Genomic DNA, 71748 nt, shown 5'->3' with positions numbered 1-71748 from the left:
GATGTCCTCAAGGTTCATCAGTGTTGTAGTATGTCAGAATTTCTTTGCTTTTTAAGACAGAATAATATTTCATTTTATGTATATGCCACATTTCTTTATCCATTCATCCATCAGTGGACACCTGGGTTGCTTACAGCACTTTAGTTTTTGTAAATAATGATGCTATGAACGTAAGCATACAAATAATCTCTTAGAGACCTTGCTTTCAATTCTTTTGAGTGTATATACATGAAAAGTGGGAAAAGGACTTGAATAGGCAGTTCTCCAAAGAAGATATACAAATGACCAACGAGCACATGGAAAGATGATCAGCATCACTAATTATTAGGGAAAGGCAAATCAAATCTACAGTGAGATATCACATCATACCCATTACAATGGCCACTAAAAACACACACACACACAACAGAAAACAACAAGTGTTAGTATGTGGGGAACTTGGAACCCTTGTATACTGTTGGTGGGAATGCTGGTGGGTATAGCTGATACACACACACACACACACACACACACACACACACACCCCTGGATGTGGAATTACTGGATTATATGGTAATTCTTTGTAAATTAAAGGGTACATTTTTAATTTTTTGAGGATCTGGCGTACTGTTTTCCTTAGAAACTCTACCATTTTCCATTCCCACCAACAGTATACAAGGGTTCCAAGTTCCTCATATACTCACTAACACTTGTTGTTTTCTGTTTTTCTTTTTGTTTTTTTAGTGGCCATTGTAATGGGTATGATGATGTAGACTTGATTTCCCTTGCGCTAATAATTAGTAATGTTGAGCATCTTTTTATGTGCTTGTTGGTCATTTGTATATCTTCTTTGGAGAAATGCCTATTTAAATCCTTTGCTCACTTTTGAGTCTGGTTGGTTGTTTTGTTGCCATTGTTGAGTTTTAGGAGTTCTCTATATATCTTGATGTTAATCCCCTATCAGATATATTATTTGCAAATATTTTTCCTAATTCTGTGTCTTGCCTTTTTACTCTGTTGATAATATGTTTTGATGTACAAAATTTTAAAATTTTAATGAAGTCCAAATTGTCTATTTTTTATTCTATTGCCTGTGCCTTTGGTGTCATTGCCAAATCAAATGTTGTGAAAATTTTTCCCTGTGTTTTCTATTGAGTTTTATAGTTTTAGCTCTCATACTTAGGTCTTGGATACATTTTGAGTTGATGTGAGTTTATTTTTGTATATGGTGTTAAGTAAGGGTCCAGCTTCATTCTTTGGCATGTGGCCATCCAATTTTCTCAACACTGTTTGTTGAAAAGACTGTCTGTTCCCCCATTAATTGGTCTTGTTATCCTTGTCAATAATCATTTGACTACATATGTGAGGGTTTATTTCTGGAATCTTTGTTCTATTCCATTGGTCTGTATGTCTGTCTTTATGACAGTACTATACTCTTGATTACTATAGCTTTGTAGTCAATTTTGAAATCTAGAAGTATAAGTCCTTGGCTTTATTCTTCATTTTCAAGATTGTTTTGGCTATGCAGGGTCCCTTGATATTCTATATGAATTTTGCGATGGGTTTTTCTATTTCTGCAAAAAAAAAAAAAAAGTATTAAGATTTTGATATGGATTGCGTTAAATCTGTAGATCATTTTAGTATTGACAGCTTAATAAAATTGTCTTCCAATTTATGTACATCTTTTTGTTTATGTCTTTAATTTTCAGAAATGTTTTGTAGCCTTTGTTGTGCGGGTCTTTTACCTCAATGGTTAAGTTAATTTCCAAGTAATTTATTCTGTTCTTTTTGTTTTTGTTTTTGTTTTGAGACGGAGTCTCACTCTGTTGCCCAGGCTGGAGTGCAGTGGCGTGATCTTGGCTCACTGCAACCTTCACCTCCCAGGTTCAAGAGATTCTCCTGCCTCAGCCTCCCGAGTAACTAGGATTACAGGCATGCACCACCATGCCCAGCTAATTTTTAGTAGAGATGGGGTTTCACCATGTTGGCCAGGCTGATTTTGAACTCCTGACCTGAAGTGATCCACCCACCTTAGCTTCCCCAAGTGCTGGGTTTACAGGCATGAGCAACCGCACTCAGCCAAGTAATTTATTCTTTTTGCTGGCTGTTGCAAATGGAATTGTTTTCTTAATTTGCTGTTTGGATTGTTCATTGTTAGTATGTAGAAATGCAACAGATTTTTTGTGTTGACTTTGTATCCTGATACTTTGCTGGATTCATTTATTAGTTCTAGTGGTGGTTTTGTGGAATCTTTAGGGTTTTCTACACATAAGATCATATCGTCTGCAGAGATAATCTTACTTCTTTCTACTCAGTTTGGATGCCTTGCATTTTTTTTTCTGCCTAATTGCTCTAGCTAGACTTCCAGTGCTATGTTTCATAGAAGTGGCAAAAGTGAGGATCCTTGCCTTGTTCCTGATTATAGAAGAAAAACTTTCAGTCTTTCAACACAGCTTATGATATTTGGTGTGTGTTTTTTATGTATGGATTGTATGTATTGTTATATATATGGATTGGATGTTGTAGTTTTTGTCTACTTTTCTAAGGGTTTTTATCATGAAAGAGTATCAAATGTTTTTCTGCATGAATTGAGATAATCACATGGTTTTTTTTCATTCTGTTAATGTTATGTATTGCATTGATCATTCCAGGAATAAACCCCATTTGGTCATAGTGTATAATCTTTTTAATATGCTGCTGAATTCAGCTTGCTACTATTTTGTTGAGAAGTGTATGTGTGTGTGTGTGTGTGTGTGTGTGTGTCTTTGCATGCGTGTGTGCACGTGTGCACATGTGGTTACTCTAATAAAAGTAAATGTTTTGGAGCATAGGCATAGTGTGTTTTCTGATTCAGAGATTCTGTTTTGTTCTAGTAGGACCTGTAATTTATAGCAATTTCTTCATTCTTACCTTCATCACAAGTTTCCAGAGGATGCTACCTTGGTCCAGATCTCACTTCTTTCCCCAGCAATCTGCCTTTCCCAACATTGGCAGCTTTGATCCTCTGTACTGTGAAGTCCCTTCTTTTCAACTCCCCAGAAGTCAGTATTATTAATTAACCAGGTCTCAGACGTGTTGAGTTTATCTACACTTGCTCTCTGTGGATGGTGAGTATTTTTACACGTTCATGAGAGATACTGGCTTGTAGTTTTGTTCATAAGAGATATTGGTCTGTAGTTTTGTTTTCTTGTAATTTATTTGTCTGGCTTTAGTATCATGGTAATTCTGGCCTCTTCGAATTAGTTAGGGAGTGTTCTCTCCTCTTCAAGTTTTTGAAAACGTTTGAGAAGGATTGGTGTTAGTTCTTTAAATGTTTGTAAAACTCACCAATGAAACCCTCCAGTCCATAGCTTTTCTATGTTGAGTGGTTTTTTATTTCTGTAGAATCAGTAATAATGGTCCCACTTTCATTTGTATATTTTAGTAATCGGAGGCTTCTCTCTTTTTTTCTTAGTCCATCTACCTAAAGGTTTGTCAATTTTGTTGATCTTTTCAAAGAAACAACTTTTGTTGTTTTTCTGGATTATTTTCATATGTTCTATTTCATTCATCTCTGCTCAACTCCTTTCTTCTGCTAGTATTGGGTGATTTTGTTCTTTTTCTAATTCCTTAAGTTGTAAAGTTAGATTGTTCATTTCAAATCTTGTTTTTTTTGTTTTTTAATGTTTCTGTAGCTATAAATATTCTCCTTAGCACTCCTTGTATTGTATCTCATAAGTTTGGTATGTATTTCCATTATCATTCATTTCTAAATATTTTTAAATTCCTTTGTAATTTCTTCTTTGCTCCATTGGTTATTTAAGAGTGTTGTCTAATTTCCTCAAATTTGTGAATTTTTCAGTTTTCCTTCTGTTACTGATTTATAACATTATTTTGTTATGGTCAAAGAAGATACTTTGTATGACATCTGTCTTTTAAAATCTATTGAGACATAATTTGTGACCTATGTATGTTCTATCCTGGAAAATGCCCCATGTGCACTTCTAAAGAATTTGTATTCTGTTGTTGATATATAGCGTGTTCTGTACACGTCTGTTAGATCTAGGTAATTTATTGTGTTGTTCAAGCCCTCTATTTCCTTACTTACCTTCTGTCTAGTTATTCTATCCATTATTGAGAGTGGGATATTGAATTCTGCAAATATTGTTGTAGATATTTCTATTTCTCCTTTCAATTCTGTCCATTTTTGCTGTATATTCTTTGATGATCTGTTATTAGATATGTAAATGTTTATAGTTATATATTCTTGCTATATTGAACCATTTATTAATATATAATGTCCTTCTTTGTTTCTCATAATCATTTTTGATTTAAACTTTATGTCATCTGACATTAATATAGCCACCACTGCTCTCTTTTGGTTATTATTTGCGTAGAATACTCTTTTTCATTCTTTCACTTTTAACCTATTTGTGCCTTTAGAACTAAAGTAAATCTCTTGAAGAAAGCAGATAGTTGGATTGTGGTTTTTTTAAAAATCCGTTCTGCCTATGTATGTCTTTTGCCTGTGTCTCTCCAGTTTAACCTATTACATTTAAAGTAATTGCTGATAAAGAGGGACTTACTTTTATCATTTTGCTATTTGTTTTATGTATGTCTTAAAGCTGTTTTCCTCTCATTTTTTGCATTAATGTTTCTTTTGTGTTTAATTTTATTGTAGTGAGCATTTAAATTTCTCATTTCCTCTTGTCTACTGTCCTTCCTTTTCAACTTATAGAACTTCCTTTAGCACTTCTTACAGGGCAGATCTAGTGGCAACAAACACCCTCAGCTTTTGTTCATCTGGGAATGCCTGTTTCTCCCCCACTTTTGAAGGACAGTTTTGCCAGATGGAGAATTCTTGGTTGGCAGGTTTTTTTTTTTTTTCTTTTTCTTTTCCCCTATAGCACTTTAAATATATTAGGCCACTGTCTTCTAGTCTCCAAAGTTTCTGATGACAAATCTGCTAATAATCTTATTGGGAATCCCTGTTTATAATGAGTTGCTTTTTTCTTGCTGTTCTCCAAATTCTCTCTTTGTCTTTGTCTTTCAACAGTTTAGATATAATGTATCTTGGTATGGGGTCTCTTTGAGTTCTTGATACTTGGATGAGTTTCTTGGATGTTTATACTCATGGCTTTTATCAGATTTGAAAAGTTTTCAGTCATTATTTTTTCAAATATTCTACGTGCCCCTTTCTCTTTTCCTTTTGAACTCTTATAATGGGTTTGTCTGCTTGAAGATGTTCCATGGGTCCCTTGATCTCTGTTCAATTTTCTTTAGTCTTTCTGTTCTCAGACTCAGTTATTTTCATTGTTGTGTGTTCCTGATTCTTTATTCCACCTGGTCCAATCTGTCTCTGAGTTCCTCTAGTGAATTTTTCGTTTCAGTTTTTGTGCCTTTCAGCTCCAGAAAGTTTCCCAAAAGGGAGGAAAGAGAAAAATTGAAGTGGATGGGGAAAAGGAAAAGGGCCCCAGTCTTTTAAATACCCTAGAAGCCACTTCAATCCAACAAAAAGTGGCTTAGAACAATGAGGGGAAGTGTAACACCATTAGCTGCCACCATTTTGTCTGCTTTTGTGTGATCAGAAGCAGCAATCAGTGATCAGTGCACAGATATCCAATGTTTGGATGACAGAGCTTCTTGCTCTGCCATCTTCCTAGAATCCTCTCTTTAATTAATTCTTGCTTTATTAAAGTTTATCTTCTTTTTTCCTAGGGTTTATGGTCTAATATCTTTTGTGTGTAGTTGAAAGACATTTTTTTCTTATTAGTTAATATATTTATAACTAGTAGAATCATTGCTTGAAGTATATATACTTTAGGCCAATCTTCAGAGACTTTGAAATATAGTAGTATCATTATCATTATTTTCCAACTATTCTGTTTTGAGTCAAGGGTAGTGTGTTTGAAGCTTTTATACACAATAACCTCAATTTTTGTTAATGATTAATTTCTTGTTTTTATGTCTTTGGTTAGGGGTTGATATCTATAGTCTACCTTTTATAGAATTATGACTGTTTCCTTTATGACAAATTTTGTGAATGTTTCATGAGCATTTAAACAGAATATATGCTGTTTCTTAGTACAAAATTTATTACAAGGTTATTGTCATTTTCCCCTAGTATTTTGTTTCTGACTATTTTTATTTTGTGTCATTCACCATTGTGGTTTTTTTGGTGCAAAAAGCTTCATGCCAGTTATATCTTAACTGATTTATATATGTCCTTAATAATTAAAAGTTACCACTTTTTCCCATCTAATGCTATTTAATATTAAATTTTATTGGTCAATATTATTATGGATAGTATTGTTTGCATTTTTTAATAATGTAAATATATGCAATTAATATTGCTAATGTTAATATATTGATACTAATGTTAATATTGGTATTATTAATGTTCTATTAATTGTTATTTGCATATTTTAATTGAATTATTAGGTGTAGTTTGGCCTATCTTTGGTACTCAATAATTTTTTTGAGAAAGTTAGTATTGGTTTGCTATTTTGAACTGATCTGAAAGTTTTTTATAATATTTGAAATTTATTATACCTATACTCCTAGCCTGTTTTGTTACTAGTGTTTACCTTTACACTTTTAAAAGCAACTTAGAACTTTATGATGTTATCAACTTCAAAAAATAAAATTATTAATTTACTGTCTTCACTGAAAGATGAGGAACTTAGGATATGTTTCCTCCCAACTCCCAGTTTGTTTTAATAAGCTCTGCGTATTTTGTCCAGGTCTACTATCCTCTATGGCGTCGATTCTAAGACTCATGTTTTAACATATTACTATCTCTGAAATTGGAATGTTTTAAACAATAGCATGTTAAAATAGCTGCTGCCTTGTGATGGTAGTGATGAAGCTGCCTTTGCCTGTGCATGCAGGTATTTGGCATGACTGAATAAGTACAACTTCTTGACATTTCAGTCGACACACCACTGAAGGACCATTTGAGGAGAGAATAACTGTGTTACTTGTCTGAAAATCTTCCTTTGATGCCTCCTGTTAGGAACAAGAACATGACAGCCTCAAATTATACAGAATGGATGTTAATAGCTTAGAAAAAAATCCTGGAGACAGCAGAGAAATTCCCTTAAGAAATTAGGCACATCCTCAGTTCTCTCAATGGTGCAGAGAATTATTCTGTGTGGAAAACTTCAGACATCTACAGCAATGAATCAAATAGTGATTCAAAAGATTCTGGCTTGAAATGGGAAAATGTTTTAGGAATAGCTTTATTTATTTAGCTTATTGTTTCCCTTTTATGTTATTAGAGAGTGATACATGATAAATCAGTCTTTAGGCAGTCTTTAAACAAATATAAAATACAAATTCTAAGTAATAAAAAGGCATTGTTTTTAGTTAGCAGCATACTTTCTTAGTGGGATGTAAAATTGTGGTGCCACTTGGAATTTATGCTGTCATAATTTGTTAATTTGTAAGTTCCTTTTAAAAAATGTTTTACTATATATAGTTTTTTTCAACAATGAATAGTTTGCCTTTTAGTTTATTAATCCCAGTTATCTCAAGTAATTAAACTTAATTTGTTCATGACATAACTTCCTCATTCATAACTTTTTAATGCTAATTCATCTATCAGCTGGAAGCAGTCTTAAAATAGATTTTTCTTTTCTGAAAGAGTTTTGACTGATAAATTTCCTGAAGTTTGGTATATATATCTTCAGCATCTAATAATTATTTACTAACTCCAGACTTTTTCTATTCGTCTTATTATTCAAAGAGGTTTTGCATTTTTTATTACTTTCTGTAGCCATTTAATACAAAGGACAACTTGTCTGGAAAATAATTTGAGTCACCCTTTTTTTCCATCAGAAATTAATCTTTTTTGTTTCATGTAGAATTACCAAGAAGTTAAAGGTTTCCCTGCTCTATTTTAAGTGACTGTGTATTTTCTTTGTAGGTAAGCAGTTTTTGAGTGTTTGTATGCCTTTTACATAGGCCCTTTCTTTAAGGTTCCTGTGTACTCATCTTTAAAGAGTTTAACATTCCAGTTGGGCCTAGTATTTGCCAAAAAAAAATAGCATAGATAGAATCTTCCTTACCTAATCCCTCTTTTCCTGGACAATGTTTGAATGCTATCTTTAACTTATTCTAAGGGGCTGGAAGCTACTTTAAGGATGTAGAAGGAAGGCGGGGCCATAGAAAATTGCAGTGAGGGAATTTTGTGGGTGTGTGCTTTTCCTCTACATTGCTTGAAACTCCTGCTTTGAGAGCCAGTTCCACACAGACACAATCACTACTGTCTGCTGTTTGTGAGGAGGAAATATCAGTTGAATTTTAGTTTCTTCCCTTGTTTTAGATTAAGCCCCCTAATTTGTTGAGAAATCTGGTTAAGTGAAGTTCCTTGAAAGCAGCACACAACTTTTCTCTAAAGTTGTGAAATTGGTAATTAGAATTTTTTATATTTTATACTTATAAATACTATATAATATTTTATATGTTTTATATTTATGTCTTATACACTTAACATACAATATAAAATATTTTAACATTTTAGATTTAATATTTTGTATATATGTTAATATACATATGCCACCCTGCAAAACCAGACTCCACACAGCATAATCAAATAAACCTTTTATTTACAGGCAAAGGATATAGTACATGAAGAAAAAGAGAATACAGATGACATCAGGGGTCCAAGAGACATTCCATACTTAAGCTTCACAATGTCCTTATTTGCACACATATACCACACTGCCTTCATTTTCTCCAGCTGATAGATTCGTGTAAGAAATCTTGACTTTGAGAGCTCAAAGTCATTCCCAACAGGGTCTTTATGTCTCTCTGGTCATGTTACCAGCCAGGCTTACTTAATGTGTTAGGCTAGTTGGAAACCATCTTTAAAGAAACTGACCCTGGTGATCACCAGAGTAGTTTTGGACTGTAAACAACACATCATAAATCCCACTGCCCTTATCTTGGCCAAGAGACAAACCTGGACATTCTGATGACCCCAGAGATTATGACAGTGTTTTCTGGTCTAATTAAACCATAGTCTTCATATAGCTTTACCACACCTCCTTCCTCCAATTAGGAAGCTAAGTGGGTCAGAAGGAAAAAATAAAGGCAGAGCATAACGATGTCACCCATCTTTGGCCTCCCAGCCAGAGCTGATCCTTGCATGGGCAGTAGACTATAAGTGTGTTAATTATTTTTTCCTACTGCAGAGTTTCTTCATGTTGGAATGGTGAATAGACACACATTTCTCAAAGCTCAAAGTGCAAGTCTAAGGATATTCTCTAGTTTCAATCTTGGTGAAATTTTCTTCTATGAATTCATTACTTTTTATGTAGTTTATTTTGGGAAGGTGTGGTGTTTTTTTAATGAATTAATACAAATATCAGCATCTTTCATGGACATCCAGACAACTTCTTAAAGATGGGAGAAGTAAAAAATCTTCAGGAGAAACTGTGCCTGAACTGTGAGTATCCAGAAGCCATTGACCATGTTAATGGTGGAGCCAATATGAAGTACTTGCTAAATCATGTGGTGCTTGAAAGGAAGAGCAATGTTATAATTCCATCCTCCGAAAGACTACATAACCATCATCACTCATCATCTCTCCCTGGTCCCTTCCACCTGCCATAGCCCCATAAAAACCCATAATTGATGATACATATTAGCTTATAATTAACAGTGTACCTAACTGTTCTCTACTAGTCTGAGCCTCTGTACAGAGAAATATCAGTTTTGTATTCCTGGTTCCTGGAAAGGTCCATATAAAATAGTATAAATACAATAAATGTTTGAATTATCATATAACTTGAGTCTAAACTTTAAGTTAGTATCCTGTATTAAGAACTGGGTTGATCAAATGGTTCTTTGCACCATTTGATCTTTGCATATCTTTGCATATCAAGGCTTTCAACTATTCCCAACCAGTTCTTCCCAAATTTGGGCATATTCCTGCCTCTGCCTACCCTGTTCTAATTTGGCAGTCTAAAGATAGTTCATGATAAGAAGCAAGCCAAAGATAGAAAAGAGAGCTAAGGCTACAGGAGGAATTTACTCTTTAACATTTGGGGGAAGGAAAATGAGGCTTGTCTACAGCAGGGACTGGCTGTCTTCCAGAAATGATTTCCCAAGGTGTTCCCTACCTCTTTTTCTTGGATATCCTTTTGCATTATAGATAGCCTTGGGAAGGGTGTCACCTTTACCCTATCAGTTACACCTAATCAGTTGTAGTCATCTAAGAGCCAGAATTATTATTGATAGAGGGGCCTGGGAAAGGAGAAAAGGACCAGGAGAGAGGAAGGCATGCTTATTGCAGAGGAGAAAAGCCAAAGAACGTTTGCCCATGGGCAGTCTTAGCTATTTAAAATCACCCACTTCTTCACCAGGCTCCCTTGGCACATGTATCAACCCATGGATTGGGAGGTGTAGGATCATTCTTTTGCTTTCTGGAAGGAAAGCACTGACATTTAAGCTCTGTGCGGTCTGCTCAGGGGCTGCCCAGTTTGTCCAAGCTTTAGGATATTAGAGAGATTACGCATTTGTGGTCTCAAGTTAGGAAACTGTGTTGAAGAACAAATATGTGCCTTATTAGAGGGACTCTTTAGATATTTAGGATGCTCAGAATCCTTGCCAACCTGGTGTCCTTGGAAGTTCCAGTCTGGCTGTAAGGAGATGATGAGGAGTTCTGTGTGTTGGAGGTGATGACCTTATTGAGTCTCAACCACAGCAATGCATTATGCAGGAAAGAATTCAATGGAGTTATTTAATACCTTTCCCCATTCCCACAAAAATCTGGAACTGGGTTCTGAACTGGGAAGTCTGGGTTCCCTGAGAATTGGACATCAATTCAACCACAGGAAGCCTCTAAATTTAGCACTCTTCTCACAAGGGCAAAGAAAAATTCACAAATGTCACAAACTTAGAACTTAGGTATCTAGTCCTCTCTGTCATTTTGTAATGAGAAACTGAGGCCCATAGGTAAAACATCTCACCTCCAGTCACACAGGTAAGTACATGGCAGGGCAAGGACAGGCACCCAGTTTTCCCAAGTCCAGTGGCCTTTTCATGATACCCATTGATTTCTGTTACAGCTGGCGCTTTGCCCCTCATCACCAAATCTTAACTCTGGACTTTAATAATGTGCAAATTTAAGAGGAAGTCTGGCATCAGGAGCTTTGCACAACTGGGAAAGAACTGAGGAAAAGTAGTTAGCGTGTTAACTGTGCCTCACCTTGACCTGAAGTGAAGAGCACTCACCAAGCCACAGCCTGCCATCTGCACACCCCACACCATGAAGTGAAGGACAGCCAAGGAAGAGAAAGGAAAGAAAAGCAATCTGGCAGGGAGAGCAGGGAGCGTGGTGGCAGAGAAACGACAGAGGTTCTTTCCAAGGGCCTTCTATTTATCTAGAATCTCCACATGTTCAGTACTGAGATACATTAAGAAGGGCCAACTGAGGCCATCATTCACCCTACTCTTGGGCTGCTTTCATCCTCCAGGCTTCTAGAAGTTGAGAAAGTATGAGCTTCATTATTAACTATATTACAGAAAATGAGACCAGCTGGGTTGTGCCCACTCCCCTGTGTCTGGACCTCCTGCCTGTGTAGCAGAAAACGATCTTTCTGCTGAATTAATATTCACCTCAGAGCCCTGGGAGATGTCTGATGGAAAGTAGTTTTTGAAGAGTCTTGTGACAACGAGCAACTTCAGCAAAGCTGTGTCCTCAAGAGTCTTCCACATTTCCCCAACTCTACAGAATGCTTTTCTTTCTAAATACCATAATCCCATAATCTTTCTTAAAAATTATAAAACTGTATTTTATTTTTCTCATTTATTTGGGAGTTTGGCAAGAAATGTTTGGAAAGAAATGCTTTTATGGAGAAACTACTCAGATTTGAAACTACCTAGTCTATACTACCAGAAGACAGAGATTCAGGTTAGCTAGTTTGCTAATCCTCACAGTTTCAGAGATATACCCTTGTATTTTTCCAGATTATAGGCTTTGAGGACATTTACCAATAGCTTCCTCCTCTGAATGTATTTTGGTCCTTTTGCTAAGCTATGGCTTATTTTATAGTCCTCCAAATGATGATCTGTGACTGCTCTGCCTGCTCGTTAGAGGAAGAAAAGCTCAGATGCATTACTAACTCTTACTTCAATGCCAGTGAAACTGGAGAAATGCTTGAAAAAGTAATCTCAGGTTGTAAAAAAGTACTATCTTTTTTTGGTTGCAGGAGCTGGAACCCTATTATTCTGAGAGTAAAATTTTCTATTATTCCTATCTAATTCATTTTCTTGAGAGATGAAACTCCCTCTTTTTTTTGGTGGGAGGACAGGGTCTCACTTTGTCACCCAGGATGATGGAGTGCTGTGGTGCCATCATGGCACACTGAAGCCTCGAACTCCTAGGATCAAGTGATTCTCTCACTTCAGCCTCCTGAATAGCTGGGACCACAGACACACCCCACTGTGCTCAGCTAATTTTTTGTATTTTTTGTAGAGACAGGGTTTCGCCATGTTGCCCAGGCTGGTCTCGAAGTCCTGGGCTCAAGCGATTTTCTCACCTTGGCCTCCCAAAGTGCTGGTATTAGCAGGTGCGAGCCCCTCACTGCTCCTGGCTCCCTCATTATTATATTCCCTGAAATTGAGATGATTTGGGCCCTTAGAAATTGTCATCACACAATTTCAGAAACAAAGATAAAGAAATCCATTTTTATTGGCAACTTTGGGCTCTGCTTCATCCTGGCAAAAATTTAAAAGCAGTACACTTCGACGTGGCACACTTTCCTGCACACCTCGAGCAGCTTGTACAGACTGTCCAAGAAAAAATGAGGAGGAAAGTGTTCCACCAAGGAAGAGGGGTGAGATGGGAGCATAATTCACATACTAAGAACTGAGTTCTAAAGTCACCTGAGCTTTCTGGAGCTCAGTTGCCTGTAAAACAAGGAAGAATGAATGGTCTTTATGGAAAATGAATGGCAGAATAAGTGATTTGTCAAGTTCATTGAACTACAAATTCCATTTTTACTGTCATTTATTTATAACAAAGTTCAGATATAAAGACAAATCTGAACATACAGTAGGCACAGATAAGCCTATAGCAAATATTCACATGTGGTTTGAATGCATTTATTAATCTCTATACTTATTAGAATTAATAATAATACCAAAATGATTTGGAGAATGATTAATAATAGTGGAAAATAGCCTTCCCATTATTGTTAGAGGATGGTGCCATCATGATGCTAAATGCGGAAGCTCATAAATATTACTTGACAATATTACTTGATAAATACTTGTTGAAAAAAGAAATGTAGTAAAGAAGTGAGGATAGCTGGGCATGGTGGAGCATGGTTGTGGTCCCAGCTAACTTGGGAGGCTGAGGTGGGAGGATTGTTTGAGGGAAGCAGAGTTTGCAGTGAGCCAAGATTGCACTACTGCACTGCAGCCTGGGTGACAAAGTGAGACAAAAAAAAAAAAAAAAAAAAAAAAAGAAAAGAAGAAGCAAGGAAAGGAGGGAGGAAGGGAGAAAGATTACTTTGATATGCCATATGATTGAAACAAATGCTCTTTTTTCAAAGACAAGGATTATACTCCTTTGCATTCCAGCTACTTTGGTCCATTGTAACTTGGTAACCTTTGCCTTGAAAACAAAGAGAATCCCTGGATATAATCTCCTTCCTTGTAATTTTTTTTGTAAGATGTCAGTATGGTAATAGGTCCATTAGCAAGTAAGTACAGTCACATCTTATTTTATTATACTTCTCAGATACTGCATTTTTTACAGATTGAAGGTTTGTGGCAACCCTGCATCAAGGAAGTCTGTTGACATCATTGCAATAGCATGTCTCACTTTATGTCTCTGTGTCACATTTTGGTAATTCTTGCAATATTTCACACTGTTTCATTATTATCTCTGTTATTAAAATCCATAGTCAATGATCTTTGATGTTAGTATTATAATTACTGGGGGCACCACGAACCACACTTACATAATACAATAAACTTAATAAATGTTGTGTATGTTCTGATTGCTCCAACAACCAACCTTTCTCCCATCTTTCTCCTTCTTCTCAGGCCTCCTTACTCCCTAAGACACAATATTGAAATTGGATCAATTAATAACCCTAAAATAGCCTCTAAGTATTAAAGGGAAAGGAAGTTGCAATCTTTCACTTTAAATCAAAAGCTAGAAATGAATGAGTTTAATGAGGAAGGTGTGTCAAAAGCTGAGACAGGCTGAAAGCTAAGCCTCTTATGCCAGACAACCAAGTTGTAAATGCAAAGGAAAAGTTCTTGGAGGAAATTAAAAGTGCTACTTTGTGAATACATGAATGATAAGAAAGTAAAACAACCTTATTGCTGTTATGAAGAAACTTTGAGTCACCTGAATAGAAGATCAAGCCAGCCACAACATTCCCTTAAGCCAAAACCTAATTCAGAACAAGGCCCTAACTCTCTTCAATTCTATGAAAGCTAAGGGAGGTGAGGAAGCTTCAGAAAAAAAGTTTGAAGGTAGCAGAGTCTGGTTCGTGAGTTTTAAGAAAAGAAGCCTTGTCCAGCCATAGAAGTGCAAAGTAAAGCAGCAAATGTTGATTTAGAAGCTGCAGCAAGTTATCCAGCAGATGTAGCTAAGATAATTAATGAAGGTGGCTACACTAAACAATATATTTTCAAAAGAAATGAAACAGCCTTATATTGGAAGAAGATGCCATCTCAGACATGCGTATCTACAGAGAAGCAGTCAATGCCTCACTTCAAAGCTTCACCCGACAGGCTTACTCTCTTGTTAGAGGTTAATGCAGCTGGTGACTTTAAGTTGAAATCAATGCTCATTTACCATTTCCTCAAATCCTATGACTTTTCAGAATTATGCTAAATCTACTCTGCCTGTGCTCTATAAATGGAACAACAAAGCCTGAATGACAGCATGTCTATGGAAAGCATGGTTTACTGGATATCTTAAGCCCACTTTTTTAGTCTTACTGCTCAGAAAAAAAGAATCTTTTAAAAATATTGCTGTTCGGGCCAGGCACAGTGGCTCATGCCTGTAATTCCAGCACTTTGGGAGGCCGAGGTGGGTGGATCACCTGCAGTCAGGAGTTCGAGACCACCCTGACTAACATGGTGAAATTGCATCTCTACTAAAAATACAAAAATTAGCTGGGCATAATGGTAGGTGCCTGTAAATCCAGCTACTCGGGGGTCTGAGGCAGGCAAATCACTTGAACCCCAGAGGCGGAGGTTGCAGTGAGCCAAGATCGCACCATTGCACCCCAGCCTGGGTGACAGAGTGAGACTCCGTCTCGAAAAAATGTGTGTGTGTGTGTGTGTGTGTATGTGTGTGTGTGTGTAGCTGTTCATTGACAATATACCTAGTCACCCAAGAACTTGGACAGAGATACACAAGGAGATGAATGTTTTCATGCCTGCTAACACAACATCTATTGTGCAGCACATGGATCAAGGAGTGGTTTGCACTTTTCGTAAGGCTATAGCTATCACAGATTGTGAGTCTGCTATTGGATCTGGGCAGAGCAAATTAAAAACCTTCTGGAAAGGATTCACCATTCTAGATGCCATTAAGAACATTGTGATTCATGGGAGAAGGTCAAAATATGAAGATTAATGAGTTTGGAAGCTGATTCCATCCCTCATGGATTATTTTAAGGGCCTCAAGTCTTCATTGGAGGAAGCTTTGATACAGATACAGTGGAAATAGCAAGAGAACTGGAATTAGAAGTGGAGCCTGATGATGTGACTGAATTGCTGCAATCTCGGTACAAAAGTTTAATAAATGAAGACTTGCTTCTTATGAATAAACAAAGAAAGTGATTTCTTGAGATAGAATCTACTCTTGTGTAAGTTGCTAGGTACATTATTGAAATGAGAGCAAAGGATTTAGAATATTACATAAGTTTCATTAATAAAGCAGCAACAGGGTTTGAGAGGATTGGCTCCAATTTCAAAAGAAGTTTTACTATGGGTAAAATGCTATCATACGCATCACATGCTGCAGAGAAATCTTTCATGAAGAAAAAGTCAATCCAAGTGGCAAACTTCATTGCTGTCTTATTTTAGGAAATTGCCACCGTCGCCCACAACCTTCAGTAACCACCACCCTGATCATTCAGCAGCCATCAACATCAAGGCAAAAAGATTATGATAATTAGCAATTTTTAGCAATAAATATTTTAAAAATAAAATATGTACATTTTTAAGACATAAAGCTATTATACACTTGATAGACTACAAAAGAGTGTAAACATAAATTTTATATGCACTGAGAAACCAAAAATTTTGTGTGACTCACTTTATCGCGATATCCACTTTATTATGGTGGTCTGGAACTGATCCTGTAATATCTCCATGGTATGCTTGTGCTGTACAGGGGGTAAAGTGTGAGGGGTCAGGAATTTTCATGCCAGAAATTCCATAGCAGCCTACTAGAACTCTGGAAGTGTCACCTCTGGCTGCAGTGCCAGATTCTGGTGAGGATTTCCTGGACCCCGATTTATATCTGAAAAAACACTAAAAATAACAGAAGCTGGGCAGAAAGTGGCTATGATAACAAAGCTGGGCTTGGTACTTTCTCTGGCTTTTGTGACCAGTATCACTGGACTCCTGTGGTATCAAGTTTCATAAAAGAAACTCATACAAAGCAGAGATATCTTAATTATTTTCAGACTGACATTTCAAAAAGTGTCAATTTCAGTAAGTATTGAAAGTTACTTGTTCTTTGTTTTATCTTTTCAGATGTTTCCTGAAAACATTTGTGGTGTGATCTTTAACAGAGTTTTCACTTACCAATTAATACAAAAATAAGAAAAAGAGCTATAAATACATATTTTATAAAATTTTCATACCAAATAAGGTCCTTTGCATAAGTAAAGGAAAATCATATCCATTTTCAGTACCATTACTTAGCACTAGAGCTCCTCCAGTTAGAAAAACAATTCTTCTAAATGTCTTTATGATTTAAGGTTTCAATAATAACTCATGAATAGGTGAAAGTTTGCTATTTATTTAATCTTAAGAAAACACTGAAAGAAAAAGGCAGGGAATGTAGTAGGCAGTGTGGAAGAATGGAGCTGGCCACATGTGGTTTTAGCAGCTGCAGAGGAAACTGGCTGAGTCTAAGGTTACATATTTCTGTTCAGTAAGGGTATCCATGGTGATAACTCTCATGATGACGGTAGTCATCCTGGTAACCATCCTGGTATCCTTGGTGGTAACTATGGTAACCGTAGCCTGCATACTCATCTTCTGGGCAGCGCATCCCCAGTGACTGCTGAATTGCCATTTCCTGTCTCCGAAGTTGCATCGAATCAATTAAATCGTACACAATCACCATGGACCACATTGGGGAAGGATACCAGGATTTGACATTTCCGTCTTTTCCAACTAGAAGCATGGAGAAGTACTCCGGGCTCACTTGAAAATAGTTACGAATGTCTTTCACCAAATGGGCTGGTACATCTTCTCGCTCAACAACGGAGCTCCCTAGAATAACATTGGAATAGTTATTGTTAGTGCATTAAACAGTCAGAGCCCATGAAAACATTGAAGTGTGAGGAAATCACTGCGCGAATAGGGAGGACCCACGAGCCTCTTCTCTTTAGTTCAAAATCCAATTAAAGAAGTTTGCTGGGGCTTTTTCTACTAGAAATTAAATGTCCCTGCTGTTCTGCAACATCATTAGGGTCAAACTTTCGGGCACACGATGTGTCTTTTGTAGGAATGTTACAAAGTATGAAACCAATTCCTTAATTTAATCCTGGCAAGATTAATTTCTTTAAAATTTGTCACTAGCAAGGATTATATAGTTTACATTTCTAAGTTTATTTCCAATTAGCTTAGTTATTTCTCTGTAACTACAGCTTTCCTTTTGACATATCTTTATAATAAAAAGCTTATTTCATTGTTAAAAGTGAAAATACCAATTCCGTTAAGATCTAGATGAATATTTAAACTATTGTGAATAGTGATAAGAATAAAGGGGAAGGAGAAAAGGAGCTGATACTTTCATGTCTGCTGTTTCGACACTCTGCTAAGTATTTTACACACATTATTTTATTTAAAGAGCTTGGTCTTGGAAGAAAGGACTGAATTTGCTTTCTGAAACCTTTAGTCTTGTTTTGTTTTGTTTTGTTTTTTGTTTTGTTTTTGAGATGGAGTCTTGCTCTGTCACCCAGACTGGAGTGCAGTGGTGTGCTCTCGGCTCACCGCAACCTCCACCTCAAGCAATTGAGGTTCAAGCAATTGAGGTTCAAGCAATTGTCCTACCTCAGTCTCCCAAGTAGCTGGGATTACAGGTGCATGCCACCATACCTGGCTAAGTTTTATATTTTTTGTAGAGACGAGTTTTACCATGTTGGCCAGGCCGGTTTCAAACTCCTGACCTCAAGTGTTCTGCCCTCCTGGGCCTCCCAAAGTGTGGGATTACAGGCATGAGCCACTGTGCCTGGCTTCTCTGAGCCTTTTACTGTGTGTATCTTTCAGCTTCTCTGAGCCTTTTAGTGTATGTCCTTATCTGTTGAAAGGGAATCAACGAGATATGACCTATGTGCCTCACAAAACTATTGTGAGAATTAAATGATGTAAAATAGAAGAAAATGCTTTGTAAACCATAAGGGCCTATATGGACCCCCCAAAAGCATTATTTTAGTTAAGAAAAATGGATAGTTTTACTGTTACTTTGAATGGTTTATATTAGAAATAATATAAGTCCCTGTACTCCACACCCCTTCCCCTACATGTCCCGTGCACACACATGCACACATGCACAAGTGCATGAAGTGGGAGGAGGAATCAGTGAACTTTGTTCACCTTAGAGATACACCCACTGCTAGCATATAGCTTAATGTTATTTAACTGAACTTAACACTAGTTCATACTGCTTCAAAATAACAACACATTACCATTAATTGGGAACAGTTCTAACACTCCCCCAACTTCCTCTCCAACGCCTAAAAGCTTCAGAATGGTTATGTGGCGCAGACCTGAGAGAAAAAAGAAAACCATAGAATTAGAGGAAAGGATTAGAAGTCATCATTTTCCACAAAGCCTTGATATCTGACAATTAAAAATCTCTTAAATTTAAAAAGAATATAGAGCATAACCTGATTGAGAAGAATCATCCATTTAAAATTTTTACCATAAGGAAGCAAATACTTCCAAAACCTCGAAGAAGACCAACTGTGATTCTCATTCTACTAAATGACAAAAAAAGAAAGAAAGAAAGAAAGAAAGAAAGAAAGAAAGAAAGAAAGAAAGAAAGAAAGAAAGAAAAAGAAAGAAAGAAAGAAAGAAAGAAAAGAAAGAAAGAAAAGAAAGAAAGAAAGAAAGAAAGAAAGAAAGAAAGAAAGAAAGAAAGAAAGAGAAAGAAAGAAAGAGAAAAAGAAAGAAAAGATGAAGCCATTGGAACATTAAAATATCTGAGCTGATCTAAACTAGTTAGTATTCTGAATTTATAACAGCTTTTATGGCTAACTTAACTTTCAGAGAAAAGACTATAGACTCCATCAATTGTGATGGTTAAAGAAATTGTTCTGCTTTCTCACACAAAACAGTGTTAGCTTAAAGGATTTTTTTTTTTTTTAAACCACTAATTTAGAGGATTCAAAGGCAAAACATTTAAGCAAGCACAGCTTGCCTTCATCTCTGCTAAAGTTTCAGGACAGGGGGGAAGGTCATGCCTTGGTAGCTTGTTGGAATTCTTTTGAAGATGAAGTGCACATGAAGAGAATTCCGGAGAAAGAAAATAGGAGGACAAAGGGGCTGTCAAGCCATCATATCAAGCTTTCATAGTTTTAAATAAAATCCCAACCAGGTCAGGGTAATAACTTGGAACTAATAATAAGATTGTTGGTGCTGTTTATTGTCCAGGAGAGAAAATTGAACACTGCCATGGGAGAGCACTTCTAAGGTGAAGCTAAAATCTAGGCACAATGCTATTCAAGAAATTTTTTTTTCACCTTTACTCTTCTCCCAGAGAAGTGAAGTATTCTGTTCTACATATTGGTTAGTCATGTTTTCAAAAGGGAAGATCATCAATTTCATTATTCGTTAATTAATACATGTGAACATTATTTGTTCATGTTTCGGGTATAGTACAAAAGGGTTTGCTTTCACAATGTGACATAGGATCTGTGTGCAGAGATTTAAAAATAAAGTACCACCACATAGCTGCTACAAAAGCATCTTTGGAAAATTAACAAACTGTGGCTTTATATTTTTTTTGTAAAGGTTCTTAACTGCTGTAAGAACTTCTATCTTAACTGGCAACATTGGTGGCCATGAATAAAGTGAGCTTAAGAATACTGGCACAATCAAATTTATATGTTAATATAAAGTCTTTATTAACCTTGATAATAGGAGTACAAATAAAAATTTCTGAATTTTCTATTGTTCTTACTATTATGAGCTTGGTTTTGGCCTTCCTTTGAGTTATTTCATATCTTAAAATTAAAATGTACTTATAATTTACACATACTAGGTCATAACAAGGACCTTGGCTCTGTTAAATGCTTTACAAAACTTACACTCCTCCCTTTTAAAAAAAAATCAAGCACAGTTCTGTAACTAGTAGATGATTCTTCCTCCTAATAGAGGCATCAAAATAATGGTGATTCATCTATATTCTACCGGAGAATTTTTTAATTTGTTGCCCTTAGCTACTTCCCCCTGCCCCTGCCCCTGCCCAGTGAATCTCTCAAAATTCTCCTTCTGCAGAGGCATATCTCATATGAGATTTCACTCATGACTTCTACTCTTGAAATTGTAGTCATCCTCTTGATTTATCATTGAACTTACTAAGTTCTATATACTATTCATTTTACTGCCTATCCAAAATGATATTAGCTCCTTCAGGACACCAGAATAAAAATGTTTGGTAAATAAAGCATATATTCGTTTTCAAAATACTGAGCGATTCACTATAAAAAAACAGTAAACTATGTTTTTCTTTGGCTTGCTTGTCTTTCAAATAAGGTTTTACTTAAGAGATCTTGCTACTTTCTTAGTGCTCGGTTATAAAAATCATTTTTTTATAAAATTTGTTCACTAAGTCTTCTGAGTTTTGAAGATAAAAATCATTTTTAAGAGAAGGGCAATATAGTCTGCTTCAATTAATATATTAATTCCCAGAGCCACTCCTATTTTAAAAAAAGACATTTAATCTATGGAGTATCCAATGATGGTATGTAAGTAGATATTCAAGTATTACCTAAGTGAATGATAATACCTAAGTGAGACAATTAAAAAAAGTAACTGAAGACAAATGATACAGATCATTAAAAGTAAATCAGAAGATATTTTCAAACACATGAATGAAGAAGAACTAGAGAGGAGAGAATATTGAGGGGAAAAAAAAAAATCCACAGTAGACTAAAGCTCCAGTCTAAAAGCAACTTTATACTCAATATAATAGAGTATGTGTCTGGAAACCTGAACAGTCTGAACTGGGAATCATTTTGATGATCTAAGGTTCTATGTTCCATTTTAGAATTGACCGGGAGGAGAGTGGTATGGGAAAGCAGTAATGAGGTGGCTTCCCACTCACCAAAATTGCATGCCTGACCACTGAGGGCAGAGAGCTGCTGTGAATAGGCCCAGTCTTCATCGTTAGGAGCAGAGATCACCAGCAACCTCCTCCTCCACCGGAACCTGGAAAAAAAGCAGGACACCATTATTCTTTACTGCTTCAAACAATAGAAACCAGTGTAGGAAACCAGAGTGACTTAGGCTAGCAATTTTTTTCTGTGCCCAGAAAAAAAAAAAAAAAAAGAAAAAAACACATGCTTAGAACTGTCCCATAGCTTCTCAAAGCCATTAAACTGCATTGCCACACTCTTGTAGTTTTTCTGTTGTAACTTCACAGTCTTTCTGCCTTGGCATTAGCATGACGTGTTAAGCATGAGTCTGTGGTCACCATGCCTAATGAGGTCACTTGGGGAGAGACAAACTCTCAGATGCAATGAAGACAGGCCAAAATTGTATATTAGACTGTAGCAACAGAAATGAGAAACTCAGAAGGTAACCGAAGAGAACTGGTCTTAGTAGAGTTACTGCTGGAGTTTAGAGGGAGTTAAGAAATGAATATATGGATAGGAGATAGAGTAGAAAAAGGTAACTGAATTTTAAGTAGATTACAGTGACAGGAAAAAGGAAAATGGAATAGTGGTTTAAAGGTTCAAAGAGGATTCCTGGAAAAACAAAACCCTATGTACCTTCCTCAGTAGCCAGTGGTTCTTCCAGAGGCAAATGCAATTTCTAAAATGTACCCTATTATGAATAAGAGCCAATGCTTACAAAGTACTTCTATGAAGTGGAATGATATTAAGCCTAGAACCATAAGATTTTAGAATGTATAGTAAACTTAGTTTCTGTTTTTACAGTTCCAACACAGTAGAGTAGTAGAAAAGGCTTTTGTCTTTTGGGGTGTCGTTGAACATATCACTCAATTCACCAAAGTCTCAGTTTTTCCTTATTTCTTTATCTTTTCTTTCCTTTTTTTTTTTTTTTTTTTGAGACAGAGTCTCACTCTGTCGCCAAGGCTGGAGTACGGTGGCATGATCTCGGCTCACTGCAACCTCCACCTCCTGGGTTCAAGTGATTCTCCTGCCTCAGCCTCCCGAGTAGCTGGGACTACAGGCACGTGCCACCACACCCGGCTAATTTTTTTGTATATTTAGTAAAAATGGAGTTTCACTGTGTTAGCCAGGATGGTCTCGATCTCCTGACTTCGTGATCCGCCCGCCTCAGCCTTCCAAAGTGCTGAGATTACAGGCATGAGCCACTGTGCCCGGCCTTCCTTATTTTTAAAATAAAAAATAGCAGTATGTTGTTCACAGGAATGTTACAAGAATTCAGCTCTCAAACTTACCAATGCAAGTTATCCACATGATGACATGGATATAGAAGATTATGTCTTAATCTGCAGGCTTCTAGATGTAGAACTTAATCCATTAACAGACATTGACATTATCCATCACAGCACCATCAAATAACCTATTCAGTCCTTAGGTTTGTGTATCATTTTATAGCTCACTTTCACCAATGCAATATGGTTCTTCTTTAGAGCTCATTGAGGCTGCAGATTATTTTCCCCATTATGCAGATAACAAAACAAGGCTTAGAGAAGTGAATAACTTGCCCAACTAGTAAATCTAAGAAGCATTACCAAAATACAGACACTTCTCTGATTCCTGGTCCAGTGGTTTCCCTGATCTGCTACCCTCAGACATGATATTTTGGCTGCTGCTATCAGGGTCTGCAAGAGGGTATAAAAGAGAGAGGGTATGCATCTAAGGGGCAACTGTATAGAGTTGTCTCAACTTCCATCTTCACTGGAGTTTTGCTTTTTGCCTTCAGTGCAGGTGACTGCAGGGTGTTAGTGCACTCATAGAGCTGACAGCCAGTTAATTTTATTCATGGCTTTGATCCCTGTGCTCCTTCTAGCATCAGGAGTGAACATGAGAGTTTTCAACCCCAAAGAAAATGGCCTCTTGAGGGAATAGTGGTTTGGGTGAATAAGAGAAAATGATAGTTTGATGAAATACAACCTCTGAATGGATGCCTGTCGCAAGGTTCGCCAAGTATTGCTTGCTGTGACATTACATTCACTTCCTCTGCCTTTTTTTTTTTTTTTTTAAAGGGAAAGAAAAACTAAGATCTCTACTGAGGACAGGGAGCTGAATGTGTTTGGCACGAAGGACAAGAGAGGAGCCTCTGAGACTATCCAGTGTTTCTTAGGAAGGGAACAGTGACTGCTGTCGGATCACAAACATGACAGTCTCAGGTACTTCTCCTGCTTCCTTAGGAGGCATGCCAGACCAGCACTGGCCCCCTAGCCAGCATCCAAACCAGACCAGCCTTCCTGGCCTCACACAGAGCTGTAGGGTGTCTTGGAAGGAGCTATTTTGGGTGAGGTCTATTTTAGTTTGTTTACCTATGTGCACACTGAATGCAGTCCTGATTGGAGAGGGATGGGATCTCAGACTCCCTGTCCCAGACACAACTAAGAGAAGGTCATTTCCCCTAAGTCATGATTCAGCTTCCCACAGACCTTCACATTAAGATACAAGGTCCCAGCTCATGACACAGAAGGAAACTTCCAAAAGATGTAACAAGAGTTGTGAAACTGACCCAGACCCTTATTTTAGACAAATTGTTTTTCTGTCACTTTAGCTTCCCAGGAAATAAAAACTTTACAAGCTATGAATGTGTTTGCTTCTCTTAACTGGCATGCCCAGATTAGTATGCATTTGCCCACTCTTTGGGGCTTCTGTCTCAGGGAAAGGTGATTATACCCTGAACCAAATGAATGCTATTGAAGACTAGACTGGCTTCAGAGTCTGGTCAGCTGAAACTAGCCTGTGTAAACCCACCAACCACTCAGCAAATTTGAAGGAAAATTCCCATTTGGATACTGGTTTAATTGCAGGACTGTAATTTTTTTTTTTTCATTTCTGTTTGCCTAGGTTTCAATTCTGGAGTATTTACTAAATCTCTTTCTGGTAACTCTTCCTTGATGGCAAAGTTCTCTATAGGACCAGAATAACTGACCCTAGGACTATTAATAAGTAGCATTTATTGACTACCTGCTTTGTACTAGGTCCTGGGCCATCTTTACCTTTAGTATTGAATGTACCCTTCACAATAGTCTTAAACAAAAATACACTTACAATTTTCATTTTGCAAATGAGAAAACTGAAGCCCAGAATGGTTAAGTAATTAGCTCAGGGTCACACAGCTAGTAAATGGAGGAACCTGGAATCAAACTCATTTTGTCTTGCTCGTGCCTTTAAGTAGTACACTATTCCACTTTAATCCTTCCAATAAATTAGAATTATTAGCAGAATGATTTTATGAGTTGTGACCACAAGTCAGGTACCGTTATGGGACATCCAAATTGTAATTATATATATCTCTGAATATCCATAAAAGATGTATATTCCTATAGTAGTAATGAAGATAAGAGCCCATAAAACTCTTACATTAGGTGGAAAATACATTTACACATCTTAGGACCCTATCTAGTTCAAAAGACTTTATAGTATTTGTACATTTCTTAAGAATCAAAAAAATACAAAATTTAAGTAATCAACCTACAGGAGTATTACAAGCTTTTGTGAATGAAGAAAACTGAGACGATGTCAGCTTTCCCTTTAAAATGTTGAAACCCATGACAGTGGTTATAAAAAGACACTCTACCTAGGGATGGTAAGAAGAATCTCTGAGGATAACTATAACTGCCAGTCTCATGACAAATCTCTGGTTTTAAGTAACATCAATGAATTGGATGATAACTGTCTGCTTTATAGGGTGGGCAACCTGAATTTACTGGGATAGAGCACTAACCCTGGAAGATTTAGAATTAAGAAGAAAAAGTTTCCAAATAATCAAAATTATAGTAACATAGTAATAATTATATATATGTTTGTGTATATATAATTCTGGTTATATATGTATTATGTATATATATATATATAATTTATATTATTGTGAAGCTTAAGAGAATTTGGCCTAATAAAATGACAACTTGAAACTCCAAATTAGAATGTGTAATTAAGTAATTGGTTTAGACGTGTGGCTAACTTGAAATCTCACAGTGTATGCAGTTTTTGGAATATCTGAGAGAACGTTAGATTCACTGTATTTGTAAAATTAACTTATTAAACTTACAGATCTTTAAGTACTCAGAAAGATTTTGTTTGTTTAATTTCAAATAATTGAAAGAAATGTATTAAATGCATAATGCCTATGTGAAATGATGAAGTTGTTTAATTACTGGGTTTATAAGCAAGATCAAACATTATTCAAAGCCCTCTTAAAAGCAATGGCAAAAGTTTGCTGGGTTACAAATTGGAAGATAAAATTTAGAAGCCTAATTCAGAAGTTTTGGAACTGAAGTCTTGAATTTATAACTTGAAATATATTTAACACTGTTAAAATCAAAAATAAACTTCTAAAGAATTTCTACCTTAAAAAGAAAAAAACAAAAGCACCTTAAGAGCAAAAGAAAAGAAAAGAAAAGAAAAACTTCTGAATTAGTTTTCTAAATGTTATTTTCCAATTCATAACCCAGCAAATTTTTGCCATCACTTTTAAGAGGGCTTTGAATAATGTTTGATCCTGCTTATAAACCCAGTAATTAAACAACTTCATCATTTCACATAGGCATTATACATTTAATACATTTATTTCAATTATCGTCACCTAAAGTGATGATCTTGGATCAGAAGTTGGTTTTTAGTACCCCTGAGACCAGACAAAGAGAATGCATTGTCCAGTGAAGCTCAGAGCTCTTTCTCAGTGGAGGCTGACCCTAAGGCTCAGTTGATTTTAAATCCTTATGAAGGTGTATGCCTTCTATTTCCATTTTGGATACTTGCACTGCATTGAGAATTTGGATGAAGGAAGAGCCTTGGTTTCCTTTCAGAGCTGAAATTCTGTGGTTTTAAGAGTTTCTTCGTTTTGCTTCAAATTCTAGGCCTTTAGGTTCAGAACTAATAATAATTCACGTCATATTTTCAAAAGGAGCATAAGATGAGAAGGTAGATTTGGGGAGTCAAATTGTCCCAGGGTACTGACTCCTAGAGCTGACACTAGCTCAGTGATGAAAGTTACTTAACCTCCATTGGCTTCAGTTGTCTCTCCTGCAACATGACAATAGTCACAGTGTTTAGATAATGGGATTCTTGTAAGGGTAAAACTAGGCAATGAAGGTGAAGTGCTTGGCCCAGAGATTAGCACACAAAAAGTGGTCACAGGTATAATGGCTATGTGAAATGGAGATGGATGGAGATAGAGCTGCTTGCTATTGTTTTTAATTTTATGGGTGAGAGACTTTTCAGGCAGTTTAATTGAAAAGGGTCAACATAGCTAGTAAGTTGCAGACTCAAAACTTGGATGAATGGTAAGTTCTGTACTCTTTATATATCATGATGTTACATCCTAGAAGACCCAAGCTTCACAAATCTGTAAAAATTCAGATTATCCACTTCCTAATCATATCCTTCTTAAAGCTCTGTCTCACATATGGAGAATGTGCTTTTAGAGACATGAGTAAAGATTTGGCTTGGAGGCTCAAGCACTAAATGTGTATTACATGCTTGCTTGGTTTCTGGAGCCCCTTAACCACACAGTATAGCTGGAGTGGCGTTTATACTGTGACCTCTGTAAGTTTGTTGCGTATAGTTTTCTGCAACTTTGCACTTCCTAGGGCCCCAAAGTCTCTGTAGAAGTTTCATCCTACATCGGGGGAGTGAAGGAGAAGGGAGAAAAGTGGATTTGTCAGAGGCGTTTAAACCAAAGCAACTCCATCTTAAATAGGAGCTGGGTAAAATGAGGCTAAAATCTACTGGGCTGCATTCCCAGACGATTAAGGCATTCTAAGTCACAGGATGAGACAGGAAGTCAGCACAAAATACAGGTCATAAAGAACTTGATGATAAAACAGTTTCCAGTAAAGGGGCCAGCCAAAATCCACCAAGATCAAAATGGCGATGAGAGTGACTTCTGGTCATCCTCGCTGCTATACTCCCAGCACCATGACAGTTTACAAATGCCATAGCAATGTCGGGAAGTTACCCTATATGGTCTAAAAAGGAGAGGCAAGTATAATCCATCCCGTGTTAAGCATATCATCGAAAAATAACCACAGAAATGGGCAGCCAGCAGCCCTCCGGGCTGCTCAGTCTATGGAGTAGCTATCCTTTTATTCCTTTACTTTCTTAATAAACTTGCTTTCACTTTGCACTGCAGATTCGCCCTGAATTCTTTCTTGCACGAGATCCAAGAACCCTGGATTGGGACCCTTGTCCTGTAACAGATTGAGTTGTTTTTACACTCTTCTCTGGGTATGCTGCTCCCCCATGGACACTGGGGTTGTCACAAGATGGCCTTCAATAAATGACACTGTCGAAAAATTCATGAAACTGGGTCAAGAGGATTTCTCCTTTTGAGGTCTTAGTGGGGCTTTTGTTGTTTCCTGCAGAGTTGGAAGGAAGCGGAAAATCCAGCACAGTGTGCCAAATCCTGTTTGGAACCAGAAGGGGCCTAATAAATAAATATGCAAAACAGAAATGCTAGATGCAGAGATCTCCAGATTTACTGACTGAGTAAATTAACCTTCTTGGGAGGTCAGGATTCTATTTTCTGTACCAAAAAAAAAGAGAAAAAAAAAAAAAAAGGAGAAAAGAACTATCCAGAGCCACCAAATCAACACTGATGCTTGGAGCTGAACCCAGCCAGCCTTGTAGCCAAAGACACTTCAACAGGACAAGACAAAGCCCAGTGGTCAAAGATGGGTAGGTTTTTCTCCAGTGGGGGTTACTCTCTGTAAACACATGTGGGCTCTGTGTTTCTTTGGCATTTTCATGAGCTCACTCAGAACAAATTTGCACCTTCCTCTTTCACGACTCCAAAGGTGATGTACCTGGACAGGAAGTTCTCCAGGGACTGCTTTTTGTCCTCTTTGCAAACAATGCCCTCCTTCTTCTGCTTCTCCATATCTTTGATTCGGGACTGGAAAGTATCGATCAGATCAAACACAGACTTCATTGTTATTGGCACCTCATAGTATTGCTGTTTAAGAAAGAATAGAATGCATTTAATGTACAAGTGCATTTCTTTTCTCTATTCAGAGGATAGAGAACCTGTGAGAATTTGGAGGAGCTCTGGGGAAATCTTTGAAATCAGAGCCTGGAGGACATATTGCTTCATAAATGCTTTCCTGCAATAGTACCCTCTGCTGATGTTTTGAGGGTTAGATTCCATGAAACAACTGCCTCTTTTACAAGGAATTCTTAACTACGCTCCTTTTGTTGGAAAGGGTCCATGCCTTCCTCACCATACAAGTCCTATGTTCACCTCTCTACCTTTGGCACTAAGGTTCCTATTGACTAACAACTGGAGAAGAAGTGAGAAACACTGTACCTAACACAGGAAACTAAATGGAATGACATGTTCAAGTGTGTAACCTGAGCAATAAGAGTAGTTTTCCACCAAGGCCTGTTCTGTGGTCCCAGGGATTGTTTTACTGAGTAAGCATCACTTAATATTAAGTCATGCTTTTTACATATTCTCAGAAATAAGTTGGGATCCAACTTAAAGACAATGAAATTCAGGTTCCTGAATCACAGTTGCCTGGACTTACAAAAGCAACCTTAGATGGATTTAGGGGCTGGCTGAGCATAATCAGTGTAAGCTGGAGAGCAGTCTGGACATGGCTCGAAGCTCCACCCTCTGTGGGAATTCAGTAAATCACAGAATGTGAGAGCTGGTAAGGACCTTAGAGATTATCTGGCCCAATCTCTCTCATTAGAGATGGGACAACACATGTTCAGAATTAGCTACATCTCTCCAGATCCAGAAACATATTGCATGTTGGGTCAGCTATTCTGATAGCACAGACAGCCTTTTTTCCCCTGAAGATTCTCACACAAGCGTGGTACATGGATGACTTTTTCATGAATATTTTTTATGTTCCCCATTTACATGGTTTCAGAAGCCTGGAACTTTAAAAGAATATTTTGATAAGTTGTTTTAAAAATTGTTTAGGGAATGCTTTAAAAAGGTATTAAGATAAACTTTAGTAAAATGTATTTTCAGTGATATAGTGCCAGTATGCCAGAATTGTTAAGATAGTGGGTTCTGGAGCCAGCCTCTGTGGGAATGAAGTTCAACATTAACTGCATGGTGACCTTGGGCTAGTTACTTAACCATTCTGGGCCTCTGTTTTTTTTCCTCTGTGAAACAAAAATAATACTAGCATTTATCTTAGACGTGTAAGATAAGGATTGCAAAGGGTTGAAGAAAGTGCCAGGCATAAGGAAAGCACTTGATAAAGTGACTATTTTTGTTATTGTTATTATTACATGGCATAGTTTTTCATGGTTCAGAACCTTTGTCCGTAAGCATAGAAAGAAAGTAGGTGTAAAACCCCAAACTCTTGTCCACATTGGATCAGGAAGCACACTTTTAGACCCCTCTGAGATAGGCCTACGTTAAATATGGGTTTCTTGAAGGCAGAGACCACTCTTCACCTTTTATCTCCAGGACCTGGCACATCATAGCTCTTTAACCAGTTTCTTATGAATGTAAAACATTGGTGTTAGAAAAGAATTTAGTCTGAGTCAACTAGCTGGGCTGTGGGAAGTCACTCCAACTCAGTCTTTGCCAGATACCACATTTCTGGATGCAAATTCATACGACAACATGGAAAATTTGGCTCATTTCAAAACCTTCCCACTTATAAAATAATTTATGCTTACTCATAAATTGAAGGGACTCATTAACAAAACAATTCAGATTTGCTATTCTAAAAAATAGCACTACATTATTCAAAATAAGCAATTGTACCTTGACTCTCAGATCCACATCTGTTAGCACCATGAAGAAGTCATTATAGGTCATTCCGTACTCTTTCCTCAGCTCGCTGATGAGATGCTGGTCTACCAAGTCTTCATCATCCACCACTCGCATGGGCTTCTCATTATCTTAAGGGAAATCAAATGTGAATGAATATGGGTGTGGCAAGACAGAAATCACTGGGAAGTGAATGGGTGAAGGCTCTGGGCCTAATCACAGCAGCCTTCATTAGTTTTATATATTCAACTCACATTGTGTTTGAACAAAAGTTTTCAGAGTGAATTAATAAATATCGAAACAAATACATGAATAAAGTTTTGAAAGCTACTCTTCTATAGATGATCAAGGCTCTATCTCTGTCCATCCTGTTCGTAGCAAACAGGAACAAAGTGAGAGTGGAGACTGTTGAGTCACACCTAGGAGAAGACTGCAACTCACCCAGGGAGTCAGTCTTCACCCCAACTCACCGGGGAACTGGACCAACCCAGACACTTTTGTTAAGTTCTCTTTCCATTAAACGTAATTCTGAGTCTAAAATCTGTGTCTGTTCCTCTTTTTTGGTATAGAATTAACTTTGGGACCCAGTAAGCATGTCATATCTATAGAGAAAAATAGAGTTTCTGTTGAAACCTAGTCACAGGTTCATTTTGGCTCCAAAAGAAGTCAAGCTATTCATAATGCAACTTTTGTAAGTGAATACAGTTTCAAACAAAATGTGACAATTTATGGAAATTTTAAATCACTATATATTTTTTCAATTATCAACCCCCTCAAATAAATCCTTATAATTCAGAATGGTTCCAGAAGGTGTCACTGGATTAATGGGAAGCATGAAAATCAAGATACCAGTGGTTTTACATGGCAACTTGTATGTCGGGAAAGCATTTTAACATTTTCAAGGACAGAAGAACTTTATTTACTTCTTCCCTCTCAAACAAGTCACAGTGTATCTCTCAACCCTACCTAAGATTTTATCTGCAAAATAATCCCCTATATTAAAAACAAATGTGAAAAATTAACGTTAGCAAATATGTGATAACAGGAAAATTAGCAATGAGAGCCTATCACTTATTACCAACAGCACTACCCAGTGAACAGTACTGTACTGCAATACTATACCACAGTAAAAACAACCACAATTTTGCAAATGAGATGTTATAATTTGAGTACCACAGACATTACTCTTCATTAATAAAAAGGGGATAATTATAACTTAACTGTTACTTTTATTTGATTAGGATTGTTGAAAGTGTATAAACAAGGAACTTTATTTCTCCAAAGCAAATCAAAATGAGAGGGGAAAGAATCAATCTGTATTCCTTCCCAAAGTCATAACAGTGCTTCATGGAGGTGGTCCAAAGGAAAAGGAGCTGAGAGCCTAGATGAGAACCAAGCACTGTCTGCAACATAAAAGGTGATAGGTCTCATGCATATAAACTATTTTTCAAATGTACATTTTTGTTATTAGAAAAATTTAAATTAATTTACAGTTATTAGATTTATATTTTTAAATGTATCTTGTTGAGTATAAAAACAAGTTGCAAAACAAAATGCATAGTATGACTTTATTCTTGGTTATAAGGAAATAAAAACAAAAGAAGATACATTAATATGGAAATACACATAGGAAAAAGTCCATAGGAAAAGATGAAGTGAAAACTTTTATTGTTTATTCTGCATACCTATGTTATTCAAATTTTAACAAGGAACATATTTTACTTTGTGAATAGTAATAATAATAATCATAAAGAAAACCATTCCAAAACTGGTTTTTAAAAAATGTTCTTAACAACTAATGTTCTGATTCTAAGACTTTACAAACCAGATTTTATCTTGTACTTGGAAATTATAATTTTTAATTCCCAACATACATTCATTCTTGCTTTTGTTCATTCAATGAAATATTTATCACTAATGTCCAGAGTTGGTTCTGTGCTGAGTGCTAGAACCAATAACTCGGACAGAGTTCAAGCTCCTAATTAGAACCAGAATTAGACCATTAGCATCCACTTAATGGATAAAGTCACAAAACCACTGAATGGCTCAGATGGAAGGAAGATGGAGATTGTAGTAGATTTTTAATATAGCACCAATTCTTCCCTCTCCCTATAGCTATACCCTTGCCCAGTAACTGCAGCTTCTTCATATGGGAAATGGGTTGAGCTGTCCTGCCTCTTGATTCTGAGCTCATCCATATCACTGGCTTTGGTCAATGGGATATTAGCACAATGACACAAACAGAGGCTAGAAATGGGCTTATGCATTAGGGATTGTTCTTGCTTCTACCATTTCCATGAGAATATGCCCACACCAGCTTGCTGGAGGGTCAGTCAAGCCAAGTTACCCTGTTCTCATCCTAACCAAGGCTACCCCAGGTCAGCTGACAGCCCATTGACCCCCAACAGGTGTACAAGCCCAGCCAAGATCAGCAGAACCTCTTACCCACCCTGTTGCTGACTGTAGATGCATGAGCAAACCTAATCAATCCCAGCCCAGATCAGCTGAACCCTAGAAACTTGTCACTAAATGGATGTCTACTGTATGTGCCACTAAGGTTTGTGGTCTTTGTTACTTCACCTTATTATGGCAATAGACAACTGAGTATAGACATTATCTGGCTCCACCCCATCACATTATTAAGGTTGAAACTAAGGAAACTGTAGTGGACACTGTGCTGTGCTGTCCAGATGCTACCTTCAGAACTAAGGGTGCTGTCAATATAAGCAGTTAGATCTCTGACAACTGATCTGCTTAGAAGGGAGCCACCTTTCCCCAAGTCACACCCCTACCATGGGACAGCTCACATTCAATGGTTGATGTAGTAGAAGAGGGGATAGATATGAAAGCTATCCCCTTTGTCTCAAAGTGGACAATTCGGAAGAGCCAACTCTATTGCAGCTCAAATTCACCCTGTCCAGTCTTGTATCCCTCATCCCTCATAAGTATTGTTCCTGTGTTAACTGCTTGCAGGCAAAACTCAGAGTCTCAGAATCTGTTTCTCAGAAAACCCAATCTGTCACAGACCCTGAGATGAGGAGTGACTTGCTCAAGTTCACATTGCAGGTTAATGACAGAGTGAGGTTGGGACTCAGGTGACATCACCTCACTCCCACCCAGTGTTCTCTCTGCTATGCCAAAATGCCTCACACTCAAGGGTAGAGAGGACCCAGGACCAAACTTTGCTTTACTAGTATATGGCAAGAAACCAATTTCACAGCCTGTTTTCTTTCAACCAAAATGTTTTCTGAAATATTTCAACCAAACATTAGAAATAAAATATTTTGCACTCACAGATTACAGGAATATCTACCTGTTTGTGCTGAGTAAGAGAATCTGCCAAAGCAAAACAATGAAAGTCCTAATCAACACTGGATCAGACTAGGGTGGTGGCAACTCTATAGCAGGACAGAGTCCACTCTAGGCCAGTATCTGTGAAGCTACATCCTGTCTCAGCTCCTGCTCCTGCCACAGGTCTTTCTTGAGCTCTGCATTCCATCTAAATCAGGGCTCAGTGTTGATGTTCTGTTTAGTCTGGAAAAGCAACATAGACTTGGCAGGTTCTTGTTAAATTTATCCAAATTCTGTTTAAGCTCACTAATGATTGTACGGATTACAGGGCTTAGAAGGAAAAATTCTTTTTTTAAAAACAATATTATTATTATTTTTGAGATGGAGTCTTGCTCTGTCACCCAGGTTGGAGTGCAATGGTGCAATCTTGGCTCACTGCAATCTCTGCATCTGCAGTTCAAGTGATCCTTCCACCTCAGTCTCCTGAATAGCTGGGATTACAGGCATGTGCCACCATGCCTACCTAATTTTTTCCTTTTTTTGTATTTATAGTAGAGACGAGGTTTCACCATGTTGTCCAGGCTGGTCTCGCACTCTTGACCTCAAGTGATTCACCCATCTCAGCCTTCCAAAGTGCTGGGATTATAGGTGTGAGCTACCATGCCCAGCCAGAAGAAAAAAATCTTTAGGAAACATTGTCTAAACTGTCTACGTGCACCTGATCCAGCTGAAATGCTTCATAGATTCAAGCCCATTTTGTGGGATTTGGACCTAAGATTATTGAGGTAAGGGATTCCCAGGGAAGGTGAACTCTGTTACGTGCCGATAAGGTCTGGCCCTAGAAGTGGGACATTTGCCTAGAGTGCCATTCTTTAAAAATTCCAACCCCAAACATCAGCAGTCAAATTCAGGTGGTACTAAATTTCTTCATGTATTTGTCCTTCCATGACTAATTATAGGCAGCAATGACATTGCAGAAAATTCAGCTTCAGTTATAACATTAAACACCAAATGTGTGCTAGGCATTATGCTTAAAGCTTCCATCTGTACCTGCTTTCCTTGTGACATCCATGGATTCTCCGCCTCCAACCCTTTCTTGCCTAAGTTCAGGTAATTCCACTAATGCCTGGACTACTTTAGCCTCTCACATTGCTTCCAAAGTTCCCAATCTCTTCTAGCAGTTTTTAAAAGTATGATCCACTATCCACCTTCATCACAATCACCAGGAGTACTTGTTAAAATTACAATCCTTGGATCCAGATCAATTGACTCAGAATCACTGGTGGTGAAGCCCAGGAATCTGCATTTAAAATTTGTCCTGGGTAGTTGTTATGCACTCTAAAGACAAAGAGCTACTGTCCCAGAGGAGAAAATCTAAATCCTTGTCATAGCATGCAAGATCATTTATGGCATTATTAACTTATCTATTAACTCTTCTTCCACACATGCTCCAGCCCTCTATTTTCAGTCTCTAGAAACCTGTCCTCTCTTCCTGGAATGCTATCCACATGAGTACTCATTGTCTGCGAAACCTGTCTTTACCTCACTTGTGCACTTAACATTTTGGTATTCTTCAAGCTAATCACCTTGCATTGCAATCAGTTGTTTACATATCTGTCTTCCCCCTAGATATGAATAATTCAACAATAGGAACTGAGTTTTGGTCACCTTTTATATTCTTTCAGCCTAGCACAGTTCCTAGCATACAACTGGCATTCAGTAAGGATTTGGTAATCATAAGAATGCTCCCATAAGAAGGATATCATATGAAAAAGACAGTAATAAGGTATAGATAAGGTGAGTGATTCTGGGACTGTGTAGAAAACCCGCCATAAAACCTTCACATTTTCCTTTGACCTTGTGAACCCGCAACACAGTCTAATGTAATTTAAGAAAACACATTCATATATATTTATTTTCTAAAATTGGTTTTGCATGCATTAGGTCTTTTACATAAAACATATTTGTAAGGCATTTAAAATATAACTATTCTTTTCAACAAGTCAGCAGGGGCCAAAACTCTCTTGGCTGTGTTATAGATAAGCCAGGAGGTAGATGCCAGCAGAAGCTAAATTGCTTTTATTCTCAAGAACATTGCCAGGAGTGCTGAGCAGTCCATGGCAGGTTGTTTCAGTTAGGATAACCTTGGCCTCCAGCTTGGAACTTACTTCCTTTTGATTGGAAATAGACATGTTTAAATTACTTTGCAATTGATCTGCTTACTCCTCTTTTACTCTATGAGTGGGTCATTTTCCGATCTACTACCCCACTGTGAGATGAGTGACCTGATTGAATTGATAGGTAGGACTCCCCTGGCCATTCCCGATCACTTGTTCTCTAGAAAGAACAACTTGTCTTATTAATAAAAAGTGTGTCCTGTCCAAGTGATTTGCTGTCCTACAGATTGACTCCATGCAATCTTAAAGTTATGAATATATTTGAAAAATATATTCAGAAATATTTAGTGACTTCATATGGTTTACACATAAAGTTTGAATTCTTTGTCTTGGTATTAGAAATCTAATTTCAGGTACCAAACTACATTTCTAGCCCTGTCTTCCTCTCCTATCCTCTACCCAGCCTTCTGCTCTAGATCAAACCTAATAGCAAATCAGAATCACCTGAGCAACATTTTAAACTATAGATTCCTGGACCTCATTCCTAAACAAATGAGTCCTTATCTTGGAGTAGAAAGGGGAGGTGGGAGTCTGAATTTTTTCCAATTTATATAGCCTACCTATGCATTGAGATGAAAAAGATGACAACTCAGTAGAAAAATGGGCAAAGAACACTAAAAAGGAAATATAAATGCTCCCTAAACATGAAAAGGTGTTCAATCACACTCACAAAATGCGAAATGCAAACCAACACTACCCTATACTGATACCATTTTTCACATATTACACTGGTCAAAAGTACCCAAAAGTTTGATCACACACATTAATTGGAGAGGTTTGGGGAAATAGACACTTTTAAACATTACTGTTGGAATTGCAACATGATTCAACTTGTATGGAGAGAAATCAGAAAGTATCCACTCAAACTACATTTTCTATTTGGTCCAACAATCCTGCTTCTTAGACTCTATTGGAAAGATGTACACACAATTTCACAATTTAATTGTAACCTTGTTCATATATCACTCTATGTATGTGTGATATATGTATAAGAACAAAATATTGAAAATAGTTCAAGTGTCCATGGACAAAATGTTTAAACTGTGATAGAATCCCACAATTTTTTGATAAGAAATGGGGAAGATTGCGATATACTCATAAAGAAAGATTTCCTAGAAATATATTTTTTTTTTTTTTTTGAGACGGAGTCTTGCTCTGTAGCCCAGGCTGGAGTGCAGTGGCCGGATCTCAGCTCACTGCAAGCTCTGCCTTCCGGGTTCACGCCATTCTCCGGCCTCAGCCTCCCGAGTAGCTGGGACTACAGGCGCCCGCCACCTCACCCGGCTAGTTTTTTATATTTCTTAGTAGAGACGGGGTTTCACCGTGTTAGCCAGGATGGTCTCAATCGCCTGACCTCGTGATCCACCCGTCTCGGCCTCCCAAAGTGCTGGGATTACAGGCTTGAGCCACCGCGCCCGGCCTCCTAGAAATATTTTAAGTGAAAAAAGCAAGGTGTGGAACGGTATATATAATATGCTATATTTTGTATAAAAAGAAAAAATATATAGGTATTCTTTGTATTTGTCTAAAAAGCACTAAATGAATAAATAAGGAATTACAAAAATGATTACCTGTGGGTGCAGGGAGTAGCAGGGTAAAGGGGTCAGGAAGGATACAAGACTTGTCTGTATACACCTTTTTATATAGCTTTGACTTTGAAAAATTTTTAAAAAGTATCATTTCTTTGAAAAATTAAACAAAAACAAAAATACCTTGATCAAGTCATTACCCTATCAAAAAACAACAACAACAACACCTACTCATTTTTCAAGGTCCCTCCATTAAATCAACCTACTTTTCAAAATTCTCTGACATTTTCAATACCTTACCTGATGACTACAATTGGAAGAGCCAATCCCTCCACTACATTCTTCAAACCCTTGTTTTGTACATTTGACATATCAGGCACTTTTCCCCCTTGGAATGTCAGGGATTGGTCTTGACACTGATATGCTTGATGTTGGAGGCAGCAACGGCAGTGGACTAAGAAGACTGAGTAGGTTAGGTGACAGGCTCTCTAGTCTCTAGGGCACAGAATGATTGATAAGTAAAGACTTATCAAAGCAGAGGGGAACACACGGCCACTGTGTGGAAGTCTGAGCACTCATCCAGCCTCTCCTCCCAGCTCAGTGTTGCAGGGTCTAGAGAAGGCAGTTGCCAGGCACTGTCACCACTGATGAAAGGAGAAGTTGGGGGCAGAGGGTCAATTTTTCAGGACTGCCCCAGAGGCAAAGCGCATTTCTGAATTGTTATGGATCCTGATGACTGTGAGGCTTCTCCAGAAAGAACAATTCTCTTCAACAGGATCAGACAGAAGGGGTATTTTAGACTGATTTGTATACCATCATTCTCATTTTGTTTATTTATTGATTTATTTATCTATTTATTTTGAGACAGAGTCTCACTTTGTCACCCAGGTTAGAGTGTACTGGTGTAATCTTGGCTCATTGCAACCTCTGCCTCCCAGGTTCAATCAATTCTCCTGCCTCAACCCCTCAGATAGCTAGAATTACAGGCATCTGCCACCACGTCCAGCTAATTTTTGTATTTTTAGTAGAAGTGAGATTTCATCATATTGGCCAGGCTGGTCCCAAACTCCTGGCCTCAAGTGATCCGCCCATGTCGGCCTCCCAAAATACTGGGATTACAAGCATGAGCCAGCGCACCCGGCCTACCATTCTCATTTTAAAAATTCACTTATGAAGTCCTTAGTAAGAAATCAACATTTTCTCTCTCCTTGTTGCCATATTCCACCTCCATGAACTTTGCCACCTCTCTTGATTACCCTCAAACTCTCCCTTCTTTGAAGGAAGCTATCAAAAAACTTCCCTTGCCCTATTAAATGTCCTGTGCATTCTAGCTCTTAAAATTTGGTGATAAAATGCCAATGTCAAAATATTTTTCATCTCTAAATATTGCTAAGAAAGAAGCACACTTGCTGTGCGTTCCCCCCTACTTTTTTTTTCATTCTGCAATGAAGTGCCTTTAGCCAGCAAGTTTTTCCTATCTGACAAAATTTGTCTGTAATCCATTCACTTAACAAACACACCCAACATTCCTATCCTAGACTGACATTTTAAATACCACTAACAAGAAAGAATGCCTTTATGTGTTAGGCCATTGTAAATCCTACATGCAATATACACTGTGCTGGCAAAACCAGATAGGCACTGGAATTCGCTCAAGCATAAATAACTTTATTTACATGAAAGCCTAAAATCTTAAGGTAAGTTTCTTGGCTTTTGTAGGTTCATCGGTGATATCCAAATACTTTTAGCAAGATGGACCAGCTGGTGAGTACGGCCTACACTGTAGTTGGATGTGTGCCCCTGCTTTCAAGGCCCAGTAAAAGTCTGGAATAGTAGGCAGAGCTTGATTTATTTGTAAGGAAAAGTAAGGCCATCTGATGGATTTCCAGCTGAAAGTCAGTCAAGGCTGGAGTTTTTTGGTTCACTGAGTCCATGGCTCATGCCAATTCTTATTTTCCCATGGCTGACTCCCAGTCTTGGCTGAAAGTGCTACAGCCTTTCCCATAAGGGTAACCTGGGACATGACACAGGGAGAGAGAGGCCTTCCAGGAATTAGATGAGAAGCAAAGTAAAAGATCCCCCTGCCCAAATCAGGTCCAGGCTGCCATTCAGTGAGGAAAATGCCCAAATCATAATACCTGATTTCCAATGAGGCAGAAAAAAAAAAAAAACAAAAAAAACAAAAAACCCGCAGCCCCCTCTACAGTTCATATTCGATCCAGATGTCTTGAAAACAGTAGGATTATGCTAAAAATTTGCCAAGGCAGTACCAGATGCTTATAATGGGACCGTATAGAAGTTGAGGTGGAAGATGTAATGGTTTTTCCAAACTTCTCTGAAATGAGGAATGAGAACACTTTGTGGAAGGGATGGTAGGTAACACATTTGACATTGGGAACACCTGGTTTGTGAGGGCTTTCATCACTAGCCAACACCAGTCTCTGGCTGGATTGAATACTTACTTCCTTTCTGGACATCTGGAGTGTAATTAAGCTCACTGCCCTCATGCTATTATTTGAAAAATCCAGGAAACAAATGGTTGAATCCTAGTTAGCCAATAAACATGTGGCTTTGTAGTAGTAGTCTCTTGGGCGTCAGTTTTATCACCAAGAATAATAATGCAGCCTGATCTGGATGAGCTGTTGTGAGGGTTCGTGTGTCAACATTCTGCAATCAGCACAAAGCAATAACAAGTGTTTTGCCATTATAGGTGCTCTAGTGACAAGTGTGACAGCTCATTGATCTCCAGATAACTACCAGATCAAATGGTGATGCACAGGATGACCACATAATAGTGCCTGTTACCTGACCAGCATTTCTGTATATTATCTTATTTAATCCTGTGAAATAGATATGACTATCTTCTAAACTAAGACTTAGGTGTAGCTTGCCCAAGAAATTGTGACCCTGGATTTAAATCTGTCTGTCTCCAGAATTCATTTTTTGTCTTTTGTTCGTATGATCATTATTGTTGCTGTTTTGGTTAAGAGAATTCCTTTTTTGCTTGTTCTCCCTCTAAATTATACATACGGTGCAGGATAAATGTCCAAAAATGAATCATCAATCCACAATCATTTATGGTGGAACATTGGAAAGGATGCTATTTATTTTTCCTTTGTAGCCGTCTCAGAGGAAGGTGGGCTATTTAAAGTAAAGAATGCATAACTGATACTTAACCCTGAATCAGCTCTAGAGATCTGCTATACAATATTGTACCTATAGTTATCTGTACTGTATTGTGCACTTAAAAATGTATTAAGAGGAAAGATTTCACGTTAAGTGTACTTACCACAATAAAAAAAATATGACTTAGAAAGCTAGACCATATTCAAATCAAGTTGACATTATCGTGACATAGTATAACTGATATGTCTTCAATTACACCAAAATTGCATGTCAGAAAAATCTGTGCGATAATGTTATGTGTATTGAAGTTAAATGTTGACTAACAAATATTATATATTACTAAAATATATTTTATATTCTTTCAGGTGCTTTTAGATGAAATATATTTTATGGCAACCATGCAGAATATGCAAACAATGGAATACAAAGGATTACTCTAAGGGATTTTTTTTTGTAGTTAAACCATGAACAACAACAAAACAGTAGAAAATACATATAAGAAAAAAAGCTTTTTAAAAAATAAAGCCCCAGAGATGCAATAATTATAAAATAAACTGGGTGGGTCATATTTTGGGCTTCTGACTATGCGGCTTAACTAATCACAGTAAATCTTACAACATTCCCATGAGAACTGCAATGAGTTAGATCTCAGCTGCCCAACACTGGGCTGTACGCCTTATGAGTCTCACATGTACTATTAATATGTAAAATTGTGAAAACTCTAAATTCAGCCAAATTCTTCTGCTCTCCCAAACGACTTGGGTGCAGTTCAGTCCATATTTTCAGTGACTTTTCATTTATCTTAACAGCTTCTCTCAGTTCTGGTTAATTCCTTCCTCAGGCTTGCCAGAGTCAAGTACTTCCAAGCGTCTGGCAAGTCCCATCTGTGATGAGTCACCTGCAGCAGAGTCTGCAGGAAGATCAGATGGGGCTGGCACAGGCAAGGAGACTCAGTACCCAGAAAAAGTGTCTGAATGTCTCTCTGATTCTCTCCCACACTGTATTACTTTTCCCATTTTCTTCCACCTTACTGACTTTCAGACAACAGAGTGTTTGCATGTTTTCCTTTTTTACAGTGCTGAAAACTTAAACCAGAACCATCCTGGAATGGCTATTTAAATAAGCAGGCAAACTGACCTGTGTTATCACAACCAAAGAGCCCTCTGAACATCCGCATTTTCTTTTGGATCCCCCATGTGCCTCGCCCATAAAGTTTGTCCCACCTTAGATATGAGAAAAACAATAATATAATTAAAATGTTTAAGAGAACCTAGCTGAAAGTGGTCGATTTTCATGGTGCTGTTGTTGACAGGGCCGAAGATGGTGATCACAGAGATTTTCCTGGTGGCCATCTTGCAGAAACTTTCCAGATATTCATCACGTTGTTGCACATACATATTGTTCTCAGCCTTGGGAGCAGTGATCAGCTGGAGGTGGGTGAAGACAAACAAATACTAATTTATAGTGATAGTTTCACACTGGGGCAAAACCCAAAGAGATGATTTGGAAGAGAGGGCTGGTAGTGACTGCATCTACGCTACAGATATTCTGCTGAACAGTTAGCATAATTATGGCCCAAAAGGGCCATTTGAAAAGGCCTCTTCTTGTCTCCAAGACAGCTTAGAGTTTTCTACTCACTTCCATTATTTACCTCCATTACTATTCTCCATGTGTCTCAGTTTTCTCATTTGTGAACTCTGCAAAGGAATACTTATTTTGCAAGACTGCTGTGAACATTACATGAATACTTGGCACGCAGTAATTGTTCAATAAATGTTATTTTCCTTCCCTAATTTTGATCTTCATTATTCTTATTGGCTGATTAGATATTGGTTAATTCAGTGGTTACTACTATTATTCACATTTCACAGGGTTAAGAGAGTTTCATAGCCAGGTCCTGGGCACTATGAAACTTTAGAACTTTTATTAGAAAACCTTGCAGAAAGGTTTTATGATGACTTTCAGGCCTACGTTTTGTCACATAGAATGTATTCATTGTCACATTCAGCCTGCACAGAGTTGGTGGTGTTTGTCTTTTGATATTGCAGTTTTCCAACAGGATGTCTTTTACTCTAAGTTTAGCCTTCTCTTTAGTTCAGACCTGGTATTTTTCACCTACCCCTCTGTCTTTCATCCTCATTCTGTGACCCTTGTTTCCTGGGGAAAAGAAAAAAGAGGAAAGACAAAGCAATCAAAAGAAATACTTTAGTCACCAGGAATCTGAGAAAATGTAATTTATTTTGGATACAGTGAGGATAACCCTATTTTTAAGAGGTCCTTTTGAATCTTTTCTCTGAGAATGTCTCACTATTTTTATCTAACCTAATACAAAAGCTTCTCCACTCTCTTGATTAATTTAGTTGCCCTTCCCTGAGCCTTCTCCAATTTTACCAGGTCTTCTTGAGCTGAAGCTAGAACTGTGTTCCACACTCCACAGGCTAGTGGGCATAGTGCTGCTCACCTTGGAGGTGAGAGGATGTGAAATTTTATTGTGATGATGACCAGGTCTTTGTTGAGATCTTTGATCCCAAATAGATCACCAGGCTGATGTCTGCAATGAACGCTGCCTATTTGCCCTTTGTTGCGTCATCACTAAGCTCAGAAGCAAGCCTCTATAAATCATTTTTCTGTAAACAACTTTTGCATTTGACTAAATACAAATGTATCAGCCAATTTTCTTGCATTTGACTAAATTCAAATTTATCAACCAATTTTCTATTTATCCACCTAACCTTATAAAATATTTCTGAAGTTTATGACTATTGGCATTTTTCAGAGGGCAAGTCACCAGGCTGTGTACCTCTTCCAAATATTTTATCAAAAATGGTTAATAAATCTGGTCTCAGCTTGATCCTGCTGTTTATTTTTCTCTATCAGAGATGTCTGTATTGCTGCCTGCAGGCTTTCCCTTCTAAGAATTCTCTCCGCATGACAAAATACTCTCCCTCAAGGAAATTAAACGTGTTCAATCGCCTTTGAATGGAACATTAACAAAGGTTTTCTGGGATGAAGTTTTTGTTTTGTTTTGTTTTTCAGATCACAATTAATTCTAAATAGACATGCTTTAGTTTATTTTTCCTGTGTTTCTATGCCTGCTCATATGGATATTCTGGGTAGGAAATGTTTGTTTTAGGAACAACAATTTTTCAAGGGGAAAAACAAAATTTCTCCAGATATATTCATTGAGTCACACTTAGCTTTAAAACAAGATTTAAGGCAGCTACAAAAAGATGTGGTGATGGTATTTTTAGTTACTTGGTTTGTTTTTCATTAGCTTTATGGCATCTGAAAATATTTCTTCAGATTTCAATGGGAGCCCAGATACCGAAGTTTTATTTTAAGTTGGTATGTTTTAGGTCTTTTTTTCTGACTGTTTTGTGCTCAAAAACACACTCTTCTGAAATAAAGAAAATGAATGTTTAAGTAAAAACACAAAACAGTAAAAACAAAGGTAAGAGAAAGGGACTTACTGTTAATGGTTTTGGACTCTCTATTCTAAATTAAGGATAAGCACATATTTAGAATATATTTAGAGGAGTTTCTAGGGCAAAGCTGCTTAGATGTTAGATGACAGAAAATTACCTGTTTCTGTAACTTCAAATTCATACATAGATTCCGTTTCATCCATCCCATACTTTGCCATAGACCCTTACAATCTGTGGACAGACCATGGTATGACAGGATTTTGAGTCCTCAACCCTCCTCTAGTCTTCTCCTCCTTGTGTATATTAAGAATATCAGACAGTATGTAATCACACAGAACCTTATCCTCCCTTATGTGGTAGATTCTCCCACATGGCTCTATATGTAGTAATGAGAGGCCATGGATACCCCGTGGGAATCTCATTTAAATAAATAAGAGCCTCTGATATTTACTTTCACTGCAGACCCTTTGCCCAAGAATGCCTTTAACCACCAGGGGGGTGACATTAGTTTTGCAGGACTCATTCCCTAACTTCCGGCCCTCCACGTTCTGATCCCGGGCTCTCTTTTGCTAATGTCCTCCTATACCTCCCTTACCTGACCTCTTTACCCCCTAGAGCCAGACCCAGTCTAAATTAGGAAACGAAAGGAATCTTGGGCAGAGAGGCACAGAGAAAGAATAACTGCAGTCAAAGTCAGGGGGTTGTCATTTCGGTCCTAGTTCGGCCCCTGGCTAGCTTGTAGCCTGAATAAATCCACTTAATCTTCTGAAGCTCAGCATTGTCGTTACAATGAAACAATTTTCCTGCCAACCTCATCAGGTTGTGAGATCTGAGCAAAAGTAAATATATCTGTATATCTTTATAAGTACATAACATGAACTTATTACAGGTTGATTTATTCTTAATAAATAAATATGTGTTCCCCAAGCACACACAGGTATGTTGCCTCTGAATAATTCACTCACAATCCCTCCTCTGTCTTTGCCCGTGTCACTCCTCCTACCTCAGAAACCTGCCCCCTCCCTTCTCTAAATCTGATTCTTTCTTTCAACGTACTATCCTCCTTAAAGTCTTTTCTAGCACACAGAAAAGTCTTTTCTATCACTTCTTCCTTTTAATTACTGCTCTTATTGTCTGCCCCGCCCACTTGGAATTTAAGTATTTCCTTAATTCACTATATAACGGTCGCATCTCCCCAGGCAGAATGTAAGTTCCTCAGACTCTATTACCGTCCTGCAGATGGTGGGGGCATAAATGCTGGCCAGTACTCCTCAGGTTGTATAGATCACCCCAGTCAGAGGAGAGGAGAGGGACTCAGGAACAAAGGGGTCCCCTGGTTGTTGTGAGTGTCTAGATGCAGGCTCCAACCTTACCAGTTGGTAAAAACACTCTTACGTTTAGTCTGCTCCTCAAGTTTGCAACTTTTAGGGAAGACTGACCATCTGAACCCATTTCAGGGACTCTTTCCCTATGTTTTGACATCTCCATCCCATTCACTTTCTAGTTTGGCAGTATTTCAGACAGTGTTTAAAATGGGAACCATTTCCAGTCCCCTCTTCCTAAAAAGAGCAGCTTAGAGCTTCTCAGTAAACACTATTTTCTGTCACTTGGCCTCTTTCCAGTTTGATGGTAATAAATCAGGGCATGTATCATGAATTTAAAACTGTGTTGTATTTCTTTTTCATGCTTCTGTTCCAACTGGTGTCTTGGCTCAATGAGCCTCAGAGGATAAGGAAGCCTGTTTGCATAAGTAAAGAGAGCAAACAGCAATGGAAGAAAGCTAGAGGGAAGGTATTTTAAGTCTCAGATTATTCAAAATACTGTGTTAGGCTCAAAACACTAGAGTCTTTTGTTTTGTTTTGTTTTGTTTTTACAGGATTCTGAAAAATAACTTTCAAGCTAATAGTCTGCCTTAGTACAGCAGGAAACCTTAAATCCTTTCCCAAAATTAAACCAAGTAAGTTGATTGTTGTCCCAATACACAGATGTCTGAAGTAAGGTTGGAAATACTAACCCACCTGAATTACAGGAGATTCGGTCACCAAATAATTCTTTTTTTTTTTTTTTTGAGACGGATCCTTGCTCTGTCGCCCAGGCTGGAGTGCAGTGGCGCGATCTCGGCTCACTGCAAGCTCCGCCTCCCGGGTTCACGCTATTCTCCTGCCTCAGCCTCCACAGTAGCTGGGACTACAGGCGCCCGCCACCGCGCCCGGCTAATTTCTTTTTGTATTTTTAGTAGAGACGGGGTTTCACCGTGTTAGCCAGGATGGTCTCGATCTCCTGACCTCGTGATCCGCCCGCCTCGGCCTCCCAAAGTGCTGGGATTACAGGCTTGAGCCACCGCGCCCGGCCTCAAAGAATTCTTAAACTTGAACTTGAATTCATTCAAGTCAGCATTTGAGGTCCCTTGTTCATTGACAAGTGAATAGATCTCAGAGCGCAGAATGATGGCTTGTCAGCTATACTCCCCATAGCGCAATGCTTTGGTGATAAGCTTACCTATACTCTCACTATCTTCAACCTCAAACTGACACCAAGCAGTTTGAAGGATTAGGTTAACTGGAATCCAATCTATTGTTTTTGACTGACTGTCTGGAAAGCCAGAGAATTGAGTGCAGAGGACTAGCTGTGTATTAAAGGCAGAAACTCCACATTTGTGCTTAGCAATCCTTTACCACTTATCTGGGTGACTCAAGGTTGAAAATGAAGTTTTAAATTTATTTGTATTCATATGTATTAACTTTTTAAATTCATATTTATTAACTGGCAAGATCATTCCTCAGTTTCCCCTTCACTTTATGGCATGTCCCACAGGAAGTTCATATTCAAAAGAAATCAGAAAGGGAGATTGGCCTGAATTTGAGCTTTCAACTCAAACAGATCTGAGTTCTAATTTTGACTTCACCACATATTAGCTATATATCTTGGGTTCTGTTTTCTCATGTGTAGAAAGGGGTTAATAAATCATTCACTGAGGGATTGTTTCGAGAATTAAACCACACAGTCTTGGCAAAGTACCTTGCAGGATGTGCCCTTCTTCATCAACAGGTTTAGAGGCAGGAGGTTTGAAAGAGTGAACACTAGTCTAAAAATAGGACACCCGGCTCCACCTGCAGCTCCTGTGAAGGCCTCTAGGAAGCCATCCACCTGGGACCTACACCATTGCTGTTAGTGTTTCTGTAATTGTTAAGTAGCAGTTATGTGATATGTCCACATCTAAAGAATGATGGTATAAATAAGGACAAAGCACTAAGGGTTTACAACAAATGGTAGTTAAGTACCAGGTTACTGAAAAGCTGAGAAGATGAGCTGAAAGTCCTGCACAAAATTTCATGGAATGTCAACCTGCTTTCAGTTTGAGTTTACTGGGTTAAGTTAAGGCCAGTTGGAGGTAGCTGTTCTCAGCCATACTTAAATAGCTTGAGAGTGCTAAGCCTTAATGAATAGTAATTGAATCACTGAGGTTCCTGAGTAACATTAGCCAAGTTTGATGGGAAAAGTGAGTGGAAAAGGCTAAACCGCACCAACAATGTTTTTCACCCATTGGTCTCCTCTCTGGTGAAAACTTCTTTTCTCTCCATCTTTTGCTTTGGTATCATCTTTATTTCATTTGGTCTTTTCTAATCCATTCTTACTTTAGACATCATTAGCTCTTCAGAAGACACATTTCTGATATGATCATCAGCTGGGCGCACATAGGATCAAAAGTCTGAAAAGCCTTCTGTTAGTATTTTCTTTCTAATAACAAACCTGGTTCTCTCACTAGCCCAAAGAACCAACACTGCCAGGAGCAATTCCAGCTGGTTTCTGTTTTGCCTCACATGACATCAGCAGAAGCTGTCATTTGAGTTTCATTTGCTAGAAATTTATAAGCAGGGATACCATTAAAAGCAGGAATGGCCCAGCTGGGCTTTCAGATCCCCTACTAAAGGAGTGGGGAGAAGGAGGGAGAAATGAAAAGTATGACTAATATCAGGAATACACTATGAAAACCCCTTTCTTTTGACTCACAAGCTGGCGGCAATGGGAAATATTTGCCAGACGGGTGCACAATTACAATCCTGACATTTTACCCGTGATTTTCTTTTTTTAAACCTGACCATGAGGAACATTTTGCCTGCCCTGTTGGCTAAATGAACAGAGTTGGGTGATGTATTTTAATGGGTTGGATAAAGTTGTAGATACTCAGGAGGAGAGCATTGGAGCAAACCACTAACGCTTTCCCATGCCCCAAAGAGAGCAGTTTGCCCCCAGGGGCTCCCTAACAGACATTCAAGTGTCAGGTAGAGTTTTACTCTGAAATCTGATTTCTTTTTTGTTCTAATGGGAACATTCCCATTTAAATATATGTACACTGAGAATATCCAAGCGGCCTATCACCTGATAACCTAAGTTTATATAGACACGTTAAGGCTCTGGTTAGATATTGCACCAATATACAGAAAATATATAACAAAACACACAGAGGCATACAAATAAATCCCTAGAATCAACCAGAGCTAGGTTTTGCTCTCATACACAGACCTACTATCCATGTAAACAGCTAAGAGAATTTGCGCTATGTCCCACTCGTGATAAACATCACAAAGAACTTTGCTCTGAGTAATATTTCAAATGTACATTTAAACTTTCTGAAACAACATATGATAAATGGGCACCAGAGTTCCTCTGCCCAGATCATTAACCAAAATTTAGGCTAGCTTGGAAAACCTAAAAGATTCTCTAAGAAATGCCTTGAGAAAAGAGAGCCTGTTTCTTTTGGTGGGGAAATGCAGGGTGTGCAGTCACCTTGTGCCTTCAGGAGGATGGGTGCTGCCCTCAACAGCATGAGTTGATTCTCTCACCCAGGCATCTGAAAAAATCATTCCTGACTCACGCTACCCAACATCAATTTATTGATCTTTTACCCAGAATTAATGGCAACAATATCCTTTTCCTCCTTGACAGCCTGGAGTAAAAAGCTAGCCTTAAGAGCCAGGGGTAGAAATTTTGGAGGGGCAGTAAGAGGGAAAGAGAAGACATGAAGAGGAGAAGGAGCCATTTGCACATCACTGATAAAATCTGCCCTTTTATTTGGCTCATTCCTGCCCAAAGCCCTCATTTGGTGGTGGCAAGTGATGGCCAAAAGAGAGGGTTGCTGAGATGCATCTGTGACTTACTCAACACGAGTGGCACTCAGAACCACAGACCAAGGGCAAGTAGGGACAGCTTGTCTCCTTTTTCACACACTGGTGCACAGGCACATGCACATACGCATACACATTTTACAGAGCCCCCGGAGAAACTGACATCTAGATTTCAAATTCAGGTGTATTTCTAGAGTAGCGGAAATTGAAGCAATTAACTCAGTTCCTCACATTCCACCCTTTGGCTCTTCCTAGTAGTTGGACAGCGATGGGAGAGGTAGGCTTTAAGGGGAGAAGATTTCTGATAGCTCATTTTAAAAGGATCCATGAGGGTCACACTAACAAGGACCCTTCCCTACTCCCAGTCATCCCCACTCCCCACCCAAGCTGTCTTTTTCTTGAGCACTCCAGTGTTGATATAGACCTAATTAGGGAAAGAGGGGACCTCTGCTATTGTCCCATAGACATGATTCTAGTTCCTAAGTCAGACAGACAGAAACCCTTTTAATAAGATGTGACTGAAGTCAATGCACTTCCTTTTAGGAATTTCATCATTCTTTTCATCCTTGGGACTTGGTAAAAGGGAGCTCTGTCCAGAAATATCCCTTGGAAGAGAGTGGTAGAAATGGGGGAAGGGTCCCTACAGGTCTGGAAGAAGCTGACTACAGGTGTTCTCCTGGGCTCATGTGTAGGGTCCCCCAGCCATTGACTTTGTGCTACAGGGCCATGAGTTGTGTGAGCAGAACTTCGTAGGGCACTAAACCAGAAGGAGCTATTGGCCTGCTGCCCTCTTTTGCCAGACTTCTGAGCTTCTTGACACAGTACAGGTTCAGCCACAATCTGGCATCTAGCAATATGATTTTTATATAACTAATAAGACAGACATTAACATGCCCTGCCTCAGCCCATAGAACAACGCCAAGGAGAAGGCTACTTACAAGGAGCCTTCGTTTGCCTTCAAAGGACCCCAGCAGGTCGGCCACTGACTTCTTGGGACTCTGCGTGAAGTGTTTGTTGGTGGGTTTCTGATAGCCATCCTGTTCTGTTTTACCTCCTTTTTTCTTCTTGCTCTTCTCTTTCTCTTGCTTGCTCTTTTTCTCAGACTTCTTCATTTGCTTTTCACTCTTAAGTAACTTGTCTGCATTCTCATTCTTCATCTTTTTTTTCTTCTCCTTCTCGGGTTTCTCAAGCTTTTCATGCTTTTTAGACTCCTTTGCTTTTTTAAGGGGAACATTCCCCACCTGCAGCTCCTCCTCCAGCTGAGAGGCAGTAGGCCGGCTGAGGTCATACTTCTCCTCATACTCATTACTAAGAATTTTGTCCTGGGCCTTCTTTTTGGGAGGTTTCTCCTTTGCTGGCTTGGGAGGACCTGGCACCACATTTGGGTCTCTATGGCCATGTTCCCGCCTGTCCATGCGGTTGTCCCGGAAACGGCCTGGACCAGCAGCCCTCGTGCTGGGCTCTGAAATGGTGGTGGGAGGGGCATCTGTGAAGCTCTCCAAGCCGGTGGCCTTGCTGGGTCTCCTGGTTGTCTGTGGCCTCTCCCTGTGCTGATCCTTCCGGGATGGAGGGTAAAGATTCTCTGAAACTGAGGGTCTCCTGGCAGTGGTCACCTCAGTGGTTGTAGGAGGCCTGTGGGAGGGTGAGGGGTTCCAGGGCCTCTGCGTGGTGGGAAAGGCAGTGGTGGTCATAGGTCTTGCAGCAACTGTTACCGCCCGGGACGTGGACCGAGTAATTGTTGTGGCTGGAGCAGGAGGAAGGGTGGTGGCCCTGGGGGTTGAGGGAGGTGGGGGCAAAGCTGGTGTAGTGGCGGCCAGTTTTCTCAGGACCTTCACCCGACTCTCTCTGGTTGGTGGGACTTGTGCTCTCCCGGGATCCTCTTTCCTCTTCTTGCTGCCCAGGCTCGGCCTTCCTGCTCCACCTCCACCATCATTCCCCTCCTCCACCACCTGGCCCTCTACACCAGCTGCCTTACATTTCTGGACAAAGCCCTTCTGCCTGATCTTCTCGATCCTACGGATGGGGCCTTGGTCGATGACCTCGTACATGGCTTCCAGCCTAACGGGGTATGGGTAGCGCTCCTCCACCTGCAGCGTCTTCTTCAGCAGCACCATGCCAAACTTGCCCTTCTCCAGCTTCAGGAAGCTCATCAGCTTAGGGATGAGGCTGGGGTCCAGGGGCTGCTCCAGGATCTGGCCCTCACTGGTAATCCTTCTCACCTTGCCTCCTTCCTCGCCTGCCTGGTGGAAGAGCACAATCTGTTGGATATGCCTCTCCGCCAGCTCACAGTACACATCGTCCTTCAGCAGGCTCATCATGAGGCGGTAGTAGCCTTCCGAGGCATGAGGGGCTGAGATGACCCACACTCTGTTCTTCCCTGCAAAGCTGGCAAGGATGTTGGGAGAGCTGGATCCCGAAGGGAAACGCAACATTCTTGACCGAGCTGAGGACCCCTCATCTCTGATCATCTCACGCGGAGAGCTCCTGGCCGCTGGTCTTTGCTCAGGTCTCATGGGGGCCCCATTGACGTCCACGCGGGCTGGCGGCTCCGTTGCGCGAGCTAGTCTCAACACCGGCACACTCCTCCTTCTCTGGAGAGGCTGAAGGTTTGGTTGTTCCAGAGTGGATCTCTCAATTCCACGAGACCTCCCAGTGTGCCTCAGAAACCGAGCTGGCCTACTGCTGTCCGGAGAAACCAAAGGCACTTTCCGCCCTCCATGGCTGTCTCTGATCGTGGCGTGGGGGTGGGGTTCTGATCCACACACGAGCCACATGGCCAACAGCATAGTGAAACGGGGTCCCATTCTCCATGTCATTGTGTAATCCACTTTGCGATGCACCGAGGTCATAAGACAAAGGGGAGGGGGAAAAAAGGAAGAAAATTATTTAACTGGAAACAGAGCTGGTCATTTTCTTTTTCTGCATTTCAGCCAAGGGGAGGGGAAAAGGGTGGTTAGAGAAGAAGGAGGGAGGTCAGGAGATGGAAAATGGGATGAGATTCTGTTACTTTCAAGCCCCTATAATTTGTTAGTGTTTAACACAGACAGTTACATTAAGCAGGAAATCCAATTCAGTTTCCCAGTCAGCATGCTTGCACTGTTTCAACTAAGGCTCTGGATGCTCCAAAGAAAATGCAAACTGGCATATTAATTATGACAACATTCACATTTCATTCCTTCAAAATAAGCGACAAAGAAACAAATAAACACACCAAAGACAGAAAGGATTACACACTTACATGGTGGCTCATAGAGATGGAAAGCAGAGGGTTGCAAAAGAAATCAGAAGTTTGGTTCCCAGGACAGTTTCCTAGATGAACTACTTTTCCTCCCAGCCCTCTCTCTTTTCCGAGGGTGAGCAATACAAAAGGGGTGTGCTGTAGCTCCAGCTTTCAGAGTACCGCCACAGATCCACAGCCCGTCCTGATCTGAGAGCTGAGCCGGTTCCTTTTCTTTCTGGCTGTGTCTTTTTACCTTCTGGACAAGTAGGATGAGGTGAAAGGAGCTGTCCTTATAAGTCTTTGTATCTCCATTTGTCTGCAGTTTCTCCTTGGTCTTGTGTGTCTGTGTGTGCCAGTCCCTTGTGCCGACACAGGATGTCCCTTAAAGTCCAGTCCCGGCGATTTCTGAATCTCACTCTTTCCCTCTTTAAAGTTCCAGGATCCTTCTTATCTCCCTTTCCCCCACAGTCTGGCTTAGTCTCTTTGTTTCCGGGCGTAAAAGCACTGGGATTAATATGTTTTCCAGGCTGAGGGAAAACACAGGAATGTGATGTCGAAAAAGGACTTTTTTCTTTCCCTATGCTTCTCTCCTCCCTTTATTTCTCCCTACCTTTTTCCTCCTCTTTTTCTTCTTCTTTTTCTTCTTTCTCTTGCCTGGATTCAGTCCCAGAAATGTTAGGACTACCTCAGTTTTGCTCCAAACCAAACTCAAACAACAGCAGCCACTGGAAATCAAGGAAACTTCACTAAGAATTTAACAGATCAGCAAAACACCGCCTCCTTCCCATTTCAGCACGTTCGGAGTGGACTCAGTGAGGAGGGCGAGGGCTGTTCTTTGGGGTGGGGGAAAGTTTTGAAACTCCACACATCATCATAAATCACTCTAGAATAGGATGACTGGTGACTTAACCCCTTCCAAACCAAGTCATCGGGGTACCTCCTCTTCCAGTCTGTTCTTACACTGCACTTTGGAAGGAGAAAATTCTCAGATTTCTGCATCAGGCTACATGCTTTTCTTAGAGACAGATACTCATTTGGGTCAGGGTGCTTGACTGTGCAGACACAGACCGTATATATGTATTTATAGTCCCATGTGTATATTTTTATATCTTTCTCCCTGTTTTGTGCTTTTAGTTTGAGGTTGGAAAACCCCATGGAAAACATGACTAGGTTGTTTTTATTTTATGCTAATTGGGGATCATATTACTGTGTTCTTGGTCCTAGTTTCTCCTCGGCATGGAAGGAAGCTGGTAAAAGGTTAGAAATGCAGGCAATGGCTGCGAGTCGAGATTGCAGTTGACTATTACATCAGGGAATGGGCATTATGATCTCTAGCTTCAAAGCCCTGGCTGCAGATGGTAGACTAAGGGCTTCCTTGGAGGTCCCGAGTCATTGATTTTGTGTGTGTGTGTGTGTGTGTGTGTGTGTGTGTGTAGTGCAATATGTTCCTCTGCAGAGACTTTAGATGTCTGAAGGGCTTCAGGCAATCCGTAGAAGTAGCCAGAAGGGAGGGTGAGGCAGCTTTGGGCTTCTACCTCCTGAGTCTGCCATGAGGATTCTGTCAGTGGAGAAGGAAGGGGCTTCAGGTTACATGGATGTTTCTTCTGGCCATGCTGGGCGAGCTGACCTTCCAGGCCACTATTAACTGCCACCAACGGTGGCAAGCCAGGGTTCTCAGAAACCTCCTTGCAAGCTCAGTCATGCTAATAGCGACCTTCACTGGATCAAACTTCATCCCTAGTTGTTATGCCTTGATCAGCCCCATCTGGCCCTGGTCACATTTGACATTTTTTCACATAAGCTACGAGCATGGAACTGAGAAAGTCCTGTATAGAGGTTAACTGTAGAGCTGCCAGGCCACACCTTAAACTCCCAGGGGTACCAAGAACGATGGCTGGCCCTGCTGTGGCATTCTCTCAGACACTTGTGAGGACAATAACGAAAGTGGACTTCAGGCAGAGACCCTCTGTCCACTGGAGTCATAGATTGCAGCCTTCATGGCATTCACCTGTTGGGCTGACCAACCTGGCTTTGTGCTAAGTTGGAGGGTCCTAGATGTTACTTCCTTTCTCATAATTTCCTAATGCATCCTACCCTATCCTTACTGGGCTTTCTCCCTTCTGTCTTTTCATTTCCTTTTCTCTTCTCTCTGCTTATAACAACTACCCTTTATGGAGCATTTTCATGTGAAGCTTTGGGCTTAGTATTTTTGTGAATTCTTTTATTTAACCCTCACAGTATCCTTAGGAAGTAAATAGAATGATCCTCATTTTATAGATGAGCGAACTGAGGCTTGGTGAGTTTAAATAAATTGCCTATTGTCCCATAAACGGTAAGCAGGAGCTCTGAAATGTGAACCCAGGTTTAGAACAGCCTACAAAATGTGATGCTATCCTGCCTCTCTCTTTCATTTTCTACCCATGCCTTCAGTTTTTTCTCTTCCTTCAATTCCTTTTTGCATTTCCCATGTTCATAGAAGAGTTTCATTTATTTGTTCAACCAGAGTACTTATACTTTCAGAGTCCTACTGTCTGGAATAATTGTGTAACAGTACTTTTTGCTTTTCTCAATAGGTCCTTAAAGTCCTTTATTATTTTTCTTGAATAAGTCATGACTTACACAAACCTCTCCATGATGTGCACAACATTTGTCACCTGTGCGCTGGTAAAGCTGAAAAACAGCCACTTTAGCAACCTAGAGTTGACCCTGAGGAGCCATCCCAACCCTGAGTTGTGCCTGTCTTCCTGGGACCTCAGGCTTTCTTCCTTCTGTGAGCTTCAGTCACCAGATGGCGCACTAAACACACACATCAGAGAGGACCTAACACTCCACCACCTCCATTAGTCCCCATCCCACACCCAGCGCCTTTTCCCAGTCTCTTCTCACACACAGATACATACACACACACTGGCAAAGTGGGGCTTCTCATGTTTGTTTTCATCTCAGTGCCCAAACCCTTACCTGGGGCTTCAGAAAATCCTCCTGAAGAAGTCTGGTAGGCACATACCTAATAAGAGCAATGAAAAATTCTCATGCATTCATTTCCGGTGAGGCCTATAATGATTAATGGCTTGTAATGATTCTCAATTCCAAGTCTGTTATTTAAGAGCTCTGTATTTTCTGAGTCCCCCATTTAGATATTTCTATTTTTCTGCAATCTAAGAAAGAAACAATTAACCAATTAGTGCTAGGGGTTGGGCAGGGATGGGGGCGGTGGGGGTTAGTGATATCTGAAAGGAAGACATTAATGTTGAGTCAGAAAAAGATAAAAGGAAGAAAATTTTAAAGTAGACTTTAGAAATGCTAATTTGGGAATTAATTGACAGGAAACTACCTGACATTGGTTTTGTAGTAATTTGTGGGGAGGAAAGGAAAGAATGCACAAACCAGAACTGCTTTAGAGAAACTAGGGTGGGGATAGTTATCTGATGAAAGCTGGAGTGAATGTAAGAAGGCATCCAAAAAGGAGCGTGCTAACTGGTCAGACCCACACTAATGCAAGAGTTCAGCGACCTGGGACCAAGGCTCAGGGTAACACATTGTGCCAGGCACGCTAGAGAAACCAGGGTTTCTGTCACATACTGTTGATTCTCTTGCACAGAGTAACTCTCAGGGATGTTACTGAACTGAATTCAAAATATTGTTCTATTGCTCAAAAAAAAAAGCATTTGCTCAAGAAGAAACAAGAATAAAAAGAAAAGGAGGGAAAGCAACAGGCTCTTCAGTGTGATTTTGGAGGGAAACCACCTCTCCTGCTCTGTGATCATCAGTATCCCCAGCAAGAAAATTCGCTGAGCCATTTTATCACATCTTTGTGGCAGAGGCACAGATACTCACACTGAGGATGCTGCTATGTTTTTCTTTTCCATTTGCAGAACTCTATCAAATGTTCAGTCTTAGGCAGGATTTGTGTCCTTCAGAATGAAAAAAGAATTCTTCTCTTTCTCAGTATTTGCCATGTAGGACAGACTAAAGAAATCAGTTGCCAGGTCAGAAAGCCGAGGATGACTATGAATGCAGGGTGCTGCTGCAGCCCAGGTGATACCAGTGAGCTGGGGGGTTTCCAGGTGTTGGTGGGACCTTGACCCCAGCTGGTGTCCAGGCTCTTGACACCGTCAAAAGAATGAATTCAAGGATATTCTAACCTGTCATGTCAAGAGTCTCCTCAATTGTGATGACCATGCCTTTTATGGGAGCTGCCAGGGACCTCAAGCCCCTTCAGTCCTCAGTTATGGCCATTACGGCACCGGCTTTCCTCCTCTCCCTTCAGAGCTGAGGGCAATTCCTTTTCCAATGGCCCTCCTGCTTGCAGTGAGGAAAGGGTCTGGGTGGGCTTCCTTGGCTGGCACAGTCCTTGCTCCAGTGTCCTGACTTCTCACACTTGGAGCAGCAACCGTTGCCTGCAGATTTGCTATTGAGCCTGTTTGGTCTGCAGTGAAGAGTCTTTCTGGGTGACCCTGAGATTGCAGGGGACTCTTTACAGTGACTGCTATCATTTGGGCTGGCTGTCTATCCCATTTTTTGCCATTCTGGGTCATTTCAGCCATTTCAGCCCTTCAGCCAATAGAGCCCCGTCTCTATTATTGAATACCCCGAAAGCCACATCAAATATGTCATTAATAGGCATGTAGAGTCCTAAAGCCAATTTCTATAATGTTCTTCTTCTGTCAGATACTGACTGGCTAATAAAGTGTGTCTCTAGTACAATTTGGCCAGCATCAGTACTGAGATCAATGTTAGTATATATTCTTAGGGTCTCCACAAAGGCACCCCTGAAACAAAGCTGAATTTCAATCCTGTTCTTATTTCTTTTTTTTTATTATTATAGTTCACAGGCTTAGTGGTATATTGTTTCATTCCCTCCACTAAACAAGTCACCATATGATTTTTCTTAGGTCAACCTGGCCCTGTTGATAGTTCCAGTAATGGTCATTGCTAAGCATGGATGTGGCTCCCCACAGTGTATTGTTCAAGATCCCCAGCAGACAAGTTGTAAGCATAAGCCTGGGCCTCTACCCAAATACACTGCTTTTCCCCAGGGGTGCAAATCGTGGACAAGATAATATGAATATCTCCCCAAGGTAACTCAAATAAGCCCAAAACTCCTCCATGAATTTAGTTGGATCCTCTAAAGATCAGCCCCACCTCTGCCTGCATTGTGCTAGATCACACACTGAAAGAGGTACGTGTACCCAGATGATCCCAGCATCCCCTTTGGCCACCTCTCTAAATGGGCATAACGTAGAACAGTCAGGAAGGTAAGAGGTGCCACGGCAGGTAACCCCAGCAGGGCTCCGTTCCTTTGGCAGGGAAGCATATATAGGTTGGTAAGGAGATAGACTTGTGGGAGTTTGGGGGCTGGAGATGGTAGAACCAGCAGCCTCTCCCCACTAGAAGTTCACAGCCCATTGGAAAAGATAAATATTATACTCTCCACAGCAGTGCTGCCAACTTTCTCTGCACGTAAAATTTCAGTGCTGACTATGGCTGCAGCCCGTATGCACAGAGTTCATTTCTGTTGGAGAATTTGCCTCTTCAATTCCTTGAGCAGGCTTTCCACTGAAAGAGGCTTGCCATGGCAGCAACCGTGTGTCACCTGTAAGATCTTGCTTGGATGTCCTTTTGGCTCTAGAGTCCCCAAGAGTTCCAGATACTCTTGTCTGACAGACAAGTGCTGTATCTCATTTTCCCAGTCCCAATCTCAGCCCTGCACCAGTCTTGCTAGGATTGCCCTATCCTTCAGTGGTCGGTTCACTGTACTGACCTTGCATGGCAAGTCTTGACCACATCACTTGGAATATCACCTTACATAAGAAAGTGTGAACCGACAGGATGGCAGCTCATTCATTCGACAAATATTTACTCAATGCAAGGCACTATTCTACTCAATAAGGATCCACCAATGAACATTCCCTGACCCCAGGGAGCTTACATTACAATGGTGGGAAACAGACAATAAAAATAAAAACAAATATACCTAAAACTACATATGTACTTAAAATAATATTTTTTTTTAAAGGAAAGGAGTAAAAGTTGATGAAGGGGAAGAGGCCATTTTAGATACCTTTATCCAAAGAAAAGGATTTTAAGTGAGAATGGAAAGCAAGTCACTCAAGTATTGGGAGAGGGGAAGAACATTCAGAGTAGAGGGAACGGTGAGTGCACAGGCACTGACACCAGGGCTATTTGACAAGCGTGTTCCAGAAGAGCGATGTTGGCGGATTTTAAGCAAGGATGTAGCAAAGCTTGATATGTGACTGAAAAGGAATGCTAGGAATGCTGCCTGGAGAATAGAGTATGGTGGCAAGAATGACAACAGTTAACCAACTGCTGAGGAAGGTAACGCAGTGGTACAAGTGGAAGTTACAGTCTATCAAACCAATGTGCTGTAGCACGGTAAGTGCAGAAAAGTCACTCGATTTGGTATATATATTCTGAAGACAGTGGTGACAGGAGCAGTTTGGGGCAGAAAGAATCAAACATTTTGTTTGAAATTCCTGTCAGACACTCTGATACAGATGTCAAGCAAGCAGTTAGATACATGAGACTGGACTTTGAGGAGGACTGAGGCTGGAATTATAAATTTGAGAGGCTATTTGAAGCAAGCTTGTCCAACCCATGGCCCATGGGCCACCCGCAGCCCAGGATGACTTTCAATGTAGCCCAACACAATTTGTAAACTTTCTTAAAACATTATGAGTTTGGTTTGTTTGTTTGTTGTTTGTTTTTAGCTTATCAGCTCTCATTAGTGTATTTATGTGTAGCCCAAGACAATTCATCTTCTTCCAGTGTGGCCCAGAGAAGCCAAAAGATTGGACACCCCTGATTTAAAGCCTAAGGCTCGAATAAATTACTTAGGGACTGGTAGAGGAAGAAAAAGAGTAAAGGACATGAAAGAGGAACAACTAGTGTGATGGGGGAAAGGCAGGAGCACGCAGTGTTTTTCAGTGGCCGGAAGCTGGGACCATGTTACTTCTTTGGCCCTTTCTCCATAGGTCCTTGCTACATGTGTCCAGATTCAGCTTATTCATCAGGGTCCAGGTCCTGCATCACCTCCTCCACAGGGTTTTCCAAGATGCTGCAACCCAGACAGCTCCCTCTTCTCTGAGAAGCAATTCTGTAGAGCATCACTCATCTGATCTTTTTGTACTTCACGCACAGGTTCGTGTTCTTCTAAGCAGATCTTTAGCTTCTGAGAACATGGATTATTCTTACATTATTTTTCATCCTCCTTATCATTCTGGTATATAGTAAAGGTACAAGAATTTTAAGTGCATGTCAATCAAATACATTTAAAAAAAAGATGGAAAAACCCTAGAAGCCAACCCAACTATGAATTATCACTTTAAAGAGGGAAAGAAAAGAAGAAAAAAACTCGACACTGCTTTTGAACCAGGGAGTCTCTTTAGCCTCTATGTACTAAATAATAAGAGTGGAAACAGAAGACATAGCACTGTAAATAATCAAAATTAAATCTCTTTTTTTTTTTTAATTTGAGATGGAGTGTCATTCTGTCACCCAAGCTGGAGTGCAGTGGCACTATCTCAGCTCACTGAAACCTCCACCTCCTGGGTTCAAGTGATTCTCCTGCTTCAGTCTCCTGAGTAGCTGGGATTACAGGCATGTACCACCATGCCTGGCTAATTTTTTTTTGTATTTTTAGTAGAGACGGTGTTTCACCATGTTGGCCAGGCTGGTCTCGAACTTCTGACCTCAGGTGTCCCCCTGCCTCGGCCTCCCAAAGTGCTGGGATTACAGGTGTGAGTCACCGTGCCCAGCCTACATTCACACTGTGTGCAATCACAACCACTATCCATCTCTAGAACTTTTCCATTATCTCAAACTGAAACTTGTTACCCACGAAACAATAACTTCCTGTTCTCCCTTTTCCTTAGCCCCTGGTAACCACTATTCTACTTTCCATTCCTTTGAACTTGACTGCAAATAGTTATTTTTAATGAATGAAATGTGCCTACCACAATGCTAATACTCAGTTAATGGTGGAGGAAATAATACCTGCACAAGAGCAGTCATAAACTCTTAACTTCCAGCCTAAGGCAAAAGGTTATCAAAACAACATAGATGGCATGCATCTGTTGTTCCAGCCACAAGGGACGCTGAGGTGGAAGGATTGCTTGAGCCCAAGAGTTTGAGGCTGTAGTGAGTTAGGATCACAACACTGTACTCCAGGGTCAGAAGGAACTCAAGGGTCAGACAAAGGAGCTAAGCACCTAACACAAACAGAAATTACTGAAAAATAGTAGATTTACCTGTTAAGTATTAAGTATTGCCATGCCAGTTTGTCATGAAATCAGAAGCCAGGGCAATATGTGCACTTTGTGTCTCCTGTTTGCTATCAACTCTACGGCTGCAGTAGTCTTTCAGTTGGTCTTCCAACCAGCAGACTGATCCTCTCTAATCCATCCTCCAGTGGCCATCACTATAATTTTCCTAAAATATCAGTGTTTCATTCCTGCTGCAAATTCTTCAACATTTTTCTCATTGTCCTCAAGTTACATTTCAGCATCTTAATGAGGCTCACAAGCCCTCCCATGATCTATTCCACTTGTATCTTGTTGGCTTCCCTACACTGTTGCACGCCTACTCTTCAGACCAGCTCTCTCACCATTCCTAAGACACCTCCTCTCTCACATCTTGGCATTCATGGTTATAATATTCCTTCCATCTTGAAAGCTCCTTCTTCTTCACCCTGGATCTGCCTGTAAATTTTTATTTACCCTTCAAGACTCTACTCAAATGTCATGTCATAAAACTTAGAATAATTTTCTGGCTTCTCTCCAACCAGACTGAATTTGGTGCCCCTCTCTATACCTCTGTAAGAACCTATGGGTTTCACTTTTTAACATGTATCATTTCTAGTCTGTTCCTCTACTCTAAACATTAAGCATTTTGAAGGTAAGGACTATGTCCTTACCATCTAGCACAGTTTGATTAGCAGATGGTAAACTCCCAATTACAATTTGTTGAATGAGTGAATGATATAACAAATAAATGCAAACTCATAAGCTTTGTATTCAAGACAGCATTTCGGAGTAAGCAGAGAACTGTTTTCTAGTTTAGTCAGAAAAGGAAACTCAATGATTAAGCAAACATTGATAACTGTTAAATATAAATGTGAAAATCTCTGACTATGCCTAGGTATTTGTATTTTATTTCTTTAAACTCACCCAAAGTTCAGCATTACTTAAATATATTTACATTTATATTTATAGCTATATCTATCTACACACACAAGCAAATATATATGTTTACAGATACATACATATCTGTAAATATGTATATACACATACAAACACACAAGCAAATATGTATGTATTTGTGTGTGCAGATATATACACACATATATATACATATACATATCTGTACATTGCTGTACCTATAAGGTTCACACTTAGTGTTGCTATTATCTCATCCTTGCAGGGAATAGTTTTTCTTCTCAAAGAATACAATGAGATATTTTTTACTCCGTGGCCGTTTCAAATATGTGCCAAGTAACCAATCAGATACTGTGAAATGACATCGTGTGATTTCTGAGCATAGGTCATAAAAGACATTGTGAGTTCTGCTTCTCCTTTCTTGGATAACTTGCTCTGAGGAAAGCCAACTGCCATCCTGTGAAAACACTCAAGTAGCTCCTTGGAGAGCTCCATGTGTTAAGGAAATGAGGCTTCCTGGCAACAGCCAGCCCCGACTTGTCTTCCTCATGAGTAGGTGATCTCAGAAACACATTCCCCAGCTCCATTCCAGGCTTTGGGTGACTACAGCCCTAATGAACTTCTCAACTGCAACCTCATGAGAGACCCCAAGACAGAACCACTCAGTTATGCTGCTCCCAAATTCTTGACCTACAGAAACTGTGTGAATAGTAAATGTCTATTGCTGCTTTAAGTTTGGGGGTAGTTTATCATGTAGCAATAGATAACTAATATCCTTGACATATATGTTGGGGAGGTTCACACATTTTTAAAAACATAAAGAATGTTTAAAAGCAACTGAAAGCAATAAAAAATTCATAGAATTGACTCCATTGCTGGGTTGCAAAGAAGACATCAACTTGAGTATCCTTTTCATTATTATCCAAACCAGGATTGTGAGAGTGAAAGAGGAACACTTTCAATAATTATAAGAGAACACCAGGTATAAACTGATATGGTTACAGGAAAACCAGGACGTGCAGTCACCCTATATGTCATCTGACCTGAAAAGAGATCGGCCAAAAAAAACTGTCACTGGGTGTAACCAGTGAAGAATGGTGTAACCAGCTCAGGCTGTGAGAAGCAGCCCAGGACACCAGGGAAGAGGCCTGGGAACTTTTTGGACTAAAATGCAGCATGAAATCAAAAATAAAATCTGGAGAATTGAGCAAAAAAAGATGTTGCTTTCTCAAGTGAGCAGAGAACTTCAGAGAGATAACTCAAGGCTCCCCGGGCCTAGAAGTTCTCTGAGCTGAGACATAGGTAGTGATCCTGGTAGTAACAGTGGAAATCGAATGACGGTCTGAAGTTGGATCCAGCTGAAAGGAGTAATAAGATGCCTACGATGTAATATCTGAACGGAACTTGCTACCCTGAGATTTCCTCCTGCAAAGAAGTTTTTGAGCTCTAACCACCAGATGAGTATGACACAGAAGACGCCCTGGGGAAGTCCAAGAGGAATGCATGGCTTCAGGGCTGTGATCATCAGGAGAAAACCACTTGGCGGTTTAAGTGTGGGCTGCACAGACTTACTGGAATTATGAAGCATGCTAGACACACCTCACAGGGCATATTGAATCGTGAACATTCCCATATATGAATGCAGAGCAGACCACAGAGCCACAGAGCCACAGAGCCACAGAGCCTTTGCTTCTAGTTAAACAGCAGCTTAGTAGCATGATTTGGAAATTGGGAAGCAGTGATTCCATTAATTAAGGCTTTTAACAACTTGGTTATTAGAAAGTTTGCCTGGGTCTAAACTTGGAATAAGATGGAAAGAATTTGTTTTTACCATGTTGGGCCTAAATTAATCTGTCTATACAAAGAGTTGCTTTTTTTAAGAAAAAGAAAAGGCAGAAAGAAGATGTGGTTTAAGTTTTATTTTAAGAACAAAATAGCTTATTCTCTCTCTCTCTCTCTCTCTCTATATATATATATGTGTGTGTGTGTGTGTGTGTGTGTATATATATATATTTATTTATTTTGAGACAGAGTTTCGTCTTGTTGCCCAGGTTGGAGGACAGTGGTGCGACCTCGGCTCACTGCAACGTCTGCCTCCCAGGTTCAAGCAATTCTCCTGCCTCAGCTTCCCAAGTAGCTGGGATTACAGGCACAAGTCACCACGCCTAGCTACATTTTTTTTTGTATTTTTAGTAGAGGCGGGGTTTCACCATGTTGGCCAGGCTGGTCTCGAACTCCTAACCTCAGGTGATCCACCCTTCTTGGCCTCCCAAAGTGCTGGGATTACAAGCATAAGCCACCTTGCCTGACGCTTATTTTGTTTTTTAAAAATTGTGGCTTTAATTTTATTTGTAATTTAATAGTGTTTCAAAATAGATGGCCATTAAAATATGACATATGTACACCTATACATGGTGAACAAGTATATCTGAAGTATCGAGATTTTTGTACAAGTGATTATGGTAGAAATAGAGCATAAAACAGTATCTTAAATCCAGAGGTTATTTTTGAGTTTTTTGAAAACAAATATTTTATTATGTGCAAGTGAATAATATCCACCCAGTTTATTGATATGACAGAGGTACTTGGGGAAATATTTGAAACTGTTTTATACATATTCAGAACTCGACAAACTGATGATTTAAAGAACCAATTTATCTCCTGTTTTTCAATTACAACACAGCCAGTTAAATGTTCACTCAACTATTCAAATTCAACTTACTTCTGTGGAAAAAATAACCCAGTTGCTTTTTTTCTCCATTTTCTTTACTGTGCTTTCCAGCGTCCTTTCAGCTATACTTTCACATGCCCAAATATTAGAGAGTATTTCAGCTTACTGTAAGGAAAATGTTCTATAAGAGCTGTGTAAAGATGGGGAGAGATGCTTGGGGAGGCAGAGCGCACCCTGTTGGAGAAGGTGTTAAATTAAAGTGGGAGGAGAGATCCTTAACAGAGAACTTAAGCATTGGGTGCCTTTTATAAAATGTATGAACGCAGATGTTGGTCATAAATATACAACCTTTGGGACAAGGCAGCAAGGTGAAGTGTTTGAAGAACGGGTTCTGAGGTACCATTCTCTGTGGTAGTTCTTCAGTTCCTTGTTCATCATTAGGAGAAAGGGCTTAGCCTCTGGCTGCCTTCGTTGGTTACATAATCTTTTCATCCCTGAGGGCCCAACCCTAAGGCACTGGTTGCTTATTTGAATGAAGGGCATTTTAAATTCTGGACTTTGAATTTGTTAAAAGCTTATCTGGTTGGTTTGGTATCATTTTCTTCTATGTTGATAAATTCATGCCAGATATATTTATTTAACACAACGACTTTTACGTGAGGTAATAGGACAAAGTCTTCAGCTACCTATCTTGTTCCTACTTCATTAGTTCTCCTTGCCTTGGGAATGGGTAGCTTACCCTCATCTTTGCCCCGGCTCCAAACACATCCAGCGCCAGCAATGAGAACTGCTCTGTGGGACATACCAAGACAGTGGCTCATGCTCTCTGGCATTCATCATAGAAAGCTGATGTCAATTACAAATATGTAGATCTTTCTCTTTGTGTTTGTCATCCAGACACCCTGTGAAGGCTGGCAAAAACTGTTCTTATTCTCCAAATATTCACTGGCATGTATTTGTGTAGTAAAATTATGTTTCGGGTTTGGAAATTTTTTTAAAAAATGAACATCTGTTATTCTCTTTCAGTGGAGAGGTTCTCCACACAGCTGAGCAGGGCAACTTGGCTTCATCCACCATCTCTGTAAAGTCACAAATGGAGATTGTCATCCAGCAGCTTTTTGTTGATTGGCTGACCAGCTGCCACACATCTCCCACAGCTGGTTTGGCTCTGAGAGGCTCATGGGAGAAGAGACGGTCAGGGTCAGCTTGTTCTGTGCACACAGCCCATGGGAGCTCCAGGAGCAGGGATAGATGTTTTGATCAGTCATTACTGAATGCTAAAGTCACAGCCCTGAGTGGGTGTGAAGGAGGGAGAGGGTTTGGTATGTGCATTTTAGGATGTTGAATCATAGCAGCTTAGTTTTTAGAGCAATCATTTTTACCTCCTGGTGTTTCTCTTCCCTATTTCTATGATATTAAATTATAGAGAATGTGACCTGTGCTAAGGTAAATGTACTAAAAAAAAAAAACTGCTTTATTTTTTCCAAAGAAATAAGATCTTTGGGTCCATTTTATGAGTTCCATATTATTTCAAGAAGGAAGTTTGTCTTCAATATGTCCCCGTACTCCTGAATACAAAAAGACTTCAGGTTCCATAGACCACTCGAACTGTGAGCTTCTAGACCCTGTATTTCAAGAGGGCCAGAACACAAGGTTAAAAGCACTCTTTCCAAATTCTTCAGCAAAATTATATTGACAGTCATAACGATACATCCTATACGCAGTTGTAGGTTTGTAGGTTACTCTTCCTGACTGAGGGCACACTATTTCTGATTCACAGCTCCAGCCGAGTTATTGTCTTGCTCAGTTTCCTCCAGTGGCTCACAGCTGTCAAAAGTACAGGTGACACTGTCTAGCTCAGCCTTCAGGATCCTCTATGTTCCGATCCTCTGATCCCAAACGACTCGTCCAAACTCGTTGCCGACTACTGCCGTTCATGCCTCTTTCAATCGAACCAAATGCTACATACTGTTTTGTTACTGTTGTTGCCCCTCATTTTCTCACTTCTGCACCTTTGCATGTTGTTCCCTGATCTCCTCAAGTCCAAATGCCCCCTAATTGTCTAGATCCAGTTCAAATGCATCTGCTCCATAAAGTCTTCCCTGAGCCCTCTCCAACTGGACCAATCTCTGTCTCCTCCAAATACCAAATCCCTTTCCCCATCCCTCTCTCAAAGCACCTGTTAGTACTTTCTGCCTGGAGTTACATTAATAGCTCATAGTGCCAGTTGTCCTACCTTCCTCCAGCAGGGGCAGGCAGAACCTATGTCTAGTTTACCTTTCGATTTTCTTAGGACCTTACAAATAGTGTGTGCTTGATATATTTTTGTTTCAAATACAGCAATTAATGTTTGTAGAGAACTTCAGAATTTACATTCTGAATTTAGGTTAACATTCATGACTTCACTACATTTTCAAAAGTGAAAGTAGAAAGAACAGGATTTTTAAATAGCAAATAAGGAGAAGAGAAAGGCAACTAACTTTTAATCAGAATTAACTTTTACTTATTTATCAAACTATTGTTCATATCGTTATTAATATCTGCCTCTTCTGCCATACTGTTAAACTCCATGAAAACAAGAAACATGCCTATTTTTTCACTGCTATATTTCTATTGCCCAGCACATTGCCTGATACGGTGTTAAAAAAGACAGACATTGTTGAATGAATAAGTGAGTGAATACCATCAGCCAAGCAGTGGATTGAGTGTACTATATTCACCGTTTTACTCACTGCAGATATTATCTTCATTTCACAGCCAAGGAAATGTAGTCTCCAGGGCACACAGTGCTTATGTTTGTAGCTGGAATTGAGACCCTATAATACCCTTCAACTCGTATTATTTTATTAAAACCCTTATAAAACCCTGTTTATATGATTAGATTATACGATTATAGATAGCGTGTGGTTTTGCCTCACACAATCAGCTTCCCATGAGGTAGGTGCCTTTAAGTTGTTTTTCTTTTGTTGATGTTATTGTTGTTGTTTACCCTAATTGCTTTCTAATTCCATGTTTTAAAAGAATTGTTCAGAATTACTGTAACTTGACTTAAATATTTGTCTTCGTAAATTACAGACACCAGAGTTAAAAATAGTGGATAAGGTGTTAGTCACTATTGCCAAGTCCAATAGTATCATTGTGTGAGGGTAGTTGGGGGTGCATTCTTTGAAGGGAGGGGATACTTTTCTAAAGATTTCTCTCCCTCTGCTGTAGTTCCCTACTTTCCTCTAAAATAACTGTTTTTTTAAATCTAAGAGTAAATAATAATTAAATTCCCATCTCAATTTATTTTGTGCTAAGTAATCCAGAGGAATATTCATAGTTACATTTTGGTGATTCTCTTTGAAGAGAGGAAATGAATATGTGCTAAGTGACCTCTTCGTCAGGCCAGAATTTTTTTTGTTGTTTGTTTGAAATGAAGACTCGCTCTGTCACCCAGGCTGGAGTGCAGTGGCACTATCTCAGCTCACTGCAACCTCCACCTCCTGGGTTCAAGTGATTCTTCTGCCTTGGCCTCCTGAGTAGCTGGGATTACAGGCACGTGCCACCATGCCTGGCTAATTTTTGTATTTTTAGTAAAGATGGGGTTTCACCATGTTAGCCAGGATGGTCTTGAACACCTCAAGTGATCCGCCCACCTTGGCCTCCAAAGTGCTGGGATTACAGGTGTGAGCCACCACACCCATACCAATGCCAGAAATTTTTAGGTGAATAACCTGATAAAGTAAATATTATTATCACTGATATGTTATTTTATTTATTTATGTATTTATTTAATTATTTATAATTTCGACTTTTATTTTAGATTCAGGGAGTACAAGTGAAGATTTGTTACATGGGTACATTGCACGATGCTGACGTTTGGGGTACCATTGATCCTATCACTCAGCTAGTGAGCGTAGCACCTAATAGTTTTTCAAGATTTGTCCCTCTCTCCCTCACTCTCCACCCTAGTAGTCCCGAGTATCTACTGTTCCCATCCTTATGTCCATGTATACTCAATGCTTAGCTTCCATTTATAAGTGAGAAGGTGCAGTGTTTGGTTTTCTGTTCCTGCGTTAATTCATTTAGGATAATGATCTCCAGCTGCATCTACATTGCTGAAAAGGACAAGAGTTTGTTCTTTTTATGGCTGTGTAGTGTTCCATAGTGTATATATACCACATTTTCTTTATCCAACCCACTGTCGATGGGCACCTAGGCTGAGTCTATGTCTTGCTATTGTGAATAGTACTGCAATAAACATACAAGTATACAAGTATATGTGTCTTTTTGGTAGAATGATTTATTTTCCTTTGGGTATTTACCCAGTAATGGGATTGCTGGGTCGAATGTAGTTCTGTTTTAAGTTCTTTGAGAAATCTCTAAATGGCTTTCCATGGTGATTGAACTGATTTACACTCCCACCAACAACATATAATGTTCCCTTTTCTCCACAGCCCCACCAGCATCTGTTGGTTTTTGACTTTTTAGTAATAGCCATTCTGACTGATAGGAGATGGTATCTCACTGTGGTTTTAATTTGCATTTCCCTGATGGTTAGTGATGTTGAGAATGTTTTCATACATTTGTTGGCTGCTTGTATGTCTTCATTTGAGAAGCGTCCATGTCTTTTGTCTATTTTTTAATGGGGTTATTTGTTATTTGCTTGTTGAATTGTTTAAGTTCCTTACAGATTCTGGATATTAGACCTTTGCCAGATGCATAGTTTGCAAATATTTTCTACCATTCTGTTTACTCTGTTGATAGTTTCTTTTGCTGTGCAGAAACTCTTTATTTTGATTAGGCCTCACTTGTCAATTTTTGGTTTTGTTGCAATTGCTTTTGAGGACTTAGTTATAAATCCTGTCCCAAGGTCAAAGTCCAGAATGATGTTTCCTAGGTTTTCTTCTAGTATTCTTAGAGTTTGAGGCGTTACATTTGAGTCTTCACTTGATCTTAAGTTAATTTTGTATATGGTGAAAAGTAGGTGCAGTTTCATTCTTCTTTATATGTCTAGCCAGCTATCCCGGTGCCATTTATTGAATAGGGAATCCTTTCCCCATGGCTTAGTTTTGTTGACTTTGTCAAAGATCAGATGGCTGTAGGAGTGTAGCTTTATTTCTGAATTATCTATTCTGTTCCATAGGTCTATGTGTTTGGGTTTGTACCAGTACCATAATGTTTTGGTTACTCTAGCCCTATAGTGTATTTGAAATCAGGCTTCCAGCTTTGTTCTTTTGGCTTAGGATTTCATTGACTCTCCAGACTCTTTTTTGGTTCCATATGAATTTTAGAATAGTTTTTTTCTAGTTCTGAGAAAAGTGACAGAGCTAGAAAAAACTAGTTCTGGTAGTTTTTGGTAGTTTGATAGGAATAGCATTGAATCTGTAGAGAGCTTTTGACAGTATGGCCATTTTAATGGTATTGATTCGTCCAATTCATGAACATGGAACATTTTTTCATTTGTTTGTGTCATCTGTGATTATTTTGAGCAGTGTTTTGTAGTTCTCCTTGTCGAGATTTTTCACTTCCTTGTTTAGATGTATTCCTAAGTATTTTATTATTTTTGTGGCTATTGTGGATGGGATTCAATTATTGATTTGGCTCTTTGCTTGAACGTTATTGGTGAATAGAAGTGCTACTGATTTTTGTATATTGACTTTTGTATCCTAGAACTTTACTGAAGTCATTTGTCTGCTCCAGGAGCCTTTTTGGCAGAGTCTTTAGGGTTTTCTGGGTATAGAATCATAGCATCAGTGAAGATAGACAGTTTGACTTCTCTTCTTATTTGGATGCCTTTTATTTCTTCCTCTAGCCTGACCTTTCTGGCTAGGACTTCCAGTGCCAGGTTGAATAGGAGTGGGGAGAGCGGGCACCCTTGTCTTATTCCATTTCTCAAGGGGAATGTTTCCTGCTTTCTGTCCATTCAATATGATGTTGGCTATGGATTTGTCATAGATAGCTCTTATTTTGAGGTTTGTTCCTTCAATGCCTAGTTTGTTGAGGGTTTTTTTTTTATCATAAGGGATGTTGGATTGTATCAAAAGCTTTTTCCATGTCTATTGAGAGATCATATGTTTTTGTCTGTAGTTCTGTTTATGTGATGAATCATGTTTATTGATTTATGTATGTTGAATCAACCCTGCATCCCAGGAATGAAGTCAAATATGGTCATGGTGAATTAACTTTTTTTATGTCCTGTTGGATTTGGTTTGCTAGTACTATGTTGAGGATTTTTGCATTTGTGTTCATAGGGGATATTTGCCTGTAGTTTTCTTTTTTTGTTGTATCTTTGCCAGGTTTTGATATCAGGAGACACTGCATTCATAGGATGTGTTAGAGAGAAGTCCCTCCTTCTCAAATTTTTGGAGTAGTTTCAGAATTGGTACCAGTTCTTCTTTGTATAACTGGTAGAATTTAGCTGGGAATCCATCTGGTCTTGAGCTTGCTATGGCTGATAGGTTTTTTTTTTATTACTGATTCAATTTCGGAACTTGATGTTGGTCTGTTCAGGGTTTCTATTTCTTACTGATTCAATCTTGGGAGATTGTGTGTTTCCAGGAATTTATCAATTTTTTCTAGATTTCCTAGTTTCTGTGAATAGGTGTTCATAGTAGCCTCTGAGGATCTTTTGTATTTCTGTATGGTCAGTTGTAACATCACCATTGTCATTTCTTATTGTGTTTATTTAAATCTTCTCTCTTTTATTCATTAGTAGTCTAGCTAAAAGTCTATTTATCTTGTTTATCCTTTCAAATAAACAACTTTTTGTTTCAATGATTCTTTGTATGGATTTTTGGGTCTCAATTTTATTCAGTTCTGCTCTATCACTTCTACTTTAAAAGTAAAAACATTCCTGCTTTTATTCCTAAGCATGACTTTTTAAAAATTTGAATAAAAAATTGATTTATCATTGAATGTCCAGATCTTCTGCCTTCTCTTTAATATGAAATTTGGGGAAAGATATATTTCTTCTGATTTAACAGCATTCTTCATACCTAAAGTCAAAAGGGAAAACTTTGCTTTGTATTTTTCTGAGTCTTCTTTCATAGTGTTTTCACAATGTGGTTGGTGGGCAAATTATTGTGCTTGAAATTTTGTGTTTGGTTAACACAAGCATGCAAAAGAGGGAGTTTAATGTTTAGTGTCTGATTATTATTTTTATTTATTAAAACTTTTTGCCTTCTTTTTGTCATGCTAGCAGTATCTCTATCTCAACTTGCCTATAGGGAGCCAAGTTTGAATATTAATTCCTTTGAAAGGAAGAATGTTTCAATATTATGGGAATCCAGTTTATCCATATTTACAAGCTTAACTTATTCTACTTTTACTACCGCATCTAATTTGCATCTTTGATATTCACTGTGACTGTAGTCAGAATGGTTTTCTCTTAATTTATGTGCAGGCCTCAATTACTGGTAAGCAACAGGTATTGGTCAATCACAAAGTATATTAGATCAAGACAGAAGACCTTAAGGCCAAAGCTTTGTGCTTTGACCATTCCCATGAGCCCTTCTTGGTATCCACAGCATGTTCTCATCATTGTGATATGGATTTAAAGAAAGATTTTAAAAGCATGACAGATTAGCAACATTTAATCATCCTTGTATAGAACCATTACACTCAAAATGTGATCCAAAACTAACATTACACAGAATCTTTTGTAAAAATTTCTGATCGCGTGGCTACCCATGCAGTGCAAAATATTTT

The 71748-nt window shown here is 39.2% G+C and overlaps 1 protein-coding gene across 2 annotated transcripts; it reads right to left on the bottom strand.

Annotated features, from left to right (window-relative positions):
* Window positions 1-16946: 16946 nt before the first annotated feature.
* Window positions 16947-52936, bottom strand: CCDC80 (coiled-coil domain containing 80). 2 transcript variants are annotated; one of them, XM_001105137.5, is made up of 8 exons: window positions 52228-52936; window positions 49928-51816; window positions 41709-41865; window positions 30310-30446; window positions 28385-28533; window positions 21506-21609; window positions 18864-18944; window positions 16947-17445 (listed from the first exon to the last, which is right to left on the bottom strand). In XM_001105137.5, exons 2-8 carry the CDS (start codon window positions 51803-51805, stop codon window positions 17099-17101), a joined length of 2853 nt encoding a protein of 950 aa, XP_001105137.3. In that variant the 5' UTR covers window positions 51806-51816; window positions 52228-52936; the 3' UTR covers window positions 16947-17098. The 2 variants fall into 2 exon arrangements, with proteins under 2 accessions (XP_001105137.3, XP_001104892.3); XM_001104892.5 differs by having other exon boundaries at window positions 52820-52936.
* Window positions 52937-71748: the final 18812 nt, after the last annotated feature.

The sequence above is a fragment of the Macaca mulatta genome, chromosome 2 (genome assembly GCF_049350105.2).
Source record: "Macaca mulatta isolate MMU2019108-1 chromosome 2, T2T-MMU8v2.0, whole genome shotgun sequence".
NCBI lineage: Eukaryota > Metazoa > Chordata > Mammalia > Primates > Cercopithecidae > Macaca > Macaca mulatta.
Note: the sequence above shows the minus strand (reverse complement) of the source record. Positions and strands in the feature narration are given on the sequence as shown.

Excerpts from the sequence above, each read along its gene's own strand:
- CCDC80 (XM_001105137.5), bottom strand. The coding sequence starts at position 51,805 with ATGACATGGAGAATGGGACCCCGTTTCACTATGCTGTTGGCCATGTGG. Across the intron at positions 28,534-30,309 it reads ATGTGGATCTGAGAGTCAAG|CAATACTATGAGGTGCCAAT; the intron begins GTACAATTGCTT and ends TTTCTTAAACAG. Across the intron at positions 18,945-21,505 it reads TGGTCAGGCATGCAATTTTG|GTCTGCGCCACATAACCATT; the intron begins GTGAGTGGGAAG and ends TTTTTCTCTCAG.